Raw genomic sequence first — 72,089 nt, forward strand, 5'->3', positions numbered from 1 at the left:
GTTTAAAACAAGAGAATAAAAGGTTAAGAAGCAACAAAAAAGGGCTTGGGCTTGACACTTGATCCAAAACAAGAGAATAAAAGGTTAAGAAGCAACAAAAAACCGCTAGAAGGAGGGTTCGAACCTCCGACCTTGTGGTTAACAGCCACACGCTCTAACCAGCTGAGCTATTCCAGCTTGTTAGTATCAACATCCATCTCCCATTTATATAACCGTACTGTTAGCTTTACAGATTATGTGCTGATGAAACAACTGCTATTACATTCAACCTGTGCATAAGCAACATTGCAAGCACTATCCATACTTGTCTGGGTCGTTCTTAACAAGCATGTGCATTTTAGATCCTGGCACAGAATGTTTAATTTATTGGCACATAATATTTGATCTTTGACCATTTAGATGCTACAAAATCCAAGTCACTTTTAGTGATACTTTTCTTTTCAATATAGATGTCTTAATTTTGAAGTATTCGTATATGGTTGATAAGAACTCAAACCAAAGTAATGAGGCCCTGTTTGGCAGATCGGATAAGGGATCGGATAGGATTAGTTATACGGACTCGGGTGTTTGGCGTTCACTCGTACTAAATAAGCGCCGGATTAATTTAACCGATCGGATAGGATAATACGGTATACACCCGCTTAATAAAACCAACCAAAACGCCCGGATTATTTAGTCGGGGAAGAAGAATATGGGAGAGAAAGGGAGGGAGTTTGGGGGGTGTGGCGGAGAGAGCTAGGGAACAATTATTTGGGATTCTTCTGCAGTCGGGGAAGAAGAACGGAGAGAGAGGGAGGGTGTTTGGGGGGTGCGGAGAGATCTGGGAACAAAAAAATGATTTCACTTTTTTTTTAAGTTTGATTCCTCCTATTTAGTATAATACTAAACACAGTATAAATAATACGGTCACTAGTCCGATACTGCACCAAACACCCGACTAATTTAGTCAGTACTATCCGGTGGCTATTTATCTTATCCGACAGAAATAGTCAGTACAGTCCGAGCTGCCAAACGAGGCCGTAGTTTTCTGTATATTACATAAGAAAGATGGTGATCAAAACCATGATATATAATTCCCACTCAAACTAGTAAATCTAGTGAGAGAACATAGTCCAAGTTTACTTTATGCATGTTTCATAGTAAAGTCAAAGTTTACACAACCTACGAAATCTTTTTTCTAAATAGCTATTTAATAAATACTGGGGACTGCATTACGATTCACATTGCCTAAGTTTTACAACTTTTTTTAAACCGTACATAAAATTGATAGTTCAGAAAATGAATAACTAAAATTGATATAAAAGACCTAATAATTGTTAAAATCAAATCTATCAATTAAAACATCAGTACAACTCAGATATACGTAACCTTAAAACCAAAGCTCAAGTTTTAAGAATAAAAAGGTCGTCGAAGGAGGGAGAGGATTCATTTGTGCGTGGATTCTTTGTGAGAGGGGGTGAGACCAAATGTGAAAAAAAATCACGAGGGGAGGTGTAGAAGATAAAAGCTGGGACACTGAATCCGAGAGACTGTATGGTTTGAATATACATATGACGTTGTCCTTCGCTAGCTCAGCTTTTATGAGTTTATCTCTTCCCTCACAGATTAGAGAAACACGACAATTACCAAGTCCCCACAAGGTAAGGTTTTAGCAGGGTGTTGAGTGTTGAGTGTGTTTGGTGGGATTGATGTGTGGTTGCACCGAAATCACATGCTTTTATCGAGTAACCAATTTGTTATCTTTTTTATCTTGGAAAGGTCATATAATCATTATATCTGTTATCGTTTTAAATCTCGTTCATTGAGTTTTCATTTTGTCTACCAAATAGTCTATTTGGTTGATTGTGTTTCATTTTGTCTATCTTATGGTTTGACACAATTTTCAAGTTAATATTATAATATATTATACAAAAAATATGAGATAACGAAGAATTTATAAAGAGTCTCATTCTGAGAGAATTTCCTTAGCATTAAACTACTTGAAAAGATGTAATTGGTTGACTTTTTTCTTGTAATGTTGTAAACATTTTTCTTATCAATGAGTGATCGTTAATTGTTTCAGGTAAATTTTTTATAAAAAGAAACAAAATGTGTCAAGTTTTATTGCCATATATATAAGATACGTCAAAGTTATTCTTTTTTACCATATATCCAATAAACAAGGATTGTTTCTTTCGTCAAGGTATATACTCAAGTGAATTTTGTTGTTGTTAATAATCCTCAATTTCTGGTGATTGATTAACTGAAAATTGAATTTTCTTGTGATTGAGCATTTAAGGTGTCAGTGTATGTCAATACACTTTCCTTTCTAGTTTTTAAATAGTGATTCACAATATATATATATATATATATATATATATATATATATATATATATATATATCTATTAATTAATGAAATCCTATTTGTCAATCAAAAGAGAGTGAAAAGACAAATTAGTCTTCTATCACACAAAAAAATTGTTGGGCAATAATGTAATTTCACAGGTCCAATTGGAGATGAATCGGGTGGTGAAGGGAGGGGACGAAGGTCGGGGAGGTGAAGAGAGTGGAGGAGAGGGAGGGACGAAGGTTCGGGAAGATGGGTTTTAGGGTTTGGTTTTTTATTTTATATTTTCTTTTTATAACTTTTCTTTAATTAATTATTTTTAAATGCATACTTTTTTTTGCCACGTGGCACAAATTTGGCAACCACATGACACAAATGTGGCAACCACGTCAGCTCTTAACGGAGCAATGGATGAAAAATATAACGGAGGTACTATATTGAAATAAAATAGTACTTGAGGTATGAAAATGAAATATTTTGAAGATATTGTATGAGATTGCAATAGACCTCAAACATGAGGTGGTAAAATATAATTTACCAATAAATATGTGTGTGTGTAATGTACCCTAGCTATTTTTTCAGTTCTCGAAGCAAAATTTATAGAAGCCCTCCATCTTCCCACTAGCTATCATATTAAGGGTTAGGAACTTGTGTTTCTAATGTGGTTCTTTACTTTTTTTATTTTTTTTATTTTTTTTTTGGTGTGTACGAAATGTTTGATTTTTGGTATCTATGGTGATTTTTCCACTAATAGACACGGGTCATACTTCAGTTGTGATCCAACTTAGTGAGTAATGACATTTTATTATGATAAAAGATAAGATAATTTACATTACATTCATTTAAATTATGAAAAAAGAGCATAGTTTAAACTCAGGATGCAATACATTGTTAAAGAAACCCTATTCACCTGCAGTGAGTAACGACATTCAAGTGTACCCTGTCGGTTTCATAAGTGTATAAGTTGGAGTGAGAATCATAGTGTTAATTAGCACTGTCCTAAAATTCTTCGCCTAGTGCCACCTAGGCACTAGGCTGCTGGTTACTGTCTCGATTAATTTCTAGGCATTTGAAAATTAAGGAAAGGCATCTAGACCTCCTTAGGCTTTGGCCTAGCCCATCTAGTTACCCGCTTAGCCCGCCTAGACACATCTAGGCACTCTTCTAGGTTGGGAGTCTCACTTAGACATAAAATAGATAACTTTTTTTTTTTTTTTTGTTGAATAAATTGAAAGAAGCTTGTTGAATACTTGAATGAACATTCACCATATGCTTGTTCCCCATATTTTTAGTATAATATATTACTTTATGTTGCAGTTATATTTAGAATAGGAATGTGATTGTGTAAATCCTAGTAGATCTAGGAATATCTCTTATATTCTTATTAGGAGTTGAGTACCTATTAAGAATTGTAATCCTAAAAGTGTAAGGTTTTTACCTATCCTACTACAATAAATAAAGGCAAAATGGGGTGATACAACACACACCTCACAATTAAATCTCTCTATTCTTCCTCTTGCTACCACCGGTTCCCTTTCTCTCTCTATTCCTTGTGATATATATATATATATATATATATATATATATATATATATTGACAAATATATGAAACATATACTATATATATATATATATATATATATAGTATATGTTTCATATATTTGTCAATATATATATATATATATATATATATATATGTTTCATGCATGACACAATTAAATTTCTTTGTGGAATTGTGAGTCAAAGCATATAAATAAATTAGAAGCATATTAGGGTTTTTCAAACCCTAGAAAATTTTAAAAAAAAAAAAAAAGGAAAGGAAATTGGGATTTTGCGGCACCACCGCCATGGCACCACCGTCGACCACACTATGCACTATCGTTGGCTTGAAGCCCAGCTGCATGGACCGCTGCAGCAGCCTTTGGGCGTACTGCTCATGCACGCGATAACCAGGCTTCAGCCTAGGGTTAACTTCATACCGAGCCTAAAAGCCCCGAGCCCACTAGCAGGCTTACAGCCTTGCAGGGCCGAAACCTTGCAACTTGACCCGAACTAACAGCAAGCCTTTGCACTTGCTGGGCTTTGTACTTGCCACGACCCGCGCCTCAATTAGCTAGCCCATGAGGCTGAGCTTAGTCCCTGCAGCCCAAAGCTGAAACCCAGCTACGGCTGGGGTTTCTTTACACCCACACAAGCATGGGCATGCTCCCGCGCGTTGGTCTTGGCCCAATCAAGCCAGCAGCTTACTGCTGGGCTTCCTATCTCTCGTATCGTGGCCTACTTCCTATCTCTCGTATCGTGGCCTACAGGGCTACTTTTGTAGCCATACCCGAGCCCATATACCTTTAGAGCTTTGCCCTACTCACGACACCCATCCCAATTTTTTTTGGGCTATGGTTTTTTGAATCCAATGCTAATTTTTGGCATTATTTTGCTTCCACGATTGACCCCCTTTGGACTCAATCTATTGAGTTAATTAAAAGTGACTTGCAATCAATTAATCTGATAATCAATTCAAAATTATTGATTTGAAGATCACTTTTGGACATTAACGATTCAATAATTTATTTTTATACTTTGAACCATTGACATACTTTTATAGTAACGAAGCTCTCACACTTGAGTTCCCAAAGAAACTCTAATCCACTACACTTAAATCAGCATATTGCATTCTGTGTTTCTTGTAGGAACCTCTCCTTTATGAATTAATCATTCATAAAAATTAAATCGAACCTGTAGTTTCATATTTAGTTTCAAAGTTTTCATTCAAAACTTACCACATGAAGCCTTTAGTTTTCATGCATAAATTAAACCCATACATGTCTATTAGAACTCGAATGTTCTACGATATGTCTATGGATCACTATATGACTAATCACATTTTTTGTACCCTTCGTTTTAGGGACATGTCGATCTTAAACAAGCTCGATTTCATCGCTCTGGAAGTCTCTGGAAGAAACTACTTGAAATGGGTTCTAGATGTGAAGCTCCATCTTACTGCGAAGGGTATTAGAGCCACCATCGAGGCACCTAATGACGACAAACCTGTTGACCAAGCTTAGAAAGCTACTGCAATGATCTTTATTCGAAGACACATCCATGATGCTCTGCAGACCGAGTACCTCGCTGAGGAGGACCCATGCACTCTCTGGCTTACTCTGGCCAACCGTTTTGATCACTAGAAAGACATATACTTGCCTAAAACAAGACACGACTAGCAGCATCTTCGCTTCCAAGACTTTAAGTTCGTGAATGAATACAACTCTGAAGTTTGTAGAATCTGATCATTGCTGAAATTTTGTAAAATGGAACTAACCGAATCAGATCTCCTAGAAAAACCTTTTCGACCTTCTATGCCACCAATATTGTCTTGCAGCAATAATATAGGGTATAGAAATTCACCAAATTTACGGATTTGATCTTTGTACTACTTCTCACTGAAAAGAAAAACCATCTTTTGATGAAAAATCATCAAGCTCGACCAACTGGCTCGAACGCCGCGCTTGAAGCGTATGCGACCAATTCTAGTAGCCACAAATGGCGTAAAAATCATCATGGATGTGGTAATGGGCAACAAGCCCTACTATAAGCCCAAGGTCCACAGAGTCAAGGCCTACTCAAGGGAGGAAATGTGACCCAGCAGCTTCCACCCTTTGCCCCTAAGGCTTCAAACTTCAAGAACAATGGAGAAGCTCCCTTTCAATCGACCTCCACTGAAATGGATATATGCTATCGCTGTGGATCAAAGGATCATTGGGCACATGTATGCCAAGCTAACCCTGAGGCTATTGCCAAGTATCATGCCCGTCGTGAGTATAACTTTGCACATGTGGAACATTCGGAAGATGCTACTACATCAATGAAAATATTGGATTTTCATGAGGCATCAGCGTCTATGGACGAATAAATTCGACATATTTTAGGGTGTTTTACCCCTAGTAGCCAAACCCACTAGGAGTGGCCAGCCCCTCTCCCCTGTTTTTCTAGGTTTATGGTTTAATTTTGAACAAATTTTCTAAGTCTTTGGAATAATTTGTTTGGTTTTGGTTTGTTTTGAATTATGGATCGTTATTTGATGGATATTATATCTCGAATTGCTTAATTGAATGAATAGAATTATATTTATGCATGTGACCAATTCAATCAATTTATTTCTAGGTATGTCTAGTGGGGAAGTTAGTTATTTGGCCGATAGTACTACCACGCACACCATCTTGCGTAAGCAACACTATTTTACTAACTTAATACCTAAGAAAGCACCTCTAACAACTCTCTTAGGTCCATCCAACCTGATTAAAGGATATGGAAAGACTCGTATCATGTTGTCCAATGGTACAGTCTTAACGATTAAAGAGGCACTTTATTCTCCACGTTTTGGAAAAAACATTGCTGAGTTTTAGAGATATTCGAGATAATAAATATCGTATTGAAACCACTGAAGATAATGGTTCTGAATTTCTTTATGTCACTTCGTATGAATATGGCCAAAAGCGTATTCACGAGAAGTTGGAACGTCTCTCGAGTGGGTTGTACATAACAACCATTCGCAGCATAGAAGCCCATCATGTGGCCAGCCCTATGCCTGAGTTCCAAAGCACTCTACTGCTTTAGCATGATCGTTTGGGACATTCCGGACGTGACATGATGCGCCGTATCCTCAAATAATCACATGGGCATCGGTTACCTCCCTATGTTGGATTCCCGCCATGCAAAGCGTCTTCTTTAGGGAAATTAAATACTCAACCCTCGATTACAAAGATCATTCATGATCCTCCTAAGTTTCTTCATAGGATTCAAGGGGATATTTATGGACCTATCTAACCAACATGCGTACCATTTATATACTTTATGATGTTGGTTGATGCATCGGCACGATGGTCACATGTTTGCGTATTGTCCATACGCAATGCTGCATTTGTGAAACTCCTAGCACAAATCATTAAGCTAAGGGCTCATCACCTTGATTATCTGATTAAGTCGATTCGACTAGATAACGCTGGAGAGTTTACGCCACAGACCTTTGACGATTATTGCATGTCAGTAGGGATTGATGTGGAACATCATGTACCCCATGTTCACATCCAAAATGGCCTGGCGGAAGTTTTCATAAAGTGTCTTCAATTGATAGCTCGGAATTTGGTTATGAGAACCAAACTGCAGGTATCTACCTAAGGTTATGTAATATTGCACGCAGCTAGGCTGGTCCGCCTGAGGCCCACCGTTACCCAACCTCATTCACCGTTACAATTGTTTACTGGATACGTGCTTGACGTCTCGCATTTATATGTGTTTGGGTGAGCAGTTTATGTGCCAATATCGCTGTCACTACGTACCAAAATGGGTTCTCAAAGAAAAATGGGAATCTATGTCGGTTATGATTTGCCATCAATTGTTTTCTATTTAGAACCCTAGACAGGAGATCTCTTTACTGCACATTTTGCAGATTGTCAATTTGATGAGACAATTTTCCTATCGTTAGGGGGAGATAAACATGCTAACATTCCTAGAGAACTCCGCAAATTGTTGTGGTATGCTCCCACTATGTCTCATTTAGATCCCCACACTGCCCAATTTGAAACTAAGGTGCACGAATTATAGATCTTCAGAGCATTGCTTAGAGTATGTCAGATGCTTTTAATGATCTATCAAAGGTGACAATATCACATACACCTGCTACAAACACACCTGCAAGGATAAATGTACCCCTCGTACGTCAACATCTTGCCTAGGAAGGTCGAACCGTCCCCAGAGGTGGGGATGCCGCACTTTCCAAGCGGCCCGATACATTGGCGGCTAGCCAATCATCTGCTCCAACCTTGAAGCGTGGCAGACCCCTTGGTTTAAAGGATTCATAACCCTGGAAGAGGAAATCGGCATTAACTAGTGACATTCGTTTGAATCTAACCATCGCTCACTCATCCATTCCAACGCATGAGGTTATTCTAGATTACGATGATGTCTTAGATAAGACAAATTGACCTCCAAAAAATTGTGAAATTTCGGTCCACTACACCGTATTGGATGAGGTTTGGAATCAAAATTAGATGATCGTCGATGATGAATTTTCGTACACAGTACCTACTGACATCATGCTTAGTGATGACATTGAACCACGTTCCGTTGATGAATGCCAACGTAGAACATATTGGTTAAACTGGAAACAAACAATCCAGGTCGAACTCGATTTGCTTGCGAAACATAAAATGTTTAGATCTATTATTCCTACACCACCACGTGTGAAGCCAGTGGGCTACAAATGAGTTTTTGTGAGGAAGCGTAATGAGAAAGATGAAATAATGCGGTACAAAGCATACCCTGTAGCGTAAGGCTTCTCTTAGCACCTTGGGATTGATTACGAAGAGACGTATTCCCCCGTAATGGACGTTATAACGTTCCGCTACCTCATCAGTTTGGTAGTTTCCGAAAAACTATATGCAGCTTATGGACGTGGTAATCGCGTATCTCTATGGGGATCTCGATACAGAAATATACATGAAAGTTTCAGTAGGACTTCCATTGACTGGTTCAAAAAGTTCTAGACCACGTAACACTCTCTCAATTAGATTGAAGAGGTCACTCTATGGATTGAAACAATCCAAGTGGATGTGGTATAACCGTCTGAGTGAATATTTGACCAGTCAGGGTTATATGAACAATGAATTATGCCCATGCAAGTTCATAAAGAAGTCACATTTCGGATTTGCAATCGTTGCAGTTTATGTCGATGACATGAACCTCATTGGAACTCCCGCAGAGCTTTATGAAATTGCTACACACTTGAAATCGAAATTTGAGATGAAGGATCTTCGGAAAACTCGATAATGTCTCGACGAGCATCGTTTGGATGTAATCCTAGTACATCAATCGAACTACACCTAAAAGGTGTTACGATGTTTTAATGAGGATAAAATGAAGCCTTCGAGTACACTTATGGTCGTTCGGACTCTAGATGCTAAACGAGATCCCTTCCGTCCAAAGGAGGATGAGGAAGAGATTTTGGAACCAGAGGTTCCATACTTAAGTGCAATTGGGGCTTTATTGTACTTGGCTCAATGCACTAGACCCGACATCTCCTTCGTTGTTAATATTTTGGCTAAATAAAGCAATGATCCCACACGCAAGCACTGGAGTGGTATTAAAGACATTTTCTGTTACCTCAAGGGTACGATGGATTTGGGCTTGTTCTATAGCCACAAATCTTCGAGTGTTGCCGCCCTCTTTGGTTTTTGGATTGATTCTCGCCTTGTTGGTTACGCATATGCTGGATATCTCTCTAACCTACATAGGGCACATTCTCAAACGGGCTAGGTCTTTTCCATTGGAGACACCGCTATATCTTGGAAGTCTACTAAGCAAACGCTAGTTGCAACTTCTTCGAACCATACTGAGATTCTCGCCTTTCATGAAGCATCACATGAGTACTTTTGGTTGAGAACAATTAGGGAACATATTCAAAGCACTAGTGGTCTTACTTCCGTTGTTGACATTCCTACGATGATCTTTGAAGACAATGCAGTATGTATCGAGTAGTTAAAGAAAGGATACATCAAGGGAGATAACACCAATCACATAGCGCCCAAGTTATTTTATTCTCACCAGCAACAACATCATTAGAACATTAAAGTCAAGAAAATCCATTCCCAGGACAACCTGGCCGATCTCTTCACCAAGTCATTGCCCAAGTCTACTTTTCAGAAGCTCGTCCAAGGAATCAGTATGCATAAATTATCTTAGTTAAATTGTTTGTAGTTATCTTATTTGGAAGTTATGTCTAACTTATGGGGTGTATACTGAAGCATACTCACTTGATCTTAATGTACTCTTTTTCCTACGATTAGGAGCATTTTTCCCACTGGGCTTTTGCTACCTAATGAGGTTTTGATGAGGCACTCATCCTGGGATGATCATACTCCTGAGTTCACTATTTTCGTCCTGTTTGATGTTTGTTTTAGACATTATGCATACTTATCACTTTTCTTCTTAGTATATGGGTTTTCCCCATGCCTTGGGTTTTACTATAGCGAGTTTTTGTGAGTTTTACTACTAATGCATACTATTTATACCATACTTGATCAATCCCGAAACTACTGAATATCGATTAACAGTATACCATCAATGACCCACAAGAGTTTCCCTCCAATCAGGAGGCCAATCACAACGCAACACGTGTAGATATTAGAGGCCAATCACAGCACGACACGTGTTAATGTCAGAACAAAGCTAGAAACTCTCTTTTATAAAAGGGGATCATTCTCCCATAATAATCTCTAATGTCATTTGTACTAAACTATTCACTAGAACTCACTAAAGGAGAGCTTGAACCTATGTATTTGTGTAAACCCTTCACAACTAATGAGAATTCCTCTACTCCGTGGACGTAGCCAATCTGGGTAAACCACGTACATCTTGTGTTGTTTGCTTCTCTGTCTCTATCCATTTACATACTTATCCACACTAATGACCAAAGTAATCTAGCGAAGGTCACAAACTTGACACAATCTGTTGTACCAAAGTCCTCGTTAATTTTGTGCATCAACATTTGGCGCGGTTTGTGAGAAGTGCACTTATTCCTACTCTTTCCAGCTTTGTTAAACTGGTTTCCACCATTCGTAAACTTTCTTTTGACTAGGCACCCCTCTCCGACATGAGGAGCAAAGAGAGCCACAGCACGCAGAAAGACACCCCATCGCACTTAGTGCGAAGCAACAAAAAAAGAAACGAAAGAAGTTTGCTCTTTAGGCTAAAGTTGATGAGCTAGAGGCTTAGAACAACAGGATAGCGATAAAAAATGAGATCCTCCAGGAGCAGTATGAGAAGCTTTTCAGGATGCTCCATTAAGTTAGGCATATTCAAAAACACAAACTCATCGCCCCTATTGAAGTTAACCACCACCTGGGTGGCCCCAAACACGGAGGATTACCTACCTTCAACATGGATAGCCCTAATAGGGAGCGAGCTACTTAACAAGGTGTTGATCAACATGAGACCTCTCTCGACTTAGCTGCTTCGACCCGAAGCAGGAGAAGTGGAGGAAGACACCTTCTTGCATAAGGAGCGGAATGATCGAAAACAGTTTTTCGCGACTGTCGGGACTTCGTGAGACAACATCGAGAGAATCCCATCCACATAAGCTCGAAGGTCAATGACCCAAGGGTTTCTGAAAGATTCGGTCCCCTCCCATGTCCCAAGCCAGCTGCTAATCTAGGGAAGAAGCGACAGGTCCTAGAGGAATATGAACGTATGGGGGACTTAGGGGTGTTTCGACAGGCTCGCCCTGGAAATTAGTACGACGAGTCCAAAGAAAAATCTCATGCTCTTGATCAAGCTTTCCTACTTCCAAGAGGTGATGGAGACTTACGGAAAAAGGATCTAGCAATACCTGACTCCACTCAGGATCCCCTTATTCTACAGCTCCCTAAGGAAGTAAACAAGTTGAAGGCCGAACGTCAGGCCGAAATACCTGACTGAAACCAACCCAAGCCTGGTCCTTTTACCAGGAGGATCCTCGACACCCCCCTCAAAGCAAAGACAAAGCAGAAGCTTGGCTTACAACTCTACACTGGAATGGAGGACCCAATTGAACACCTTAACCTTCTTGAGTCCACCATGGCATACCGGATGCACACCGACAAATAGTGATGTCTTCGGTTCCTATCTACCCTCTCTGGTGGAGCTCTAAATTGGTATTGCCGTCCCACTTGAGACAGTAGACTCATTTGAAGAACTAAGGAAACTGTTTGTCTCTCAACACATCTTTAAGACAGATTGCTTGCATTCTGCAGATGACGTGTACACTATTTACCAGAAGTTGGATGAGTCACTACGACAGTATGTCTGCCGCTTCAGCCATGAGTATTCTCGCTGCGCTGAGGTAGATGACAAGACCGCCCTTAAAGCCTTCCCGGCAGGCCTACGCGACTGTTTCTTCAAGTACATGATCAATGCCAACACTTGGAAGACTTACTCTGAAGTGATGGCGCATGCTTACAACTATGCTTCCGCCGAGGCAAGGACATATTAAAGGAAACTCCCTACAACCATCCTTTATCAGCAAATGGGGAGTGGAAGCCAGATTCAACCAAATGAGAAAACCTCAACCTTCCAAACGGCAACAGCACCCCTTCTTGCCTTACTTAATGCTTCGCCAAGACAACAGACATATCAATCTCAGGGCAAGAGGAAAGATTTTCATCCTCATCAGTCTCATTTTAGTAAGAAGAGTGAGGGGGCACTATTGCGATAACCAAGGGTATCGCCACAATAATGCTCGCCCCAGGCAGTTAACGCAGTGGACCAAACACGTGTCAAGACAGGCCCTACCCCAAGGTATGAGATGTACACACCTTTGAACGCCACATGCGCGGCCATTTACCCCAGTATAGCTTACCTGATACCAAAGCCAAAGCCGAGGCAGCCGGATTACAAATCCATGATGAACACGGGTGTGTTTTGTTGCTACCACGAGTATAACGGCCATGATGGCGAAAAGTGTATCACCCTCCATGATCATATTGAAGCTTTAGCACGTGAAGGAAAAATTGATCAATTCCTCATTCACCCTCCAAAGGATAACCGTAACCAACGCCAAGTGAATGTGATATATTCCATAAGCGGCTGCACACCCGTATCTGAATCTTTCAACAGGGCCATGAAAAACAGTGAACGAACTTTGAGGCCTGACCACCAAGTGTTTCACGTAGATGACATCAGGGGAGGCAAGTATCAAAAGCCTAACTGGGATCCAATATGGTTCTACCCTAAGGAAGAAAGAGGTATCACCTACCCTCACAACGACCCACTGATCGTGGAGGTTCAGATAGCCAACTTTGATGTACGACGAATCCTGGTAGACACGGGGGCTTTGGTCAATAATATGTTTGCTAAAGCTTTCAAAGCACTTAATGTAGCTGTACACTTGCTCGATCACTCAGTTTCTCATCTGATAAGCTTTTTCGGTGATGTCGTGCAACCTTTAGTGAGCATACATTTACCCTTCACCATCGATACAGGGCCTTACACAGCCACCATCACCACTAACTTCCTGGTGGTTAACTGCCCAACAGCATACAACGTCATCTTTAGATGCACGGGTATCAATAATCTCAAGGCCATGGTATCTACACATATATTGTTGATGAAATTTCCAACCCCTTATGGAAACGGTTATTTCAGAGGAAATCAACTGAGTGCACGATCGTGTTACAACACTTCAGTCAAACAACAACACTTTCTTGTGCCCAAAGAAACATTTTCTATACATGACCAAGTTATAAAGACCAGCTTGAACAGAGCCAACTTGGATCTCCATGATGGTAATAGTCAACTCGACGATCATCGAGATGACCCCTTCACCCAACAAGCACAACCTGCTGAAGAATTGGAGAATGTCTCTATCTCAAAAGATTATCCGGACCGCATAATGAAGATTGGCGCCACTTTGTCACCACCCCTTCGGCTGGCATTGATTTCCTTTTTACAAGAACACACTGAAGTCTTTGCCTGGTCATACGAAGACATGCCAAACATCTCTCTCGATATCATCTATCATCGCTTGAGTATTGATCCCAAGACCAAGCGGTGAGACAGAAGCGAAGATCTTATGAAGCTGAACGATACGAGGCAATGAAGGCAGAAGTTGAAAAACTCAAAAACATAGGCTTCGTCCATGAGGTCAATTATCCAACATGGGTAGCAAATGTGGTCCTTATTAAGAAAAATCCGACCAAGGAAAGCCTTTTACTTCAAAAGATCTCGTGGAGAATGTGTGTCGACTACACCTACTTAAACAAAGGATGTCCGAAGGATAACTTTCCCCTTCCATTCATTGATAGACTTATAGACTCTACAGCAGGGTGTGAACTCTTGAGCTTTATGGATGCTTACTCACGGTACAACCAAATCCTCATAAACCCTTCGGACCAAGAACACACGACCTTCACTACTAACAGAGGACTATATTGCTATAAAGTCATGCCATTTGACCTAAAGAATGCAGGCACGAGATCAGAGATTAGTCAATTCAATGTTCGCTGAACATATTAGGAAGAACATGGAAGTTTATGTTGATGATATGTTAATCAAAAGCAAACATGCTGACCAACACATCGCCAACCTGTCTGAAACCTTCTCCATCCTGAAGAAGTATTGAATGAAGTTGAACCCCAACAAATGCGCTTTCGGTGTGGGCTCTGGAAAATTTTTGGGCTTCATGATTAGCCAACGAGTCATTGAAGCTAACCCCGAAAAGATCAAAGCAATCATTGACATGAAAGAACCAATAACTTCAAAAGACATTCAAAGCCTTACTGGCAAGGTGGCAGCCTTGACCAGGTTTGTCTTTAAAGCCATGGACAAATGCGCTCATTTTTTCAAAGCACTCAAAGGAAGTAAGAAGTACATTACGTGGACTGATAAATGTGCCAAAACATTTAAGAACCTCAATGAGTACATGAGTAAAGCCCCTCTACTTTCCAAACTTGAAGTTGGCGACACCCTAATTGTCTATCTGTCTGTCTCAGCTTCAACAATTAGTTTTGTCCTCATTCGTAAGGATGGTAATATCGAACGACCTGTCTACTACGCTAGCAAGGCTCTACAAGGTGTGGAGACAGGATACTCCAACAGTGAGAAATTAGCTCTAGCATTAGTCATGTTTGCTCGGAAACTTCGCCCCTACTTCTAAGCACACTCCATCATTGTGCTTCCCCTTTCGACAAATACTTTAGAGTCCTGACACTTCAGGGCGACTGACCAAATGGGTGATAGCACTTGGAGAGTTTGACATTTCCTACCACCCAAAGCCAGCTGAGAAGGGCCAAGCAGTTGCAGATTTCATCGCCGAATTCACTTATCCTGTTGACATTTCTCCTACACCTGAGGCAGTGGCTTCATTACCCCCAGAAGCTCGGAAGGTAGAACCAACACTCCCAGTATGGACTCTATATGTTGATGGCTCATCTAACCAACAAGGTTATGAAGCAGGACTAGTCCTGACTACCCCCGACAAAGTGACAATGGAGTATGCTCTTCACTTCAAATTCAAGGCGTCAAACAATGAGGCTGAGTATGAGGCCCTTTTAGCAGGTTTACGTTTAGCCAAACACCTTGGAGTTAAACAAATTGATATCTTCAGTGACTCCTAATTGGTGGTTAACTAGTTCACGAACAACTTTGATGCTAAAGATAACTCCATGGCACAGCTTTTGCTTAAGCACTTCCATTACCAGATCACCCAAGTCCCTTGAACGACAAACATTCATGTAGACGCTTTGGCTCGCCTTGCCTTAGCAGTAGAAGACAAGATTAGGAGAAAAATTCATGTCGAATTGTTGGCAGCACCAAGCACTATGGCTGCAGAAGTGTGCAACTTACAACAGGGGGATAGTTGGATCACCCCGATTTATAAATTCCTTGCTCATGGCACGCTCCCAAATGATAAAGTCCAAGCTAAGCAGATTCGATACAAGTCCACTCGTTACCTGATCATTAATGACCAACTCTACAAGCGAGGTTTTAACTTACCATACTTACGGTGCCTTACACATGCAGAAGCAAAAATTGTCCTTCGGGAAATACATGAAGAAGTCTGCGGAGATCATGTTGGATCTCGATCCCTAACACACAAGGCTTTTTGCCAAGGATATTACTGGCCAACACTCCACCAAGATGCCATCAGAATATCCCGCTCATGTGATAAATGTCAACGCTATGTAACTATTCATTACTCCCCTTCTGAGCTTTTTACTCCTATGATCAGCCCTTGGCCCTTCGCCCAATGGGGACTTGATTTGATCTGCCCAATACCCGCAGGGAAAGGCAAGTTCTGTTATGCAATTGTTGCAGTTGACTACTTCACAAAGTGGGCCGAAGTAGAACCCTTAGCAACCATTACTGAGGCAAAAATAGAAGACTTCGTATGGAAGAACATCCTTGCAGATTTGGCATTCCCAATGCGATAGTCACGGATAATGAGCGACAATTCGACAACAAGAAGTTTAGGATGTTCTGTTCTAAGTTCAACATCAACTTATGTTTAGTCTCCCCAGCCCGTCCTCAATCTAATGGACAAGTCGAGGCCGTCAACCAAATAATCAAACGCACTTTGAAAACCAGCTTGGATAAAGCTCTAGGTTGTTGGCCAGAATTTGTACCCCAAGTTCTTTGGTCATACCACACTTCATATCGAACTTCAATAAAAGAAACTTCATTCTTACTTGCCTTTGGTACAGAGGCCGTTGTCCCAGTTGAACTTGAGTAAGCAACGTTTCAAGTCCAAAACTATATGCAAAGTGAAAATGACAAACAATTTACCCTTAACTTGGATCTAGTCGAGGAACACATAAACCAGGCTCACTTTGGGAATGTCGCCTACAAATAGCATATCTCCAACGACTACGACTCAAGGGTTAAACCTCACTTTTTCAAAGTGGAGGACTAGGTATTGAAGAAAAGACTACTCTGCGACAGAGTCCCAAGCGAAGGCATGCTCAGCCCAAATTGGGATAGACCGTTTGAAGTTATTAGCATCAGTCGCCCTAGCTCCTACAAGCTCAAGAGCTCCGATGGCAAGACCCTTAGCTATCCATGAAACGCTAATCACTTGAAGTACTATTACAAGTAGACTCACATTGTACAAGTGTTGAGCTACAGCCATTTGGCATCCTATGTAATGAAGGCCATTTGGTATCAATTCAATAAAGAGGTGATTTAGACAACTTGGTCCTAACTCTCTTACATCCCTATTACTGAAACGCTCAGGTTTGAAACCTCAACACGAGTGCTTCCAACATGAAATAAACTCTAAGTATATGTCAACAAGACTTTACAAATAATGAATAGCTCTACTGTATATTCGTTCAATCATACCCAAGTCATGGCTTATATCCAAACAAGGGACTTATCCAAACATAGCCAAACATTCATTAATGATAGTACAAATACTTGGCAATTAACATCAAAACGCATAATACAAGGTTGTAAACATACATAAACAAAAAACCCTCAGGCTTACAACATGGCACATGCCACATAAACAATAAACTAGTACATTCAGAGTACATGCAGAAAAAGAGGGCATTATGAGTCATCCTCATCTGAGGCCGAACCCCTAACAATATCACTTTGTGTTTCAACCCCATCGCCATCACCACCATCCTCGGCATCTCCAGAACCATCCTCACTCTCCCGAGACTGCTCACCGACACTAGCCTCATTATCAGAGTCATCCTCACTACTAGGATCAACTGCGAGGACGAAGGCTTCACCTCTTTGTCGGTACTCATCCATCTCATCACAATACTTTCGAATAATGCTTTCATTATCGAAACGCTCAAGGACGGCCATCCATTTCCTTTTCTCAAAATTAGCCGCTCGGATGCAGTGAGGTCTAAAGGCATTGTGAAAGGCCTGGGAACCTAAGAACTCCTGCATGGCAACGTTCCTCTCAGTTGGGATACTCCTCTTTAGCCTAGAAACTTCAACCAAGACACTATCCAACTCCCATTTAACCTTGGAAACTTCGAGGATAGTTGTCTCTAACTGTTTCTTAGTCCCCTCCAGTTGTTTCTTGAGCTCACATTCTCACCATTTCGCCTCTTCAAACTCTCAAAGTTTTGATCTTTGAGGCGGATGGCCTCAGCCAAAGTTTTGCTCGTTTTTCTGGCGTCATTCACAAGCTGGTTATTCTCTTTAAACTTTGCCTTGTACTGCTCGACCTTTCGTAATTTGTCGTTGTACTCAATCATGACCTACATGACAAGATGATTGTCACTACCAGGAAAAAGAGGGGAGAAAGTAAAGAAATAAAAGAGTAACACTTACATAAGAAGATAATCTTATCATCCGGTTACGATTTGATTCGTTCTTATCTAACGACTTGCCAAGCTCGTCAACAGTGGATCAGCGTCCTGCCAGGCAATTATTGACATACCTAAAACTACTTGGCTGCATGGCAACTTTCAAATTCTTCCAATAGATGTTGCCAACCTCTTCTTGATACTTTCTCTTACGGCTGGAGCTAGGGCCACCTTCTTGGTCAGTGTCTTCTATGGTTGGAGGAAAGATGGGATCGATGGTAGGAAAAGGAGGCAACATTCGTTTCTCCTCCCCTACATCTACGGCAGCAGCATACCCGATAGCCTCAGCTTCAGCTTTCTTTGAGGCAGTAATCTTGAGGACCTCATCTTGTGACTTAGGTCTAGGGGCTAGCCTCACCCGGTTCTTACGAGCTCCCTTGTGAAACAAAATGTCGTCTACGGGAACTAACATGGGTGTTTTCCCTTTCTTGGTTTTCGTCCCCCCCTTTCTTGCTCACTTTCTCCACTGAACAAGAAAAATCAAAGTAGGGAATGCAACTTTTTAAAAGAAAGAGAGGGCGAAATGAAAGATACAACTTACTTGCTCGTCTCTGGCACTCCGACATTTGGAGCTGGAAACCGTACTTTTGAAACAAAGGTCGTAGCTTGCCTAAATGTCTATCCTCCTTAGGCACCCTTAATACCTTCTTTACATTAGCCAGCTCCCGTCCGGACAATTTGATAGTACCTCACGTCACTGCATGAAGGAAAATGTTAGACGCAAGAAGAAATCACAACAAATAGCAAATAATGCAAACAATGGATACATTACAACCTACAATCTGGAAGTGGGTAGAGACACATCACTCAGGTGTGACAACCCTAACATGTTCCTAATCATTATAAAGAAAACACCAACGGTTTTTCCAAGTGCAGTACTCATTTTTCTTACCAAAGACAATACGTTATCTCTCACTCCGACATGCACACTCGGCATACCCAGGGCACGCTTTCACCGGGCGCATCTTATAACAGTAGCACCACTGATGGAAGGAAAGCTCACCTAATCCATATTCCATCCAAATAATATAAAACCCGATCAAGGTATCCCAAAAACGAAGATTGAGTTGCCCAGGCGCATATCCAATGAAAGATAACATCCGTTGCAACCACGGGTACAAAGGCAGCTTCACCCCTAAGGTTAATAAAATTTGGGTCTAGAACATAACATGACCCTTGGGTGGTTCAGAGGGCAATTCTTCAGGATGTACCAAACACATTCCTACACTGCCGGGGATACTACATGACTGCCTTAGGGCCTCAAGCTGCTTTTCGCTATCTAACAAATTTTTCTCTAAATGGTCCGCTACGAACTCAGAGCGAAATATGGGTATGGCGTCAAAAACAACCCCCTCACCTACTAACATGGAGGAGCAAGAACCAATATTGGCTAAGGTTTGACAATTGCGAAGATCATCCCATGTTTCTTTTGTACGACTCCAACAAAGGCCCTGAAGACTCCAACATTGCAAGCTCAAACCTAGAGCTAGAGCTAGGGGAGCCTTCATCACTAGAACTTCTAGACTCTAACATCTACAACAAACAGAAACAAACTCTATCACTACATTAAAGATCTAAACATAAGGAAGTTCCTAGGGCATGAAGAAAAGCTCAACTAGTTCATCATGTTCTCAACTAAATACATGAACACTTAAACAATTCAACAAGAATGAAAGCATGCGATCTAGTGGAGAAGACTACCAACCTGAAGATGGTGCAAAGCAATGCTGGAATCCCTCTTAACTAGAGAACACTCTACCTTAAAAAATTACTACAAAATGAGCAAATGAAGGCAAGGTAAAGAATGGAAACTTATCCTTCTTATATAAGTTCAACAGGATAAAAGAAATTCAAAATTCAAATTCAAACCATGAGAAAGCCCCACATGGAAAGTCTTCAAACTTCCACACAAGTTAGGGAGTGTCAAACTTCAAATTTTCAGTTCCTTGACTCCAAAACAAAAAACAAAAAAAAAAAAAAGGAGAGGGAACACAACAACTTCATCAATGGAAGACAACTACAATTCTCAAAAACTTCACACACTCTTGATCAAGATAGTGTGAAGCAAAACCAATTTATGGTGCCAACAAAAGCTTCAACAAATGAAGGGCAACAACAAATGTCAAAAGCCTCACACACTCTTGATTAAGATAGTGTGAAGCAAAACCAATTTATGGTGACCAACACAAAGCTTCACCCACAAAGCTTCACCTATAAAGCTTCAACCACAAAGCTTCACCTACAAAGCTTCAACCACAAAGCTTCACCTGCAAAGCTTCAACCTTCAACCACAAAGCTTCAACTACAAAGCTTCAACCACAAAGCTTCACCTACAAAGCTTCAACAAATGGAGAGCAACTACAAATGTCAAAAGTTTCACACACTCTTGATCAAGATAGTGTGAAGCTAAATCAAGTTTGGTGTCCTAAGATAGCTTCAACCATTCAAGCTATATACCCAAACAAAAACCCACAACCAATACACCTTACCTATATACTTATATATGTTTCCAAACATATTATAGTAGAGTAAATAACAAGTCAAAGTTCCACATTTAATGGTGAACAAAAGTCCAAGAAATCCACTAGTAATGAAGGTGCTACAAAAATTGGAATCCCCCCCAAACTAGAAATCCAACCCAAGCAGCCTCTTTCTCTCTCTCCCTCTTCCGTCTCCTTTTATCTATCAAATTTTTGCAACTTCTGCTCTTCTTCAATGGAGCTGAATTTTGGATGCCTTATAGTCCTTGAGCAGATGAACAACTTTCAAGAAGGAACTGTTTCTGTTTAAGCCACGGAAGTTAGAGTATTGAAGCTCCAAACATGACGGTCGGATTTCTGCAGACTTCAAAGCTGCCGTAGTGTTTCGAAGATCTGGAAATATTTAAAAGTTATTTTGTTCTGAATTTTTGATATGTTATAGAAGAAAGGATGAGGAACAACTTCGATGAAGAAAGTATGTTGATCTGAACAAGAGAAAATGGAGTTTCGAAGCCCACAACAGGTCTGACGGGTTGCCAGAAAAAAAATGAACAGTCACTTATCATACCTGGATTTCTGGAGTTGTATTGCTCCGATAGATCTCAAATTTGGATATATTGTAGTTCACGAGTTAAGGAGCAACTTTCATGAAGACGACTTTGCAATTCGAGCTACAGAGGATGGTGTTATATTGAAAAGCTACCGCTCCCCCTACGTCGACTCCCTCATCCACATTTCCTTCAACATGACTGTAGCAACTCAGGTTGTTAGTGGAAATGAAAAGCAATTCCACCAAAGAAGGGAAAGGCAAGACAAAAGAAAAGCTAAAAGCAGAAAATAAAAAAAGTGAGCAGTGAAATAATGAGAAAAAGCAAAAGAAATGAAGAAGAAGACACAGGCAAAGGGATGAAACCTTGGGTCTTATTTTTTAAGGAGGGTGTGACACAAAAACAAAGCTTCATTACTTTGATAACTTGGCCACTACCAAGACACCTCCCTCAACAACTATCCTCGCCCAGAGACTTGGGGGACTTCTACCATATACCACTACACCTTGGTACTCGAAAGTTTCGCAACTACTCAGTGACTTGGATTTTTCAAGTCCCCAACCGAGAAGTTTTCCTCACTCGGGAAATTAAGGGAGCACTACTTCAACTTACAGGGTCCACCTATGAAGTTTCAACATGTAAACTTCAACAAAATAAAAAATTCAAAGAACTCAGTGAAGGATACCTTAGTGTATTTAACACAACACATTGAATGAAGTAAAGCTTATTTATTGAGATCTTTGATAAAATTACAAATACGTGCATACACATGAATCAAAACAAACAAACAGGAGGGCGCCTTCGCAAAGGTTGTTCAGAAGAAGTCTCAGCACTCGGCAAAGCCCCAGAAACAAGAGGCACCAGTTAGTACTGGGCATAACCCCAGAAAAAGGAGGCACCATAGTTTGATCATTTAGAGCCTCAATATGTGGTACAGCCCCAGAGAACGAAGGCAATAAATGTCTTTCAAACAAACTCACAAACCCTCTGATAATCATTTAAAATCTGATCCTCAAATTCCTGTAACTGGTCAAGCTTTCTCTTCATGGTTGTAGCATAGCTATGTACGAGCCTGTGCAACTGTTTATTCTCGTGCTTAAGCCCTCTGATCTCCTGTTTGAGACTTATCACTTTAGCTGCCAACAATTCAACTTGACGGGTTCGAGCAAATAGGCGTTGGGCCATATTAGACACAAAACCCGCACACTGAACACTGAGAGCCAGAGAATCCTTAATAGCCAACTCATCGGACTATTTGGAAAGTAGTCTACTGTCTTTGGGAATGAGAAGATTCTTGGCCACCACCGTAGCGGTTATGTCATTCTTCATCACAGAGTCCTTAATGGTAAGGGGACTAGTAGGAGTTAAAAAGGATGGGTGACATATGTTATCTTGAGAAGACATGGCTACCTCTTCCACAACATTCAAGTCCAAACGACGGTTAGACAAGCCAGACATTTTCAGAAATGATGAAGAAAAAATAAGGTACAGTAAATCTTAGAAGTACGAAAATAAGGGAGGAATTCTTACAAGCAGTAACTCTCTGAACGTACTTCTTGAACACAATTGGTGCCCCTACGAAAGAAAGGGCAACAAAGCTGTTTGTTCAAAAATCGAAGAGGCACCACTCTCCGAATTTCGAGAAGCAGATTTTCCTGAGTAAAATTTATTAGCAATCTTCACACGCGACATCAGTTCCTCGGATACCAAGGATAACTTTTCCAAAGAACTCTGACAAAGTTAAGGCACGTAAATTTTGAAGGTCCAGCTACCCTATTATTACCCACAAGGGCAAAGGAATAGCACCACTGCTTGATAACTGGAAAGTTTTTATGTGTGTCAACCTCTGTGCTCTATGGCAAAGCAGACTTACAAAAATGTCTAACCTTTCTTCACATTTGAGAAAACACTCCCAACAAGATTGCTTGCTCAGAAATCGAAGAGGCACCGCTCTCTGAATCTCGAGAACTAGATCCCCAACAAGATTGCTTGCTCAAAAATCGAAGAGGCACCGCTATCTGAACTTCGAGAGCCAGATTTCCTTGGATAAAATTTGTCTACAATCTTCACACGCAATATCAGCTTTCTGGATACCACGGACCACTTTTTCAAAGTGCTCTGACAAAGTTAAAACACGTGAATCTTGCAACAGCTACTACATTGCTTTGACCGAGAAGGGTAAAGGAACAACATTACTACTCGCTGTTAAGACAATTCCTATATATGTCGACCTCCATCCTCTATAGCCAAGCAGACCTGCCAAAAAAAAAATGCTCAATCCATCCTCACATCCGAAAGGGCATTCCCAATCTTCCCTCTCGAAATACTCCGTTTTCTTCTCCCCCCCTCCCCGATAATACTTCTACAAACAAGCCACGCTAGAGCAAGAGTATCTCATATCATCAGGGTCAAAAGCAAGAGTATCTAATATCATGCTTTTTCCCTATCTTTTTCTTTGCCCTTGCTTTTACATGCAAGACAATGAGAATGAAGCAATCAGTCGAAACCTGAAATCAAACTTCCGATATGGAACTCATTGCCCGGAACCTTTGCATGGTTGCTTACCTAGCATTGCTCTCGAGTACTCATCCTCAATTGTTGTCAACGCCATGAATTCTTTCGGCAGATACCTCAGAACAGTTGGTACAATATTGGCTGTTTACACTGAAGTCGTCAAGTATGGATGAGTCGCTGAGAAGTAGTGCTCTGAAGGACCATTTAAATGCAAAGGTTGCGTACCACTTCTGCTATACAAAAGATTGAAGCAGAAAGTTTAATGACGAGCTAGAACAGATCACTACAGCACGATGCCCTTCCAGTAGAACCGCACAATCCAGATGGAAGAGTCTAAGTCAAATCCAAGCTCAGTATCGTTACTCTAATTGAAGAGAGTGAGAAGCTTCAACAACCTTTTGCTAGCACCGTAACTGAAGAACAAAGCCTCGCCATACCACATCCACTACTTTGTCAACAACAGAAGTATCCCATATCATCAAGATCGAACGTACTCCAGATTTGACGGACTTGTTTTAACCTTCAAATTCTTGAGTCAGCTCACTCCTCTGGAGGAAACCAGAAAACCCTCCAGCCCAGTTCAAGAATATGCCTCTGGAAAGTCAACAAGTACAACAAAGCACGTGTCGATTCATCTGTCTTCTCCAAAAACAAGAGTATCTCATATCATCTCTTCTTCCTGTCATTTTCTTTGTCTTTAGTGCTGAATGAGAGACAAGAAGAAGGAGAACAATCAACCAGAACCCAAGATCAAGCTTCCGATCTAAGGCTGATTGCTTGGAACTCTGATTGCTTACCTTGTCTGTCACCTCTTTCGGTAGATCTCCTCGCTCAAAGACTAGGAGGACTCCTACTATGGGGTTTGTAGCACACTTGACCAAGCCTGAAACTACAAGTAAGCTTCAAATGAAAATGATACATTACCTTATGTGTCAACATCAGCTAAAGATACCATTCTTGGATGAAGGAAAAGTACTTCCAGAGAAGAGGCCACATCTACCTATAGGGCAGAGGCAAATGACAATGATATCACGCTCCGGTACTTAGAAGTTTTATGATTACTCAATGGCTTGGATCTTGCAAGTCCCCAACCAAGGAGTTTCCCTCACTCGGGAACTTAGGGGAGCACCGTTTGTACCATACTTGACCAATCCTAAAATTGCTGAACATCGATTAACAGTATACCGTCAAGAACCCACAAGAGTTTCCCTCCAACCAGGAGGCCAATCACAACTTGACACGTATCGATATCAGAGGCCAATCACAGCGCAACACGTGTCGATATCAGAGGCCAATCACAGCACAACATGTGTCAATGTCAGAACAAAGCTAGAAACGTTCTTCTATAAAAGGGGATCATTCTGTCACAATAATCTATAATGTCATTTGTACTAAACTATTCACTAGAACTCACTAAAGGAGAGCTTGAACCTATGTATCAACTAATGAGAACTTCTCTACTCTGTGGACGTAGCCAATCTGGGTGAACTATGTACATCTTGTGTTGTTTGCTTCCCTGTCTCTATCCATTTAAATACTTATCCACACTAATGACCAGAGCAATCTAGCGAAGGTCACAAACTTGACACTTTCTGTTGTACCAAAGTTCTCGCTGATTTTGTGCATCAACACATACTTTCTTTAAATTTGAGACTCGCATTCACCTTTTGTGCCAATAACTTCATCAACTAGTCTACCTTATCTGCTGAAGATCTGATGTGATGGTTTGTTGAGTATTTACACACTCAAGGGGGATTGTTGCAGTCATATTTAGAATAAGAATGTGATTGTGTAAATCCTAGTAGATCTAGGAATATCTCTTATATTCTTATTAGGAGTTGATTACCTATTAAGAGGTGTAATCCTAAAAGGGTAAGGCTTTTACCTATCCTACTACTATAAATAAAGGCACAATAGGGGTGATACAACACACACCTCATAATTAAATCTCTCTCCTCTCCCTTTTGCTACCGCCGGCCCCCTCTCTCTCTATTCCTTAGATAGCTCAGTTAAATAGGTCTACAACACTTTAATCTATGTATCATTTTATTTTACAATTTATGTATTCCAATACAATTATGTATTTTAAGTATGAATAAACACGTATTTATACAATATCTAATAAATTTATTTAAATTTGCCTAGGGGTCCGCCTAGCTGCCTAGGCGCTAGGCCCCAGTCCACCGCCTGACTAGCACCTAACGTCTTTTAGAGCCTTATTAATTAGTGCTTGGTAGAATGCCATAGCATTTTACTTAAGTAATTGAACATGTTTTGATTGATTTTATCATCTGTTTTTCTCCTATGGCGTAGGTATATTATTTGAGTCGAAGAGGTATTATGCTTGTTAACATTTGACTTTGACATAATTTCCATATATTAAAGTTTTTGAATCAATTTGTTTCCATTAAAGTTAAAAATTAAAATTAATTAGGAGTAAATGATACATTTTTTTTTTCTTCTGTCAGTAGAGCTAATGATGCATAAATAGGGAATTTTAATTTGCTTCCATGATTTACCTCAAGTGATACAATGGACTTAACAATTCCTCAACCCCTTTTTTATTTTATTTTTTATTTTTTTACAAATGATATTATCTACATTAAGGGGAAGAGGGGTGGGTTATGCTCACAATAGGCTAGCAATAATGTGGTTTAGATTTGCCTTTGGCGATAATCGAATCTAATCAAATTGCATCTTAAGTTTTTAGAAGGTTCTAAGATCCCATTAATTTTGGTATGAACCTTCTTAGCTATGTAAGAGTAATGATAAAATTTCAATTTTGAAAGAGGGTAGGTGAGAATTTCAGCACACAAGTGGTGGATTGTCTTGGTGATATAGGGTTGTTATTCAACTTACTACGTCTTGACTCTTGAATCCTGAGTTCAAACGCTTCTCTCCCTCTCTCCTTCATAATGTAAATTAATGTGAAATATCGCTTCTAATAAAAACAACCAAAATCTTTACATACATAAAAAATATGCTTAAATAACCAATCAACAAAGCATATTTTAAGAGGGTTGGTGTGAAAATATGCTTTTTGGACTAGTGATTTCTGTCTGTATATTCATTTTCAAGCTGCAAACATGTATGAGCCCCACAAAACTGGTGCAACAAGAATATAATTTTACATCCAACAAACTTAGTATTATTATTGTTACCTTTTATAAAGAGAGATATCAGATAGGTCTCGTCCTCTCCCTCCACTCTCTCTCTTTCTCTCTCTCTCTCTCTCTCTCTCTCTCTCTCTCTCTCTCTCTCTCCGTGCTCTTCAAAAACCTAACAGTAACAAAAGTCTGTTAGATTTACTTGTGTTTCATTAGGGTTAATGGAGAGAGATGTCATTGATCATCACAGAAAATCTTTTTCCAGGTGTTTGATGTCTCCTTCGTGCTTTCCGGTGCAAGAAGAAATGGAGTACGCTCGCATCCGCAGCTGCAGCCAAAGAAAAAGAAGCCCTAGATGGCGGAACTTGCTTCGGAGGTTGTTGAGTGATAGGGGCAGAAGCATATGCGGGTCGAAAACTAGGTCGTTTCAGCACGATGCTGTCAGCTACTCGCAGAATTTTGATGACGGGTGTCATTTACATGAAGAACCAAGACGCCATTTGCAGGTTACGCTTCCTGATGTGAGATGGGATGGTTCCACTTGATGAGCAATATATCGGGTCTAGCTATTACAAAGCTAGAAGATGTGTAATTATAGATTATTATTAATCAATTTATTGTAATAGTGCAATTCTGATCTCAGCACATTTTCATGTTATTTTTTGGGGTTTTAGATTTGATGCTCAGTCGCTAAGATGTCCTAAATTCGAATCCTCGCACTTTTTTGATAAGAAAATTGTGAGATAAATGTTAAGGGTGACGATACAGCATTCGAGCTCCTTCTTTAATATGCATCCTTCAGTGTGAACTTCAAAGGGGAGAGAGTAATCTTGTTATCTCTGTTCACCTAGATCTACCTTATACACAAGGGTGAGCCCAAGCTATAAAGACTCTATTTTGTGAAGATCGAAGAAGAAGGAAAAACATCTATCGTATACGGTCTTACTCTTATTATACAAAAATGTTGTTTCTACGACATCTACCTTATACACAATACACTTTTTCTCGTTTATGGAAGACACAATATACACAGTTTTCATTTAAGTGTTAACAATATAGTTGTGATTAACTAACAAGATTCCACACAGTGATTATACATTTAATTAATTCAAATTTATTTTATTTAAACAAAAAACCCCCTCAGAATCTGAAAATTACACTAATCCCAAATTGGACACCCAGGGGTTTTGATTCAAAAGAACGTGTTCATCAAGTTTCCCCTTCTCTCTAACGGCAATTACATACGCTCTACTTTTATTTATTTATTTTTTTATAGATACTTTTATTTGTTAAAAAAACCACAATGGAAGAAGAAATCGATATCGATGATGATTACGAAGATGAGGTATACAATTATTTTTTGTGTTTTTACAAGTTTTAGTTCGAATTTTGGTTTCAGTTTTTTCTAGACTCTCAACTCCAATGATGAAACAGAACCACAACTCAACTTTTAATGCAATTGAAAATAAAATAGGTATGGAATAGTCAAAGTAGCACCCTTATTTATTAGGATATATGCTCAAAACTGAACTGAAGCCTCTTTGCATCAAATAATCGTAGTTAACCGCAATTGGAAATTATATTGCTTCATAAATGGATTAGTTTAAGATAAAAGACATGAAATATACAGATGGAGGACATGGGTGTACAAGAGGTTATTATATAGATGGAGGACAAGGGTGTACAAGAGGTTATTCTTGGAATACTAAAAAATTATCTTGGGTGTCAAGAGAATATTGAGAAAAAAAGGTGTCGGTGGAAAACTTGTACTGTCCAGAGACAAATGGGTTTTAACAGAAATTCCCTTCCCAATTTTACTATTTTGGCTGAATCCTGGTAGTATCAAACTCGGTTCTATTGGGGAGAGTCATGTTAAAGGCTCCAGCCTTAGCAGTCCAATCTTTAGTACCTTGGACAACACTACTAGGAGAAATGTTTTAGTGTACCGGAAATATAGTTCAGTATACCAAATGTCATAATACAAATTATTGTAAATTTTATTTATGTATCCAACCACTTATATTATGATAGTTGATGTACCGTGTTGTGTTCACGGCACATTGAAAAATATTTTCACTTTTAAGGCTCACAACTCCGCACTAGCAAGAGAGTAACTCTTCAATACACCTAAATGTAACATGCTAAACTCAAATAATAATTGTATGGGATCCATCACACAACAATGGGTTCCAACGACACATTAAATCGGGCGTATCAAAGACTCAATCCTACGAAAAGTTTGTATAAGAATACTCACGAAGCAACCAAAAATAAAATTATTATGGAGCCAAAAATAATTTGAAATTTTTTGGAGCTGATACGTAAATTTTTACCAGCAAAATACAACAATGCCCTTGTTAAATTGGCTAGGCCCACATTTAATCACACAGAATCTAACATCCCTAAGGCCCTGACTACCATCTCATCAAGTTTCCTTGCATGTGTCAAGAAGATAAGTCAAAGACATTAAAGATATGATTAATTACTAAATTCTATCTTTATACTTACCCAAAGGAAGACCAACTTTATCAAGAATGGAATCACAATCAAACTGGGATTCCACCAAATAAATTCAAGATATTATTTAATAAATAATAGGCTTTTTAGCAAAAATGGTCCCTGAGATTTGCATAACATATCACCTTGGTCCTTAAGATTTGAAACCAATAGAAGTGGTCTATGAGATTGTTCACCATCAATCATTTTGGTCATTCCGTGCAAAATTATGTTAGATAAGGATCAAAATGACAAATATACCCTCAATTTTAATAAACAATGGGCAAAAATGATTTGACAAAAATTAAAGGTATTTTGGTCATTTTATTTTTATTTAATGGAGATTTTTCATGAAATGACCAAAATGATTTATGGTGGACAAATTTAGGGACCAATTCTATTGATTTCAAATCTCAGGGACCAAAGCGAGGAGTTATGCAAATCTCAGGGGCCATATTGGCTAAAAAGCCTAAATAATATCTTGGGATAATTCTTTCCTCATCCATCCTATGGATGACACACCTTGGCCAATCAGATGTTGACACATGTCAGGGCAAAACCTTACACATGTGGCCGGCCCTAGCTCTATAAACTGTGGTTTCTAAAAAATTTGTTCTTTAAGGAACTACACTTGTAATCCTTTGATTCATGGAACGTCAAACAGAAACCGAAACATTCAATCGATGAGAGAGAGAGAGAGAGAATACTAAAGTGCGCACAGAGGAAAGCTTTATGTTGGAACCAAATTCGCGCATGCTAGTCCCTAGATTGTAAGAACTCGCGTGTCTTGCGGATCAAAATTGTGGTTTCTAGAATTTTTGTTCTTTAAGGAACTACACTAGTAATCCTTTGATTCATGGAGTGTCAAAGAGAAACCGAAACATTTAATCGATGAGAGAGAGAAAATACCAAAGTGTGAATAGAGGAAAGCTTTATGTTGGAACCAAATTCGCGCATGCCAATCCCTAGATTGTAAGAACTCGTGTATCCATTGTGGTTTCTAAAATTTTTGTTCTTTAAGGAACTACATTTGTAATCCTTTGATTCTTGGAGTGTCAAAGAGAAACCGAAACATTCAAACAATGAGAGATAGAGAGAATACCGAAGTGTGAACAGAAAATTGGCACTAGAGGAAGGAACGAAGAGAGACGAAAGGGTCAATGGTGAACAACAATTTTGTTGTAGTGTCCAGAATGAGTGAGCTCCGATTGCTAATTGTTTATTTCTTTCCTTTTGAGGAGAGATTTTTCAATGTGCCTTTAACACGTTGTGGTACACCATTTGTAATAATGCAATTGCTTGGAAACTTGAAACACAAAATCTCTAACTAATTGTATTACTAGAATTGATGTACCAGACCTTGTTCTTGGTACACTGAAACAATTTTCCCTTCTGAGTTCTGACTAGGGATGGGCAAATACCCATTAGTTATGGGTAACTGCGGTTATCCGCCCATTTAAATTTGGCGGTTATCTGTCCATTAAAATTTGACGGTTATGGTTATGGGTAACCGTTTTGATAAATAAACAGTTATGGGTATAACCATTTACCCGTGAAATTTAAATGGGCGGTTATGGGTATTACCCGAGTTATAAACGGGTGCCCATTTAACCGTTTATTTTAATATATGTAAAATTCAACAAAAAAAAAAAAAAAAAAATTAGTTTCTAACTAGGTTTAGTATCCCGAGATATATTTGGTTATAAAGACCCATATATATATATATATATATATATATATATATATGCCTCACTTGAGAAAAATTTATATAGTTAATAGAACGAGCTAATGTTTAATATATGTGATTGAATGTGCCAAAGCATTAGAGTGTTTGACAGTTTTGTTTTGGAGTCTTTTGGAGCTTTGACCAATTCAAGATAATGATTATCTTGAGCATTTAGAAACATGTTATTATCAGATGATACGTACCTATATATATATATATATATATATATATATATATATATATATATATTTAATTGGCTTCTAGTTTTCAATAAATATTTGACCCCAAAATTAGAAATCGATTAAATGGCTTGGATCGATGAACATATGTTTCTAAATAAAAATCCAAATATTTATCAAATTAGCTTATTAGCAGGCTGATGCGTACTTATATATATATATATATATATATATATATATATATATATATATATATATATGTGTACAAGAATATTAATTAACCTGCAACCATGCATGATTCTTGTAATAGATTGACAATCCAATAATTGGGAGACATCGCATATATTCATAAATAATATTGCTGTTAATATAAAAATACATGTTAAATGTACTTATAATTGTATTTAATAGTTAGAAAAAAGAAAATTATGACAAATTTCTTTTTAATTTTCAAGTTGTTAAAAAAATAGGTAGACGGGTAAACAAAAAAAAAAAAGTAAATGGGTAAACGGGTATGCGGTTATGGATAAATGAGTATGAGGTTATGAGTATGGTTAACCGTTTGGTACATGGGACGGGACGGAAAAGAGTGGGACAAGGCGTTCCGTCCCACGTTTGGTGCGCCTAAAACGGGTGGAACGAGCTGTTCCACGAGACGAGTTTTGGATGAATTTTCGTTCCGCCTCACCCCCTGAAACGACTCGTTCCACATCCGTGGAACACAAAATTATAACCTCTCCGTCTCCTTCTTCTTCCTCCTTGTTTCCATCCGAGGGCATCTTTGCTCCCGCTCCGTTCCGTTCAGTCCCGTCCCGTCCCGTCTGCATACCAAACGATACCTTTATAAACAGTTATGGGTATGAGTATACCCGTTTATGTAAATACCCAATGGGTAAACGATTATGCGGGTAAAAGTTTAAATTATGGGTAAATAACCGTGGTTACCTACCTGCCATAACCGTTGCCCATCCTTAGTTCTGACCAACATAACATTGTTTTCATGTTTGTTAATTTTTCTATCTGGCCTGCTCAGGCATACGCTGGTCAAGTTGGGCCTCGTCCGGTCTTCTACTGCATCCTAAACGCAAGTTGGACAGAGTCCCTTGACTCAAACGACGAAGTTTTGTAGATGTTAGGGTTACGCCATGAATTAAGCAGCTATAAAGCCCAAGCCTCCGCCTCCTTCTCTTACCCCTTCGTTCGGATTCATAGAAATAGTGTTTTATTTATTTATTTTCGGTTTCTTTATAAAATTCGAAGAAGTTTTTTAAGGTTGTATTATTTGTCAGGGGATGATGAATTCAATGTGCAAACGCAGTACCAATCTTGGCTTCTATGAGCGGCACTGCCACACTAGATTTTTGACTCTCTCTCTCTCTCTCTCTCTCTCTCTCTTAATTTCTTCAATTTACAAATTTTTCTTATTTTCTTTGGTGGTTGTTCTTTTTGCTGTTAGAAATAAAAGAAGCTTCATATTTTTGTCAAAATATTCTGAATTTTCATCATTGAAAGGTTTGAAAATGGGCCCTTTTTTTGGGTTTAGAAAGTATGGAGTTTTTCCATTAATTCCCCAAGAATGCATTTTGAAATCCTACTTGCGCCTTCTTCGTACAAATCAATATTTTAACCTTACTATTAAGAATTTGAGGTCATTTAACTAATCCAAAAAACGGGAGATCATATTTTTTTAGATTTGTATATGAATTGTATTTTTTTTTTTTTGTCCAAGTATATGAATTGTGTGTACAACAGTTAAATTTTATAAAAAACTCGTACCACTCAAGTCTTAGCTTATATTGGAGCTTGACCACATATTTTCTACTCAAACTGATTATTGACAACGGGAAAATGTGTTGACCTTCATAATTTAAGGTCATTCCAAGAATCCATTCAAATTCAGAACTTGTAACACTCTCCCTATAGGCTTTTTAATCCACTCTTCACACATATTTATCTATTATTAAAAAACCGTTACTGTCAACTTTTTCCTTAAACAACAAACTGGTTTCTTTCTATTCGAGTGTAAAATGGTATAATATCAAATTTTAGTCTTCAAATTGTGGCGTAGGTTAACAAATTTGTATTTAAATAGTCTAACAAATTTGTATTTAAATAGTCACATTTGTGGACTCTTTTGGAGACTCTTACTTACCTTCTTATTTCAGTATTCTCACTTTTCATTGTGCCACTCAAAACTAAAATTTTATTATATAAAAATCCACTATTTTCTTTTTAGATTTTTTGTTTCATGTGCTAGTGGAATACATAGTAAAAGCGAAAATGTTGAAATGAGAAGGTAATTGAGGAGTTTGCTAGCACTCTGAAAGAAAAAAAAAGCTTCTTAAGTTTGTATGGATTCATTGAATATTGGATAAAATAACTTCAAATATAATAGTAGGATGAGATTGACAATTTTAAATGAGTTTAAAAACTTAATTTTTCTCGGATAATAATTTTAGTTTAAAAACTAAATCAGCAGGTTACTAGCTTTTAATGGTATTTTATTTTTACATTTATGTTTTGATTAGTATACTAAGTGCGATAACAAATTTGGATGGTAAGCATGAAGTTGTTATGCCAGAACAAATTTGGAGGATGGCATTAATCGAATTGAAATGTTAGGGATGAAACCATTTGTGAATTGTGATATGGCCGAAAAACAATGCTCATGCGGTTTGGAGCACCTTCACAACTGTAACAATGTTTAGTTCAAACTTAGTACTAATTAAACATTTCCAAGCACACAAAATAATTTCTTTTTATTCTCTGTGTGTCTGCCGAAGAAAGTTTGCCGGTCTGGCAAGCACACAAGTAACACAAAAAAGCCCGAGAAGGACAACGGCCGAAACATGAAAGTCCACCAGGCCGGAAAAAAAAAAGGCAAGCCCACCAATCCAGGGCCCAAAAAGAACTAAGCAAAAACTAACTTTTACATTTGATATGCTTGGAGTATATGGCATCTTGTTTAGAGAAAGTCAATTGACACTTGTCCATGATCCGGGCACTTCCTTGAAGTATATACTTCTGCATTATAACGTGCACATTTTAGATGAAAGTTGAGATGAAGATGTTTCCTAACATCCAATTTTCTGATCTTATAAAAAAAAAAAAAAAAAACTTATCTTTTCTGATAAATGAACGTGAAGAAAAATTTACCGCTATTTATTTGCTTGGTCTTGTTGACGTCTGTTATATTTGTTGGTTGGGCTGGCTTAGTTGAAGGTGTATAGGGACATGTTACTTTTTGAATTCACAGCACTTGTGCCATAAACCTGTTCCACATGAAGTTTATTATTGCTAATATCTGACTTTAACTTGCCAAATAAGGTAATTATAGATTATGATTGATTTCTTTTTTTAAGTTCTTATTGTAGTTAAATATTGAATCTGAATACCTTCTTTAGTAATTTCCATTTTTTTCTAAACAAAAGAGATTTACCTTCTTGTACAGTTCCATATTTTGTTGATGTATGACATTACGCTGCATCGAACAAACAAAGAAAAAATTGGTATGGCGAGTGAACTAAGAGCTGGTTTGGTATTATTGTGCTTTGAAAAAAAACTGCTTTTATTGTGCTGTAAGAATAAGCTCATTTTTGCTACTTCACGTTTTCTGTTTTTTTTCACCCAAAACTGTAAAAATAAGTTGTTTTTAGGTGTTTACCAAATATCTTTTTGAGCTCAGCTTTTTTTTTTTTTATACCCGCTTTTTATAAAAGCATCTCAGTACCAAACCAGTACTAACTTTCAGTACTAATGTGTAAGATGGAATGACGATCGACTAATTACCTTTTGATTTAGCTCTTCTATTTCATAAGTTAATATTTGTTCCTGCAAGAATTTAGATGATTGATATTTGTCAAAATTCTACTAAAATAAAAAAAAATTACAGCATGAAATTAGATTATACACAAATCAAATCATTCATTTCGGCTAACCTTTTTCATTCGAATTCCCTGCAGACTCATTTCCAATTGACTTTCTAGACCTTGTAGTTCTTTGACACTTAAACCACAAAGTTGTTCTCCCATGAATTGCCTGTACTACGACAATGAGGAACGATAAGTCGATGATCAGTGTTTGGAGTCCTTCTACCATAAATCAGTGTATAACACATTGTTTTTAAGTGGCTCGCACCCTAAACCTAAATAATTAGTTATCGAATTAGGACATTGTAAGAATTTTATGAAGCATCTTATTATGACAGTGCTATCCATGAGATGGTAACAATAGATGCATCCACCGTTATTTGTGCGTGTGCCTTCAAATAAAATTGTTGAATTCTTACTGAAGGAGAAAGATCGTACCGATGATTTTCTTTCAAGTTCTGTAGTTGTTGCCTTAAGTTGGCTACCTCCCCTTGCCAAAACTAGCAAGTGCACAATAACAAAACAGTAAAATGCATGCAACATTTGAGAAATGGATCAGAAAAAGTCTTTTCGATAACATGTTGGAAACTTGTGATTATATAAATACATATATAAACCCTGGTTTGTCAAAGAAAAGTAGTTTCTTGCGGTATGTGTACAATTTGGTCTAGTTCAACATATTCTAGTAGTACTTCTGACTCAAGACAAACGAACTATCTTATAATGGAGTTATACAAGTTCACCATCCCATCATCAGGACTTTGTTTGGAAGATTATAACATGTCCAGTTCACATCTCTTGGCAACTGAAAACATCCTATAGATAGTAAATGATGGAAGAGTAGGTTCAACTTATACAAGCATCGTGTGTCCCTACATATATGTTAGTTAGGAACCGAAGTATCTTCTTATGATATATCAGAATCTGTTTCAACTAACATGCTTGATCAGTGCCAAGGAAGTTGTATGCATGTTTAGTTTTGCCTGATGGTGGTGTGAAGTAAGCCTTCCTTATGATGATTAAAAAAATAACTCCATTAAAAAATAGTTCGTTTGACTTGACAAAGCAGGACCAGAGAATATTATTGTAATAATTATTTGTTCCTAATCTGTAGCAATGGTAAGCAACAGCGGGGACTTGGAAATTTTATTCCAAAACCAAACAATGCTTGAGACGCATAAGTTGTAACTGAATGCCTAGTTATAAGTTTTATGCCTAGAAGCTGTAAGGCAAATCCGAAATTATTTGGTTAAATACTTGGAAACATAAATTGGTTTATCATGTATTTCACTTATGCTTGCTACTTTCTACAGGTTGAAGCAGATACACAGATATATACAGATTTAGGATTTAGGGTTTAGGGTTTCTATGTACAGAGTTTAGTGATGAAATCCATGTCCATCCTACCATCGTGCTCTTCATCAACCCTAATATCTATTTTAAACTCAAATAACGTAGGGAAGAAAGAAGAAGAAATCGAACTCTTGCAATTAATAAACTCCAATGTAGTTAAGATTTCATATGGTATGCTCCAATATAGTTAATGCAGAGAAAAATGAGCGAGAGGTAGATGGAGAAGACCTTCACTTCTGAAACTGGGCTAAGAAGTTGCTGATGTTCCTCCCTTGATCTACTGTATCTCTCTATCACTGACTTCATGCTACTGTATCTCTCTATCACTGACTTCATGCTGCTGGAAATAAGGACATGACACAGTAATCAGATGATTCATGATGAGGACTCTAAAGAAAGATGATGCAAAGGTCAAAGGCAAATAATATCGTCTAAAGGAAAAAGTTTACGTTGACATTGATTTCTATGCCACTACATTAGAGAGAGAGAGAGAGAGAGAGAGAGAGAGAGAGAGAGAGAGAGAGAAATACATACATATATATATATATATATATATATATATATATATATATATATATATAGTTCAGGGTAACAGATATTAAGGGATATGAATGTTGGCAATCAAGAAGGAGAGGATTATCCACATGGGTATCCAGTCGTGACGAAATTGGTTACTATGAATCCCAAGTTTTCCCTTTTCTGTGTTTTCCCTTTTCATGAGTACATTCTGTTATACATATTGGCCAAAATCTTAAGATCTATTTGATAACTGTATAGTTTTTAGTTTTCACTTCTTGTGCTTTTTAGATATAAGCAATCTGTAGGGGGGGAAGTAGGGATGAAGAAGGGTGGTAGGAGGAAGGAGATGAAATAAAGAATAATGAAAGTAAAAACAACTTAAAATAGTTTTTCGTTGTATGTAATTTTCATTTTATGCACATTTTCTTCTACATTTCTCCCACCATCATTCCTCCACAATACATATCCCTCATTTCTCCCCTATATATATTTCTTATCTATCTTTCTAGCATAAGAATGAAAACTAATGCAAATGATTATCAAACACTTTATTATTTTTGTTCATTACTAAATGAGATACACGATAGTTTTAGGGTTTGTCTTAACGTGTTTTTAGAAGTGAAAACGTTTCACATACTTAAATTAGTATTTCATTGGCTTTGGGAGAATTAATTAAAAGTTTTTTTCTTTGTTATAGGTTGTTTTCTTAGAAAGCGCTTCCAAGGGCATTGACAAGATGTACACATAGGGATTGTTTGAAAATCAGCTCGTTTTTAGTTCTTAGTTTTTAAATGTGTGAACTGCAATTGGCATTGGTGTTGACAAAAACAGCCCTAAAGTCACAAATCTGTATATCATTGGTCTCCCTCTATCAACCTATAAGTATCAAGTTAACCTTAATTTTTTTTTACGTGACACTTAAGGGAATGCCTACTTTTTGCTACGTAGACGTTATGATTGACCACATGATCTAAGTGGATGTCATATCACCAACATATAAGAATTACTAAATGAAAAAAAAACCTAACCTTCTAGGCGAAGAAAGAGTTGGGAAGGCTGTTACGTCCATGAAAGCCAAAAATGTAACTAATTACCCTAACACTTATGTAATTTTCACAAAGCTATTTCTGAATTGCAACTTACCCTAATAAAGCAATTACTACACTTAAACAAGCAAAAAGCATTTCTGTTTGCCATAGGTTGCCTTAGGGTTGGGTTAGAACCATAATAGATTTATCTTGTAAGATAAAATATCGGTGATTGATACCAATACATGTCTGTGTTACCATCACATTAACTAGGAAGAACTCCAAAAATGTAATTTTTTTTTTTTTCGTATCTAACTCATTTATCTAATATGGTTGTCATGCTATACTGTCTTTTTCAAATATTATGTAAGGTCAATATTGTTCTTTCGAGTATCTTCCTAGCTTTAAACTACCATAGATATAATTTCTTATCATTTCACTAAAATTACGCTGCATATCACCAATGTAGACGAGTTACTTTCCCAGATAACTTTATTCAATATTTGCTCTCATTCTTAGGTGCTACATGAAACTCCTATCTCACAGATGCCCATTGATCATCATCTCATGTGCCTATCTTCATGCTAAAGCTAGTAGTTTGTGTTCAAATTTTTATATGTACGTAGTAATATTAGTTGCACTAAATTAAACTCAGCTTTAATAATTACCTGTGGAGTACCCTTATCATACCTTTGACTTGGCTACTTCTTTCCTTTTCTTAATACCTTAACTCCCAGTAACACTTGATGATCTTCATAGTAACACCTTATATATTGATAAATTTTAGAACAATAATATTACTCTTATCACATTTTCTATACCGCATTTGTACCACCTCTCTTATATAGATGAGATCCGCATGTATTGGTGGGTCATCTCTATTAGAGAGGTGATACAAATATGGTATGAAAATATGATAAGTGTCACATCCCGGCCCGGGGCGGATCACTTCCCAGGCCCGCTCCACCACCTTAGCACGATATTGTCCGCTTTGGGCTTACCATTCCCTCACGGTTTTGTTTTTGGGAACTCACGAGCAACTTCCCAGTGGGTCACCCATCATGGGATTGCTCTAGCCCCCTTCTCGCTTAACTTCGGAGTTCCTATGGAACCCGAAGCCAGTGAGCTCCCAAAAGGCCTCGTGCTAGGTAGAGATGTGAATAAACATTTAAGGATCACTCCCCTGGGCGATGTGGGATGTTACAATAAGTGTAGCATTACTCATTTTAGAACATATATATAGATATTTACTAGACGTGGTAAACCTCTAGCTATGAGTGCTTAAGCTTGTATTGTTACCTAAAATTTAGATCAGTACCAATATTATTCTGTGTTTCCAGATTTGAAACTCTTCTTTCAAAATGGTTTTAAGAGAATATATAGCTAATTGTTTGAAACTTTGAATTTAAATAAAAAAAAAAAAATCATAACCATGCTGTTTAGATTCAACAACATACATACAGCACAACTGAGCCATGCAAACTATATTAACACTGATTAACCCAGAGATACAAGAACCAAGGGATCCAAATATATTGAAAGAAAGAACATTAATATTTTTTTTTTTTCTCAAACCTGTTGCCTGCAAATTCATAAAGCTTTCCGGTGCTTGAGAAGATCACAAGTCCAACTTCTGCATCGCACAAAATCGCCAGCTCTTTTGCTTTCTTAATCAAACCCTTCCTACGCTTTGAGAAAGTCACTTGCTTGCTCGTCGAATTATCGATCCTCCGAATCACAATCTTCCCCCTACCCATACCAGCCCCCTTATGCTCTTTTTGTTTTAAGGTTTCTGCAATTGAATCAGTTCAATATTAATGCTACCATAAGGATTAAGAAGAAAAGAATAGCTGGCGAATAAGAACACTTACAGTATTGATCAATCTGCGGTCTCTAAGAACTATTATGACAATTTTACCGACTAATAAGAGCCTAATATATAGGCAAAAGTTGTTTAGGGATGAAAGTAAAACCCATTTTTTCTTGGCTTATTAATTGATCAGCCCCGGTGAAACTGCCATTAGTCTAACTTTATCCCGTGAAAATGGTTTTCTCAATTTGCTTCATGAAACTGTCATTTTCATCAGTCACAATTACCCTCATTTTCGTCCATTTCGTCAAATAAACATTAATTTAAAAAGTAGTATGAACATTTTATTCTTGACACACCCTTGCCCTCTAACTTGCTTGCTAAAACAATCTCAATTTCATTTTCGATAAGTCTAATTCAAACCCCTCTCTGTCTCTCTTGTGGATTGGCGTGGAATTGTAACTGTAGTCGTTGGTAAAAGCAAATAATGGGTTGTATTTCAGAAGCAAATACTGGGTTTTATTTCAAAATCAAATTCAAGACACTCATTAAATCTAATGGCTACATGTATAACTTTGCACCAATCCGCAAGAGAGACAGCCGAGATTTTGAATAGTTATCAAAAATGGAATTGAATTTGAATTAGAGTGACAAATTAATAAACTTTTTTAATGGGGAACGGGTTTGGAAATTAGTATTAAAATTGTATTAGTGGCTTGTACTAATGAACTTGCGTATTGAATTACAAATTAACAGATTATAAATGTATACTTACAGATAGGGCTATACGTAGAAACTACATATCTATCTTGACTATTTTAATGGTGCCATTGGCCTAATAAGTCAGCGACACACTCTTTAATAGAGATAAGGCCGCAACGCATGTCTATTAAAGAGATCGTACAACTAGATGGTAAAAGTATCATTTTTTATAGTTATGTGATATATATATATATATTTTTTTTTTTTTTGAATTTGTAAGTGAAAATTCTTATTTTTGACCTTAATATATGGCAAGTTTAATACTAAATTCTTAGTTTTACTTGTAATGAAGATTTTTAGTTTTGACCTTAATAAATGGCGAGTTTAATACCAAATTATTATGATTAATTTGTTACAATATAGCGTAAATGCATACCTCATCCCTTTTATAAATATATACCGTAGTATGAAAAAAAAATTGCTCAGTACTTAAGAGCATCATTACACTAGTGGCGTGTTTACCAATCGGGACTGCAACGTGGAGAAACGGAATTGGACTCTCCCAAAGTATTCTGGCGGTTGCTAGCAACTAGGGAATTAGAAATCATGTAGGGCCCACCCAACATCGGGAGTCCAAATCCTTAAGGTACCGTTTGGTACGCAGACGGGACGGAATAGAGGTTCCATGCTACGTTTGGTGTACGCTTAGGCCGGAATGGAATGAAGGATTAAATGACAACCGTACCCTTCATAGATTACCCATTACTTAGTTTTTGAGTTTATCTGTTGAGGTAATTTTGATTTTTAATGAATATTTTATGCTAATTGTGCATAAATGGAGAGTTCTTTGGAATTTTGATTAATTTTCGAAGTGAAATTAATGAAAAAGAGGAGGGGTATTGTTGTCCAAAAAGCTATAATTTTGTGTTCCATAGGCTAGAGCAAGTCGTTCCATGGGGGAGGGTGGCACAAAAAATTAACTAAAATCTGTTCCATAGGATAGTGCGTCCCAGGCAAATTGGCGCACCAAAAGTGGGACGAGTGTGTCTCATCCCATTGCGTTCCGTCCCATCCCACGTACCAAACGATACCTAATATCCCGGAATTGGATTATGTAGAGGTAGTAATTGGACTCTAAGTAGGAGGTTACATCAGGAATCAAATTTTTTACCCAAAATACCCATTTACTTTTTCTGATATTCCTAAAATACCTCCCACCTTCAACCTTCCCTCCCCTTTATGTGTTTCTAATTTGCAGCAGGCCTAAACTTCTCATATTCTAGCCAAACCGAATAGAAGGAACGAACTCCTTATCACTTTCACTCTGTGAAAACTAGTTTTTTCTCTATTGATGGGATGGGTTCTAGCCTTATGGGCTGAAGGTTCTAGATAAAGACCCGAGCTGCGGGGTGGGGGTTCTGGATACTGTGGACTGAGGGTTCTGTAATTAGAGACAGAAAAAGAAGGAAGAGAAGGAGACAAAAAAATAGAGAAAATTTAGGCATGGAGTTATAGGGATGATGATGATGGGTTTGATTCTTTTCCTCTCCTATTTATTTTTTATGTTTTGTTATTTATCCTATTTGGTTTTTATATGGAAAAGAATCAAATACATTGAAAAAATAAAATAGTGTTGCAATCATATTTAGAATAGGAATGTGATTGTGTTAATCCTAGTATATATAGGATTATCTCTTATATTTCTATTAGGAGTTGATTACCTATTAAGAGTTGTAATCCTAAAGGGTGAGGTTTTGCCTATCCTTCTACTATAAATAAAGGTACAATGGGGGTGATACAACACACTCACTATAAAATCACTCTCTCTTCTCTCTCTCTCTCTCTCTCTCTCTCTCTCTCTCTCTCTCTCTCTCTCTCTCTCTCTCTAATCTCTTAGATTAGTTCAATCAAATAGGCTTACAACACGTTATCAACGTGCTCTTGACAGAAGTAGAGGAATTGATGAATCACAGGAGGAGTTTATCTTCCACAAAATTCGAAGGCTCTTCTTTGTCTTCTGCCAATCAGGTATGCTTAAAATAAAGGAAGATATTTGAAACGTCCACGAAGCATGAAAACATTCCCCATGATGCATGAATCCCTCTATGTTTTTATTTTCCTTCCAATATATATATATTGTATATGTTCATATATTTGTTTCATGCATTATGCAATTAAATTGCGGTGGAATTGTGAGTCAAAGCATATAAATAAATTAGAAGCAACTCTAGGGTTTGTTCAAACCCTAACCATGTGGATTTTTTTTTTTTTTTTTGCATTGGGCATTGTACTGCACCACCGCTGCAACACCCACTATGGCACCATCGGACCACTACTGGCCTGAAGCCTAGTTAAATAGACCACACGGCAACAGCCTTTAAGCTTGCTGCGTTGACCCAGACAACCTAGGGCTTCGACCTGATTAGCTCTATAAGGCCCGAAGTCCCTTAAGCCCAACCAAGAAAGCTTGTAGGCTTCTTAGCCTGTTGTCCCATGGTTTAAAACCTGCCTGTAGCAGTTCAAAGCCTATTGGGCTGTGTCACGCACCCTAGCCCACTTCTCCCAAACTTGCCTGCTGGGCTAAGCTCGCCCCGACCCGAATCCCAGCCCGGCTGGGCTTCCTGAACCCCAGCCTAAGCCAGCGTTTCGCTGGGCCTGACCCGTGCCCCATATTCGGCCCACATAAGCTAGCAACTTACTGCTGGGCTTCAAAACCCTCGGCCCATGGCCTGCAGCCACCGTGAGCTGTTTTTGCAGCTGTACCTGAGCCCAATTTTTTGGGCTATGCTTTTTCGACCTAATGTTATTATTTTGGCATTATTTTGCTTCCACGATAAACCCTATTTGGTCCCGATCTATTGAATTAATTAAAAGTGACATGCAGTCCATTAATCTGATAATGAATCCAAAATTATTGACTTGAAAATCACTTTTGGACATTAACGATTCAATCATTTATTTTTATACTTTGAACCGTTGACATACTTTCGTAGTAACAAAACTCTAACACTTGAGTTCCTGAAGTACCTCAAATCCACTACACTTAAATCATCATATTGCATTGTGTGTTTCTTGCATGAACTCTCCTTTATGGACTAATCATTCATAAAAACTAAATTGAACATGTAGTTTCATATTTAGTGCCTTTGAAACCTGAAGTTTTCATTCAAAACTTACCACATGAAACTTGTAGTTTTCATGCATAAATTAAAGCAATACATGTCTATAGAACTCGAATGTTCTACGATATATATATATATATATATATATATATATATATATATATATGGATCATCATATGACTAGTCATGTTTTTTTGTACCCACCGTTTTAGGGACATGTTGAACTTGAACAAGCTCTATTTCACTGCTTTGGAAGTCTCTAGAAGAAACTACCTAAAGTGTGTTCAAGACGTGAAGCTCCATCTTATTACAAAGGGTGTTAGAGCCACCATTGAGGCACCTACCGATGACATACCTGTCGACGAAGCTCAGAAAGCTACTGCAATGATCTTCATTCGAAGACACATCCATGATGCTCTGTAAACTGAGTACCTCGCTGAGGAGGACCCACGCACCTTCTGGCTTGCTCTGGCCGACCATTTCGATCACTAGAAAGACATATACTTGCCTGAAGCAAGACACAACTAGCAGCATGTTCACTTTTAGGACTTTAAGTCCGTGAATGAATACAACTCTGAAGTTTGTAGAATTCGTTCACTGCTGAAATTCTGTAAAGTGGAACTGACCGAATTAGATCTCCTGGAGAAGACCTATTCGACTTTCCATGCCACCAATATTGTCCTGCAGCAATAATATAAGGCCCTGAAATTCACCAAATTTTTGGATTTGATCTCTGTACTACTTCTCACTGAAAAGAAGAACTAGCTTTTGATGAAGAATCATCAAACACGACCAATTGGCTTCAACATCGTGCTTGAAGTGTATGTGACCAATTCTAGCAGCCACAAACGACGAAAAAGTTATCGGGGTCGTGATAATGGGCGATAAGCCTTACCATGGGCCCATGGTTAATAGAGTGCTGGCCCCAAAGGAGGAAATGTGACCTAGCAGCGTCCACCCCTTGCCCCTAAGGCCCTGAACTTCAAGAACAAGGGTAAAGCTCCCGTTTAATCGACTTTTACTGAAATGGATATGTGTTATCGCTGTGGATCAAAGGATCATTGGTCATACATATACCGAACTAACCCCGAGGCTATTGTCAAGTATCATTCCCGTCGTGAGTCTAACTTTGCACATGTGGATCATCCGGAAGATGCTACTACATCAATGGAGATATCAGATTTTCAAGAGGTGTCAATTCCTATGGACGAATAAATTAGACATGGTTTTAGGGTATTTACCCCTAGTGGCCAAACCCACTAGGAGTGGTCGGCCCCTCTCCCCTATTTATCTAGGTTTATGGTTTAATTTTGAACAATTTTTCAAAGTATTTGGAATAATTTGTTTGTTTTTGGTTTGTTTTGAATTATGGATTGTTATTAAATGGATATTATTTCTTGAATTGTTTAATTGAATGAAAGGGCTTATATTTATGCATGTGACCAATTCAATCAATTTATTTCTTGGTATGTCTAGTGGGGAAGTTAGTAGTCTGGCTGATAGTGCTACAACGCACACCATCTTTCGTGAGCGACACTGTTTTACTAACTTAATACCTAAGAAAGCACATCTGACAACTCTTTTAGGCCCATCCAACCTGATTGAAGGATACGGAAAGGCACATATTAAGTTGTTCAATGGTACAATCTTAACCATTAAAGAGGCACTTTATTCTCCACGTTCCAAAAGAACGTTGCTGAGTTTTAGAGATATTCGAGATAATCAATATCACATTGAAACCACTGAAGATAATGGTTCTGAATTTCTTTGTATCACTTTGTACAAATATGGCCAGAAGTGTATTCACGAAAAGTTGGAACATCTCCTGAGTGGGTTGTACATCACAACCATTCGTGGCATAGAAGCCCACCATGTGGCTAGCCATATGCCTGAGTTCCAGAAAACTTTGTTGATTTGGCATGACCGTTTGGGACATCCTGGACATGACATGATGCGCCATATCCTTAAATCATCACATAGGCATCGGTTACCTCCCTATGTTGGATTCCTGCCATGCAATGTGCATTCTTTAAGGAAATTGAATACTCAACCCTTGATTACAATGATTATTCATGACCCACCTAAATTTCTTCAAAGGATTCAAGGGGACATTTGTGGACCTATCTAACCAACCTACAGACTATTTAGATATTTTATGGTGTTGGTTGATGCATCGACACGATTGTCACATGTCTACCTGTTGTCCACACGCAACGCTGTATTCGCTAAACTCCTAGCATAAATTATTAAGCTAAGGGCTCACCACCCTAATTATCCGATTAAGTCGATTCGACTGGATAACGCTGGACATTTTACGTCACAGACTTTTGACGATCATTGCATGTCAGTAGGGATTAATGTGGAACATCTTATACCCCATGTTCACACCCAAAATGGCATTGCAGAAGCTTTCATAAATGGCCTTCAATTGATAGGTCAGACTTTGGTTATGAGAACCAAATTGTCGGTATCTACCTGGGGTTATGCAATATTGCATGCAATGATGTTAGTCAGCCTGAGGGCCACCGCTACCCAAACTTATTCACAATTACAGTTGGTTACTGGATACGAGCTTGATGTCTCGCATTTACAGGTGCTTGGGTGCGCCATTTATGTGCCAATATCATCGCCACTACATACCAAAATGGGTCCTCAGAGAAAAATGGGAATCTACGTCGATTATGGTTTGCCATCAATTGTTCGCTATTTAGAACCCTTGACAAGAGATTTCTTTACTGTACATTTTGCGGATTGTCACTTTGATGAGATAGTCTTCCCGTCATCAGGGGGAGATAAGCATGCTAACGTTCTTAGAGAACGCTGCGAATTGTCTTGGTATGCTCCCACTATGTCTCATTTAGATCCCACACTGCCCAATCTGAAACTGAGATGCAATGAATTATAGGTCTTCAGAGCATTGCTCAGAGCATGCCAGATGCTTTTAATGAGTTAGCTAAGGTGACAAGATCACATATACCCGTTGCAAATGCACATGCAAGGATAGATATACCCTGCGTAGGTCAACAACCCGCCTAGGAAGGTCGGACCATCCCCGAAGCTGGGTAGGCTGCACCTTCCATGTGGTATGGTACATTGGCAGCTAGCCAGTCATCTGCTTCGACCCTGAAGAGTGGCAGACTCCTTGGTTCAAAGGATTCACAACACCGGAAGAGGAACACGGCACCAACTAGTGACCCTAGTTTGAATCTGACCATCGTTCACTCATCCATTCCAACGCATGAGGTTATTCTTGATTATGGTGATGCTTAGTGGAGACAAATCGACCCCCCAAGAATCATGAGATTTCGGTCTACTACGCAGTATTAGATGAGGTTTGGAATCAGAATGAGATGATCGTCAACGATGCATTTACGTACATAATAGCTACTGACATCATGCTTAGTGATGACATTGAACCACTTTTCGTTGATAAATGCCAACGTAGAACAGATTGGTCAAACTGGAGACAAGTAATCTCGGTCGAACTCGATTCGCTCGTGAAATGTAAAGTGTTTAGACCTATTGTTCCTACACCACCACGCGTGATGGCTGTTGGCTACAAGTGGGTTTTCGTGAGGAAGCATAATGAGAAGAAAGAAATAGTTCCAAAAAGACTTCTATTGACTGGTTCAAATAGTTCTAGACCATGAACACTCTCTCAATTAGTTTAAGGAGGTCACTCTACGGATTAAAACAATTTTGGGCGAATATGGTATAACCGTTTGAGTGAATATTTGACAAGTCAGGGTTATGTGAATAATGAATTATGCCCATGAGTGTTCATAAAGAAGTCACATTCCAGATTTACAATCATTGCAGTTTATGTCGAAGACATGAACCTCATTGGGACTCCTGCAGGGCTGGAGGAAATTGCTACCCACTTGAAATCAGAATTTGAGATAAAAGATCTTAGGAAAACTTGATATTGTCTTGGCCTGGAGATCGAGCATTGTTCGGATGGAATCTAGTACATCAATTAAACTATACCCAAAAGGTGTTGCGATGTTTTAATGAGGATAAAGTGAAGCCTTCGAGTACACCTATGGTCATTCGGACTCTAAATGCTAAACGAGATCCCTTATGTCCAAAGAAGGATGGGGAAGAGATTTTCGAACATGAAGTTCCATACCTAAGTACAATTGGGGCTTAATTGTACTTAGCTGAATGCACTAGACTCGACATCTCCTTCGCTGTTAATTTTTTGGCTAGATATAGCAATGCGCCCACACGCAGGCACTGGAATGGTGTTAAAGACATTTTCCACCCCCTTTGGTCCTCGGATTGATTCTCGCCTTGTTGGTTACACAGATGCTGGATATCTTTCTGATCCATATAGGGTATATTCTCAAACGGGCTATGTTTTTACCGTTGGAGACACCGCTATATCTTAGAGGTCTACCAAGCAAATGCTAGTTGTGATTTCTTCGAACCATGCTGAGATTCTCGCCCAGCATGAAGCATCGCGTGAGTGCTTGTGGCTAAGAGCAGTTATGGAACATATTCGAAGCATTAGTGGTCTTACTTCCGTTGTTGACCTTCCTACGACAATCTTTGAAGACAATGTAGCATGTATCGAGCAGTTAAAGAATGAATACATCAAGGGAGACAATACAAAACACTTAGCGCCGAAATTCTTTTACTCACACTAGTAGTAGCAGCATCAGAACATTAAAGTCAAGCAAATCTGTTCCCAGGACAACCTGGCCGATCTCTTTACTAAGTCATTGCCCAAGTCTACTTTTCAGAAGCTTGTCCAAGAAATCGGTATGCATAAATTATCTGAGTTGAATCGCTTGTAGTTATCTTATTTTGAAGTTATATCTAGCTCAGGGGGAGTATCCAGAAGCATGCTTACTTGATCTTAATGTACTTTTTTTCCTATGATTAACAGTATTTTTCCCACTGGGTTTTTGCTACCTAATGAGGTTTTGATGAGGCACCCAGCTTGGGATGATCATACTCCGTTAAGTTCACTACTTTCATCTTGTTTGACGTTTGTTTTAGACATTATGCATACTTCTCACTTTTCTCCTTAGTTTATGGGTTTTCCCTATATCTTGGGTTTTACCATAGGGAGGTTTTGTGAGTTTTACTACCAATGCGAACTTTCTTTAAATTTGAGACTCGCGTTCACCCGTTGTGCTGATGACTTCATCAACTATTCTACCTTATATGCTGAAGATCTAATGCAATGATTTGTTGAGAGGATTTACACATTCAATGGGGAATGTTGCAGTCATATTTAGAATAGGAATGTGATTGTGTAAATCCTACTAGATATAGGAATATATCTTACATTCCTATTAGGAGTTGATTACCTATTAAGAGTTGTCATCCTAAAGCGTAAGGTTTTGCCTATCCTTCTACTATAAATAAAGGCACAATGGGGGTGATACAACACACCTCACAATAAAATCACTCTCTCTTCTCTCTCAATACCGCCGGCTCTCTCTCTCTCTAATCCCTTAGATTAGTTCAATCAAATAGGCTTACAACAAATAGCAATATTAAACACACATTAGTTAGCCTAGGCCCATTTTAGTAAGGACATTAGCTTTCATTCCGATTCATGTGAGTTAGTAAACAGTTTATGTAATTCAACAACATTTATACTTAGATTTCTGACAGTTTTAGTAAACATCTTAAACATGAATCTGATTATGATTCCACCTCATTCCAATTCCTCCTCAATTCAATTCCTCCTCAATGCAATTCCTTTCAATTTGATTACGGATTAGTAAACAAGCCTAGAATAATTGTGATGCCTCATCACATTAATTGGTCATCATATAATTTGATATTTAATTCAAGTGCTAATACAACTAGAGTACTTGATATATATTAGAATTTTGGCACTTTAAAAATGTTATTCTACACATGTCTCTTTTATTTTATTTTGAGAAATGCTAAGGTGGTCTTCTCTAAAAAATAAAACTCTCTATGGACATTCTACCACCTCATGCTTTTAGTACATTATTTTATAATGTTGGTACGGAAACTAATAATGATATTTGTAAACATTAATAATGAAAATTTTGAAGTGTCAGTAAATAGCTCATATATTTGTACGCAATAATACTCACTTCGAACAAACGATAATATCTGCACTGCACTCGGGTGGGGGAGTAATGGCTCAAATTCGTCTTTGGTAAGAATCGAACCCAAGACCTCTCACTTACCAGTGAAAAAGAATATCACTAGACCGAAATACTAACTGACTAAGTAATACTACTCATTATTTCTTTAAAAACTCTAATTGACATTTCCTTATTTCTTCATTATTAATGTTCCGCTATCAATCTCTTAAAATTTGACACATAATTTGTGGTAAGGGATGTTACAGATGATCCTTTTGTATATGTTTTCTTTTATGGAGTGCACTTAATTAATTATACATACCACTTAGTACTATGATTTATTAGTATTCATCTTTATTTGTAAGTGAGAGATCTTAAGTTCAAATTTGAACCACATTATTGCTAACCCATTGTAAGGGTAAGCCCACCCCTTCTTCCTTAATGTAGATAATATCGTTTGATTAAAAAAAAAAATTAATTATACCATGTTTATAAAATCTGGAAAATTTACGTGTCAAACCAAAAGTTGGTTTTATTCTTTTCGAAGACTTCAAATCAGGCAAGGAGAGAGTTGAAGTCCATGCCATTCCAGACGACCATAAAATCATAACCTATTGCTTCTAAACAATTTGAAAAACTTGGTGGTCGGGACTGCCAAACACACAGGCACCCATATGCAAACCTTCTAATTTAACTGGTGTATAAGCTTCATCCTGCATATGTCATACATGTTTACATTAAGCACCGCCCATATAATTTAGTTTAATTTTCTAACACTTGTCTGAAACAAAAACCTAAAATATTAAGCTAAACGCTAATCATGTTTGCCTGGATTTAAGAGCATGTATATATATTTACAGACGTTGAAGTCCTGCAGCATGTTTCAAGTACCAAGTGACTGACTCACACGTGGAGGACTATATTTAGCATCCGCCAACCGAGGTTGGCCTTCGCACGCATGCCTATCGAGCTTAGCCAATGGTAATTAAAGAAACCCTACGTCCAAGCGACAGCCTGCTCCTGTGAGATTTCTCTGTCAGAAAATACTCACATCTCTTATTATCATGAACATGCATGCCTCCCATACATGTCGAGTGATGCATCAAATTCACGTAACTTCCAATATGCATTCACGTTTTTCTACTTCTTTTTTCTCTTCTTTTGGTTTTGTTTTCTTCCTAAAGTGGACACCGGATAATCAATGTTCATGAAGGAGTCAATATTTACAATTGAAACGAGACGAGTCGTGACTACACTAATAGTTAACCACCTACTAGCTCATGTAGAGTTTTATCACAAAGACATCTCATTGCAATTAGGATTAGGATCAATCAAATTAAGTTATATTTTATTAATTATGTCAAGATTTCAATGTGTTAAGAGTAAATCCCTTATCATGGAAAGAATGAAACTTGTTTGTGTTTATAAGTGGTTTGACTGCTTTCTATTATATATTAACCTACTTAAAAAGATGAAGAAACATAAGATATGGAAGCTATGGAATAGAAAGAATATGGAAGCTATGGAATGGAAAGAAGAAGGAAGTGAGGGAAAGTAAAAGAGAGGGAAAGTGTGTGTTTATTTCTTTCAATAGGAATTACAACAACACCATGCACTACATTTGACATATTATAGAAATACCCTTTAACCACTTATACTTCTTACAACAATCTCAACTAACTCATCCACTTTATATTTGACAAGTGGCAGTTATTACTCCCCCAATCAAACTCAGCAAAGGATCAAGAAGCTGAGATTATTTATAACCCTGGAGAATAACCATTTGATGTGTTGTAGGATTTGTATCATCAATATGTACTGTAGTTGAAACATGTTTTGAAACTAGTATTTCACTGCTTGAAGATCCCAGTGCAAGATTGTGACAATGTTTAACATAAACTAAATTGTGTAAACCTTTTGTTAGGATATCAGCAACTTGCTCCTTAGTAGGAATGTATTGCACCACAATATCTCATTTTTGAACTTTCTCTTGAACAAAATAGTAATCAGTATCCAAGTGCTTTATCTTTGAATGAAAGACTGGATTTGAACAGATTGCTAATGTAGACAAATTATCACAATGTAGGAAATGAGGAGATAGCAACACCTGATGAATATCGTTGAGAATAGACTTGATCTAAAACACATCCATACCACAGTGAGCAAGAGCCTTGTACTCTGCTTCTATTGAACTCCTAGAAACTGTGGACTGTTTCTTAGACTGCCATAATATTGGATTACTTCCTAGGAAAACAACATAACCTGTGATTGACTTCCTTGTGTTGATGTTTGTTGCAGAATCATAATTCGAGTATGGATTTATAGAGAAATTATTGCATTTGGTAAACCTCAAACCATATGTAATTGTCCCTTGTAAATACCTCAAAATCTTTTTGACTAAGTGAAAGTGCATCTCATTAGGGCTTGTCATATATTGACACACCATATTAACATAATGAGCTATGTTAGGCTTAGTAAAGGTCAAGTATTGTAATGCACCTAGATATGCTTATGTATGGACCAGGATCAATCATAGGCACTCCTTCTGCATTGAGGGGTTAAGTGTGTGGTTTGGAAGATGTAGATGTAGATGTAGGTATGCAACGATCCATGCCAATTTTATGCAACAAGTCCCTTGCATATTTAGACTGACTAATAAACAAAGACCCATACTCTTGATATTGAATTTGCAGCCCAAGAAAGTAAGTTAATTTGCTCATATCTTTCAAATCAAACACCTCTGCAAGATCATGTACCACTTGTTAAATTTTAGACTCACTTGAACCAGTTAATATAATGTCATCCACATACAACAAGAGTATTATAAAATCTTTATCATCACTTTTCACAAACAAGCTTGTGTCTAAAAGAGAAGCTTTGAACCCTAGAGATGGAAAATAACTGGTAAGTTTAGAGTTCCAAGCTCTTAGAGCTTATTTGAGACCATACAAAGACTTAACCAATTTGTAGACATAATTTGGATGCTTTGAATCAATAAACCCATGAGGTTGCTTCATATACACCTCTTCTTCCAGATCACCATGCAAAAATACTTTTTTAACATCAAATTATCTTAATGACCATCCAAATTGAGCAGCTAATGCAAGTATTAACCTGACAGTTGTATGCCTAACAACTCAACTGAAGGTCTCTAAGTAATCTAATCTCAATTCTTGAGTGAAACCTTGTGCTACCAAACAAGCTTTATATCTATAAACTGTCCCATTAGGATTCTTTTTGATCTTAAAGAGCCATTTACTGCCAATAATACCTTTGTCAATAGGTGGGGGTGCCAAATTCCATGTTCCCTGTGCTTTTAAAGCATCAAATTATTCTTGCATAGCTAACTGTCATTGTTTATGAGCACATGCACTTTTGAAGGTTTTAGGTTCCTCAATTTCTGATATATCAGCATGAAATGAAAAGCCTCCAAAAAATTCATCATCAATACTTAGAGATTGCAATTCAGGTAAATCAACACAATATGCAGCATAATTCTTTCTAGAGATTGCCCCATTTTGAAGTCTAGTATGTATGCTAGTATTTATAGAATGATGTGATGATGGAGATATATTTTAAATTACCTAGAGTTGTGCATGATCTAGGACAGGGAGCAAATGAGTTGTATCATTTGGAGAAAGTAAAAGAGAGGGAAAATGTGTTCATTTATTTCAATAGCAATTACAACAATACCAAACACTAAAGTATTACACATCAAACTATACAGTATTCTAACATTTGACATATTACAAAAATACCCTTTAACCACCTATACTTCTTACAACAATCTCAACTAACTCATCCACTCTATATTTGACAAGTGTTAGCTATTACCTATATTGTCAAATGGTTTTATGGTTTAACCTAAATTTTTTCATGGTATTAGAGCATATAACGTGTGAAGCTTAATTGTCATATGTGGTTCATGTCACCAAATTTGTGTTATCCACGTGTTAGATTTGGAGTTCTTTCGTCAGAAATGAGAAAGCTCAACAGCATATGTAGTTCACATCACCCAATTTGTGTCGTCCACTTTAGATTTGAGAGCTCACCACACATGAAGAAAATGTTCATAATGGATCTCACATCGGCCATAAAATAAACTTTTTATGTGCTTATAAGTAATTGAAATACATTTCATATTACTTATTCATTTTGTGATAAAAACGTTCGAATAGAATAAGTTGATATTAAACTTGTCATTCACGATATTCAAGTTTAAAATCTCTCCCTTTAAACTGAAATGGATATGACATTAATACTGCCACATATCTCTAAATATATACATCTTAACTATGGAACGAGTGAATTTTTTTTTATTCTTTTCATTTTGAGTTGGTGAATGAAATATGCTTTTATAAACCAATAATAATTATGGTTTGGTGACTGTCTCCCATTGGCTAAAGCCCATGTGAAGTTGATTTGTTGGACCAATAAGATTCGATTTTGCGGTAAATCCTGATGGGGGCCCTTGGATTAAGGAACCGTAAATCGAAGATTATAGGTTAATTTAGTATTAACTTAGTGACATCAACGTGGGCTTGTCCAGGTGTCAATCATCAACAAATCATATGGCACATACACCAAGAGAAAAGGTTAGTTTGTGGACATTTGCCATTAGTTTATCATCCCAACAAAGGAAAAATGTTGCTTTAACGAGTCGTCACACACTCAATATTACCACTTTTCAGCTTGTGATGTTAAAAATAACATAAATTAATAAGAGACGCACATGAACTTTATCATAACTTTCAATTTTCTCCGCCCAATGAAAGAAGATACGGCTTTTTTTTGGAGGAGGAGAGGTATGTCCCTTTCGATGCTCGAAGCCCACTTGCTCTCTGGACTAGGAACATTTGTTGCAATTCACGTAACATTTGTTGCAATTCACGTAACATTTGACAAAATCTTGAGTACCAGAGCAGGTGTTAAAGGTTTTACCCTGGATTATGTATTGCAGTGTAACTCGATCAATGTGATGAGTAATTACCTGTGCTCTTTCTCCCCTGTTGGCCTTTTGTAACTTTAACCTAGCTCTTTTTTAGCGTGTCTCGCTTCGTTTTCTTCATTCCAATTGTGTACCGCGCCATCCACCAATAGATGTATTGCAGTCGGTAGTTGGGCACTGGATCCCTTCAGACCTGGAGAACGTGTGACGCTGAGTTGGGGTTTGGTGAACTGGCTGGTCACTACTCTGGTTGAAGTACCAGGCCCCTTTTTCGTTGCCTAGGTTACACATTTGAAAACGTACATAGCAGTTCCAATCGAAATACTTGGAATAATTCTTCGACTTCTAACTAGCCTTTTTAATGGTGCGTAACACTAGCCATTAATGATCAAATTAAACAAGTACCGATACCTTTTTCAATAAAAGGGTACAGTAGAACTTCCCTTTCAATTTACTTGATGTATTGATCGTCAGAATAATACATTACAAGTGCATAATTTCAAACAATGTCCACATTTTAGAAAAAATGCAGTTAATCAACCGCACCTAGAGAACTTTTTACATTTCTAAAAGGTAGTCAGGTGCATTCTCAACAACGAGGTGCAGATAATAGTGAGAGGCACTATTTTGTTTACAAAAAATCAGTTGGATGCTTTTCATGAAATAAAAGTGATCAAAGTACAGGTGAAATACCAACTATACATCTTAGGAATCCCTTTGATTGTTTTTGTTTGCTTTAGACACTTTTAGAGTTTGAGAAAATCTAAGAAGACTTACAAAGAGACTTTAAGAAAAGATATGAAATACTTGAAGTTAATGGAATACTTGACACAAAAACAAGTTGTGGTTTTAGGATTCATATAACCGACTCGACTCAGTAAGATTTGGTTGTTGTTGTTGTTTCTAAACACTTCTACGCATATGTGTTAGAGATGAATAAGCTAGTAACGACCTAATTTCATATCTTAATTTTAGGATTACATTATTGTGAAACATTCAACTGCTTCAAAATCTTCGTGAAAACTATTGACGAGAAAGAGACAAGAAGATGGTTTTAAAGCCTAACCTTTCCTTTTCCCCTTCGGATTTGGATCCTCTCCTGAGCTAATGGAGAAGATCCTCCTCATCAATCATCCTGGGCCATTAGATTTTTATCCAACGGCTATAATCATTATAACTTTAAAGGGACCCCCCCTGTTTGTAGCCGTTGGATAAAAATTCAACGGCCCAGGATGATTGATGAGGAGGATCCTCTCCATTAGCTCAAGAGAGGATCCAAATCCTTCCCCTTCTTCTCCTATACTGACATGTTTAACTGTAGCTTTCTAATATAATTAACTAGTCCAAAATATGAGCATATATATACAGATATATATATATATATATATATATATATATATATATATATATATCATCTAATTTAGGATAAATGTTAAGAACAGTAGTGATCGCTTGACCATTTAGGCATTTTCAATTGTTAATAAACTGTGCGGGTGAGCAGAGTGCAATGCACGGACAATCTAAAGTGGGGAAATGACAAATACGATGAATATGGTTTAATTTATTAGTGAATAGGATGCTAAGTTCCAATTCATGCGTTCTGATTTCAAAAATTCCCCTCATCTACTAGTTTTAAACCCTCTCCTCTTGTTAATAATAAGTTTTTTCAAAAAAGGCGATCACAATTGTGCTTAGCAATATTACAGGGTTGCCTTATGTTCTTAAATGTGACAAAAATGATGAGTTGGGACGTTAATTGAAGGTAAGTGAATTCTGTATCAGAGCCCAGTTTAAGATGTAATGGGCCAATCACAGAGTTGGCTTAGTGGTAACATTTGATTTATTTATTTTTATTTTATTTTTAACAAATGATATGATTTATACTAAGAAGGAGATAGTTAACTTAGTCTCATAATTAACTAGTAATAATATGCCTAGCAATTACTGACACGACACGAAATTAACAGGTGTTCGGGTCGACACGATAACGAATCGGGTCGTTATCGGGTAACCCGATAAGCACCTGTTAAGATAACGGATTGGTTCGGGTATACATGTGGGTAACACGATACACGATAAACAAAATATTAATTTTATAATTTTATAACCCTAAAAAAATATTATAATAATTGTATATATTAATTTAACAATTTTATACTCCTAAAAACTACAATAATTATATATATATATATATATGTATTAAATTAAATATTAAAAATTGGTGACCTCTTGATTGGCTTGAATATACATATCATTCAATTTCTTAAATGTTATACGTACAAAATAATAAATTTAAATCTACTTAATAAATAAATAAACATATATATATATATATATATATATATATATATATATATTTATAGACACCATTGAACTTGATGGGATACAAATTCTACGAAACTAATTTGAACAATCCAACCGTCAAACTTGTTTGTATATGAATCGAGATCGCATAAAAAAAAATCGCAAAAAACAAACATTCAGAGATCAAATAACTGGACAAAATTTTTCTACGGTTATCAATGAAAAATCACGATTTAATGGTTATTTTAACTCCGATTTTGATGATTTTTTATAACTACACTCCTTGACCCTATATGAATACAATTAATGAACTCGAACTTCAATTTAAAATATCTACACTAGTAAATACCACAAAATCTTATGTTATACTTAATGAAAGTATGAATAAACTCTTAAGTGTTAGTGAATCTATTATTTTGATGGGATACGCATTCTACGAAACTAGTTTCAACGATCCAACCGTCAAACTTGTTTTTATATACTTCAAGATCGCATACGCCAAAAATTGCAAAAAATAAACATTCAGATATCAAGTGACAGGACAAAACTTTTCGACGGTTATCAACAAAAAATCACGATTTAACGGTTATTTTAACTCCGATTTTGATGATTATTTTATAGCTACACTCTTTGACCTTGTAGGAATACAATGAATGAACTCAATCTTCAATTTAAAATATTTAAACTTGTGGTATCTTATGTTATACTTAATGGAAGTATGAATAAACTCTTAAGTGTTAGTGAATCTACTGTTTTGATGGGATATGCATTCTACGAAACTAGTTTCAACGATCCAACCGTCAAACATATTTGTATATACTTCGAGATCGCATATACCAAAAATTACAAAAAACAAACATTTAGAGATCAAGTAACGGGACAAAACTTTTCGACAGTATGAATAAATTCTCAAGTGTTAGTGAATTTATCGTTTTGATAGGATATGCATTCTACGAAACTAATTTCAACAATCCAACCGTCAAACTTGTTTGTATATACTTCGAGATCACATGCACTAAAAATCACAAAAAACAAACATTCAAAGATGAAGTACGGGACAAAACTTTTCGACGGTTATCAACGAAAAATTACGATTTAATGGTTATTTTAACTCTGATTTTAATGATTTTTTACAACTACACTCCTTGACCCTATATGAATATAATGAATGAACTCGATCTTCAATTTAAAATATTTACACTAGTGGGTACCATAAAATCTTATGTTATACTTAATGAAAGTATGAATAAACTCTCAAGTATTAGTGGATTTATCGTTTTGATAGGATATGCATTCTACGAAACTAATTTCAACAATCCAACCATCAAACTTGTTTGTATATACTTCGAGATCACATACACTAAAAATCACAAAAAACAAACATTCAAAGATGAAGTACGGGACAAAACTTTTCGACGGTTATCAACGAAAAATCACGATTTAATGGTTATTTTAAGTCTGATTTTGATGATTTTTTACAGCTACACTCCTTGACCCTATATGAATATAATGAATGAACTAGATCTTCAATTTAAAATATTTACACTAGTGGATACCACAAAATCTTATGTTATACTTAATGAAAGTATAAACAAACTCTTAATTGTTAGTGAATCTATTGTTTTGATGAGATACGCATTCTACGAAACTAGTTTCAACGATCTAACCGTCAAACATGTTTGTATATACTTCAAGATCGCATATGCCAAAAATTGTAAAAAGCAAACATTCAGAGATCAAGTAACGGGAGAAAACATTTCGACAGTTATCAATGAAAAATCACGATTTAATGGTTATTTTAACTCCGATTTTGATGATTTTTTTACAGTTACACTCCTTAACCCTATACGAATACATTGAATTAACTCGATCTTCAATTTAAAATATTTACACTAGATTTTATACTTAATGAAAGTATGAATAAACTCTAAAGTGAATCTATTATTTTGATGAGATATGCATTCTACGAAGCTAGTTTCAACGATCCAACCATCAAACTTGTTTATATATACTTTGAGATCGCATATGCCAAAAATTGCAAAAAACAAACATTCAAATATAACGAGACAAAACTTTTCGGCGGTTATCAACGAAAAATCACGATTTAACGGTTATTTTAACTTCGATTTTGATGATTTTTTATAGCTACACTTGTTGACCCTATATGAATATAATGAATGAACTCGATCTTCAGTTTAAAATATTTACACTAGTGGATACCACAAAATCTTATATTATACTTAATGGAAGTATGAATAAACTCGTAAGTGTTAGTAAATCTATTGTTTTGATGAGATACGCGGTTTAGAAAACTAGTTTTAACGATTCAACCGTCAAACATGTTTGTATATGCTTCAAGATCGCATATGCCAAAAATTGCAAAAAATAAACATTCAGAGATCAAGTAACGGGACAAAACTTTTCGACGGTTATCAATGAAAAATCACGATTTAACGGTTATTTTAACTTCGATTTTGATGATGTTTTATAGCTATACTCCTTGACCCTATATGAATATAATGAATGAACTCGATCTTTAATTTAAAATATTTACACTAGTGGATACCACAAAATCTTATGTTATACTTAATGAAAGTATGAATAAACTCTCAAGTGTTAGTGAATTTATTGTTTTGATGGGATACGCACTCTACGAAACTAATTTCAACGATCCAACCGTCAAACTTGTTTGTATATACTTCGAGATCGCATACGCTAAAAATCACAAAAAACAAACATTTAAGGATCAAGTAACGGGACAAAACTTTTCGACGATTATCAATGAAAAATCACAATTTAACGGTTATTTTAACTCCAATTTTGATGATTTTTTACAGTTACACTCCTTGACCCTATGCGAATACAATGAATGAACTTGATCTTCAATTTAAAATATTTACACTAGTGGATATCACAAAATCTTATATTATACTTAATGAAAGTATAAACAAACTCTTAAGTGTTAGTGAATATATTGTTTTGATGGGATACACATTCTACGAAACTAGTTTCAACGATCCAACCGTCAAACATGTTTGTATTTACTTCAAGATCGCATATGCCAAAAATTCCAAAAAACAAGCATTCAAAGATCAAGTAACGGGACAAAACTTTTCAACGGTTATCAACAAAAAATCACGATTTAACGGTTATTTTAACTCTGATTTTGATGATTTTTTATAGCTACACTCCTTGACCCTATATAAATACAATGAATGAATTCGATCTTCAATTTAAAATATTTACACTAGTGGATACCACAAAATCTTATGTTATGATGATCGATGGAAATTGAGGATTTTGTAAAAGGAATAACATGCAAGCTTTGAGTTCCATTGGTAAGGTTTAAACTTTTAAGAAAGGCTTCACAACCTTGAAAACAAAAATTCTTTCATTTTGCATATCCTTGCACATTTAATATTTTGTTTATTAGGCTCTTATTTTCAAGTGTAGATGTAGTACTTAAACGATAAATGTGTTTTAATGTTTTGGAGTAATATTTATGTGGCAATGTGTGGTATGTGCAAATTTAAGAAAAAAAAATACATTTTTCTTAACGGGTCATAGTGGGTCATAACGGGTTGGGTCACTTTACCCGTTGGGTAAAGTGACTCGACCTGTTAAGGACCCGTTAAGATAACGGGTGTGACACGACACGACCCGTTAAGATAACAGGTGTTACACGAAAACAACACGAACACAACAGACACAACCCGTTTGTCAGGCCTAAGTAATAATGTAGTTCAAATTCACCTTTGGCAATAATCGAACCCTAAGACCTTTCACTTACACATGAAAAGAAATACGACTAGACTGTAGTACTAAGTGACTAGTGATTACACTTGAATAAACATTGTATTGTTTTTCAAGTGGGTTTGCCTAGTCTTTGGTACGTTATAGACTTGCAGATTTACATTCACAAGGGAATATTAGTAAATACGTGGAATTCTAGTCATAATACTTAAGTTACGAGAATAAATTAAGACGAAATCTGTAATATATTTAAGGCTTCTATGCTACAATTAATGGCAGGTGTGACATTAGCAACCCTACCTCTTTTTTTTTTATTTTTTTTTTATTCTTTTTTATTTTTTTTTGTCAAATGATAACTTTTATTAAATTCTAATAGAAACGTTTACATCTTCAGTAAGAATATTAAATAGAAATTTTGAACTCAAAGCATCCAAACGAAAAACACCTCTATGCGAGGCAACGTATAATGCTATAACATGAGCAGCGGCATTACCATTCCGCTTTACAAACATAAACCTCACCTCTTCTAATTGAGACGCCAAGTAACTAATATCATGAATAAAACACTCCAAAGTAGCATTTATAGCATACCTCCCCATTAACCATTTGAATTAACATTTGAGAGTCAGACTCAATATACACCGCATCATGCACAATCCAGCTCGATACACACCAGTAACGTTGCTCGAATCGCGGCAGCTTCTGCCATAGGTGCGTTGTTGAAACACAAACCCCCTTCCCCATGTGCCATTTGCAGCAACCTTGCAAAGTCCCTCATAACCCACCCATATCCTCCATTGAATGACTTTCCACAGCAGGCACCATCACAATTAACCTTCAACACACCATAATTGTGTTGAATTATAAGTATTTGAGCTGAAAAGTTTTTAGAATAAGTTTGTTTAAATTGGTGTATCCACTTGTGCAGAATGAGGCAAAGTGTAAATGTCTAGTTTTGTAAAAGGCCATGAGTGCCATGTGTTGGTTGATCCATGAAATTAGAAAGATGTGTGTCTAGGATGAAATGTAGAGGTTTATGTGGTCCCAAGTTAAGGACCTTCAGTTAATGTAAAGCACGTTAGTGCTCCTTTCTGAAGAGAAGAGAATTATTCCTTTGCAAACTTTCTGCAGAGAAGAAGAACACGAAACCATTCGTTTCCTCCAGTCTTTTGTTCATCGTTTGTTCTTTCTGTTCAGCTCCATCTACATCAAAACACTCATTGATTCTACAAACACTAACATGGCCTCAGAGCCTAGTTGGATTTAACAATCTGGGCGTAAATCTGTGAAGTTATCGAGCTCAATCGAAGCTTCCTTGAAACTCTGTGAAGGTTGTCGATTCAGATAAAAATCATGTCTGGATCTGGAGGCTCGGAAGTAAGGACTCCAATCTTCTCCGGTGAGAACTACGAGTTCTGGAGAATCAAGATGGTGACAATCTTCAAATCACATGGGTTGTGGAATCTGGTGGAGAAGGGAGTTAAAACGTTCGATTCGAAAAAGAAAAAGTCTGAAGGATCGTCGGAGGATGATGGAGATGAAGAAATGTCAGCTGTGTTGATGAAAGATGCAAAGGCTTTGGGAATCATTCAGAATACAGTCTCAGATCAAATCTTCCCTCGAATCGCCAATGCCGAGTCAGCGAAGATGGCATGGGATTTGTTGTATGGAGAGTATCATGGTGGTGATCAGGTACGATCTGTGAAATTGCAAAATCTTAGAAGAGAATTTGAATATGCTAGGATGCGAGATGATGAGTCCCTGTCTAGCTATCTTACACGGTTGAATGATCTAATTAATCAGATGAGAACATTTGGTGAATCTTTGTCGAATGAGAGACTAGTGCAGAAGGTCTTGATTAGTCTTAGTAAACCTTATGATTCTATCTGTTTGGTTATAGAAAATACAAAGTGTCTAGAGACTGTAGAATTGCAGGAAGTAGTTGCAATCTTAAAGAGTTAAGAACAACGGTTTGATTTGCATATGGTTGATGCAAATGAGAGAGCATTCTCTTCATTCTCTGTGAATCCAAAGGAGCAGAACAAGAGTGGTAGTCATTCGAGTTCATCTAGAACTCAGAGAAATTGGAATTCTAAAGGCAAGAAATGGGAATCAAAACCCAAATTTCAGCAGAAATCTCCTCTGCACAATTATCAGAGTGCAAATGCATCTCAGTCAGTGGGTCAGGAGGTTGCAAAGCCTCAGTGCAAAGTGTGTTATAAGTATCATTTTGGTGAGTGTAGATACAAAGGGAAACCAAAGTGCTTCAACTGTGATAAATTTGGGCACTGGGCTAGAGAGTGTAATGTAGGCAGGTCAGTGCAAAAGGCAAATAATGCAAGTCAACTGGAGATGACAGGAAATCTGTTTTATGCAAACAACACTGTCACAGAACCAAAGGTGAATGGAGAGTGGTATATAGACAGTGGTTGTAGCAATCATATGACAGGAAATGTAGATTTGCTTGTTGAGGTTAGAACCAATGTAGCTGGTAAAGTCCAAATGCCAACTGGAGATCTTGTGAATGTTGCAGGAATGGGATCTTTAGTCATTGATACAAATAAAGGGAGAAAATATGTTAGAGAAGTAATGTATCTTCCCGGATTAAAGGAGAACTTACTCAGTGTTGGTCAGATGGATGAACATGGATACTTCTTGGTGTTTGGAGGTGGAATGTGCAATGTGTATGATGGTCCATCTCTAGAATGCTTGGTTATGAGAGTGAAAAAGAAAGTGAATAGGTGTTATCCACTGACTTTGTTCTCTGAGAATCAAATGGTGCTGAAAGCTAATGTTACTCACTCCACTGAAATTTGGCATAGGAGATTTGGACATCTACATTTTGGTGGTCTCAAACAATTGAGAGACAAGGAAATGGTACATGGTTTGCCACAGCTTGCAGATTACAATGGAGTCTGTGAAGGTTGCCAATTTGGTAAACAGCACAGAGAAGAATTCCCTAGAAATCAAGTGTATAGAGCAACTGCTCCACTTGAACTGATTCATGTTGATTTGTGTGGACCTATGAAGACTGAGTCAATTGCTGGAAATAAGTATTTCATGCTGCTGATAGATGATTTTACCAGAATGATTTGGGTCTATTTCTTGAGATATAAGTCAGATGCGTTCAACTGCTTTAAGAAATTCAAAGCTATGGCAGAATTACAAAGTGGTTTCAAGATTAAGACATTGAGAAGTGACAGAGGAGGGGAGTTCAAGTCTGTAGAATTTGATCAGTTCTGTGAAAAGGAAGGATTACAAAGACAATTTACTCTTGCATATACTCCACAACAAAATGGAGTTGTGGAGAGAAAAAACAGAACAGTGATTGAAATGGCGAAATCTATGTTGCATGAGAAGAGGATGCCATACTCTCTTTGGGCAGAAGCTGTGCATATATCTGTATATATTCTGAATAGATGCCCCACAAAGGCTTTAAACAACATTAACCTTTTGAAGCTTATTCTGGTAGAAAGCCAAGAATAGCTCATCTGAGAGTATTTGGATCTCTGTGTTATGTTCATGTACCAAGTGAACAGAGACATAAACTTGAACCAAAAAGCTTAAAAGGAGTATTTGTGGGATATGCAACTTGTGAAAAGGGGTATAGGGTATTTGATCCATTAGCTAAGAAGCTGTTCCTGTCAAGAGACATTGTGTTTGATGAAGAAGCTGTCTGGAATTGGGAAGAGGACTCAGGGTTAACATTTCTTAATACTGGAAGTTTCATGCATAGTGATATAAGCACAGAGAGTAATGACAGATTGGTGTTGCCTCCTACATCACCTATACTATCTCAGTCTAGAAGAGCTTCTAATAGTGAAGACTATGAATCTGAATCCAGGTCACCTATCTCAGGTGAATCTTCAAGCATGTCAAATATAATTGAAGGACAAAATCAAGCATTTGATAATACACCTTTGAAATGGAGAAATCTGAATGATGTAATGGCTCAATGCAATCTGTGTATCATGGATCCAGAGAAGTATGAGGATGCCAAACAAGATGAGTCTTGGTTAAAAGCTATGGAGGATGAGCTGTTTATGATTGAAAAGAATGGCACCTGGAAACTTGTTGACAGACCAACTGAAAAACCTGTTATAGGGGTCAAATGGGTCTACAAAACTAAGTTAAATCTTGATGGCTCAGTGTTGAAGAATAAAGCAAGGTTGGTTGCAAAAGGCTATGCACAAAAGCCTGGTTTGGATTACAATGAGACTTATGCAGCGGTTGCTAGGTTGGATACCATCAGAACATTAATAGCTTTGGCTGCACAAAAGAGCTGGAAATTGTATCAGTTAGATGTGAAATCGGCTTTCTTGAATGGAGTTCTACAAGAAGAGGTCTATGTTGAGCAGCCTGAAGGTTTTGTAGTGAAAGACAAGGAAGAAAAGGTGTACAAACTTCATAAGGCCCTCTATGGTTTAAAACAAGCTCCGAGAGCTTGGTATGGAGAGATTGACAGTTACTTCTCACAGTGTGGATTCAAGAAAAGCTTGAGTGAACCAACTCTGTATATAAAAACAAGGGGATAAGATATTCTAATTGTGTCTATCTATGTAGATGATATAGTCTACACTGGTAGTTGCAAACCAATGCTAGAAGAGTTCAAAGAAGATATGAAAATGAAGTATGAGATGACAGATTTAGGTCTCTTTCACCACTTCCTTGGGATGGGAGTGATACAAACAGATACCTGCATCTTCATTAATCAGAAGAAGTATGCAAGCTCTTTACTGAGTAAATTTGGTTTAAATGAAGCAAAGACTGTCTCAATTCCTCTAGTAGCCACTGAGAAGCTATCTAAGGATGACGGAAGTGGATCTGCAAGTGAAGAATTGTATAGGAGCATTGTGGGAAGTCTTTTATATCTCACTGCTACAAGGCCAGATATAATGTATGCAGCTAGTTTATTGGCCAGATACATGCACTGTCCTACCAACAGACATTTTGGAACTGCAAAGAGAGTACTCAGATACATCAAGGGAACTCTGGATTATGGCTTAGAATATGTGAAAGGAAGAAAAGCTTGCTTAATTGGTTTTTGTGATAGTGACTGGGGTGGTTCTTTGGAAGACAGCAAAAGCACATCAGGATATGCATTCTCTTTTGGCAGTGGTGTGTTTTCATGGGCTTCAGTCAAACAAAACTGTGTTGCACTCTCAACTGCAGAGGCTGAATATATAAGTGCATCAGAAGCAACCACACAAGCAATATGGCTGAGGTTTGTTTTGAAAGATTTTGGAGAATTACAAACTGTAGCCACTCCTCTTCACTGTGACAACACATCTGCCATTGCTATCACAAAGAATTCTGTGTTCCATCAAAAGACAAAGCACATTGATAGAAGGTATCACTTTATTAAGGATGCACTGCAAGAAGGAATCATAGATTTGGTGTACTGTCCCACTGAAAAACAGGTAGCAGATATCTTCACAAAACCTTTGGCTAAGGATCGGTTCAACTATCTTCGAGATATGCTTGGTGTGAAATCAGCTCAAAACTTAAAGGGGAGTGTTGAATTATAAGTATTTGAGCTGAAAAGTTTTTAGAATAAGTTTGTTTAAATTGGTGTATCCACTTGTGCAGAATGAGGCAAAGTGTAAATGTCTAGTTTTGTAAAAGGCCATGAGTGCCATGTGTTGGTTGATCCATGAAATTAGAAAGATGTGTGTCTAGGATGAAATGTAGAGGTTTATGTGGTCCCAAGTTAAGGACCTTCAGTTAATGTAAAGCACGTTAGTGCTCCTTTCTGAAGAGAAGAGAATTATTCCTCTGCAAACTTTCTGCAGAGAAGAAGAACACGAAACCATTCGTTTCCTCCAGTCTTTTGTTCATCGTTTGTTCTTTCTGTTCAGCTCCATCTACATCAAAACACTCATTGATTCTACAAACACTAACAAATTGGGTCTCTTCCAACGAACATGTTGTCCAGCAAAAACTGCACCATCAGATGCCGTGCAAGGGTCAACAGCCTGCTGCTTCACAACATTGTGTGCACGAAATTCCAGGAGCTGATGCCGCACCAAATTAACCCCCTCCATAGGATACTAATCAATATGCCTTCGAAGATCATCTCGTTTCGACTCTTCCAAATTCTCCACAGGACAAAAACACACTACCGCAAAAGCTCTACTTGTCTATTCTCATCGCGGAATCGAGTAGACAATGTCTGCCAAGACTCACAAAAATCCACTCCCGCGATAGCCTTCACATCAATTTGCAACGAACACCAATACCACAACACACGGCTGAATTTACATTCAAAGAACACATGCTTCTCTGTCTCCTCCGCTTCACCACACATGGCACATGTACTCTCCACTTGCATTCATCGTCGGTGAAGATTGGACTGCATAGCTAGGGATCTATTACAGCATCGTCGTCATATGAAGAACTTCATTTTATTAGGCACCACCAACCTCCAAACATCTTGCCACCACCCCCCGTGCGCGTCCTTTTCCTTCCAAGTTCCCTATTTTCCTGCATATCCCTCCGTTCGAATAGAATACTCTTCATGTCGAGAGTAGTGCCATATTTTTTCTGTAACATCCTGCCAAACTTATTGGTAGACCAAGTATAAGATTACTCATAAAGATAAAAACACTTAAAAATATTAGCAAGAGAACAAAATTTTTATTACCTAACAAATCCTCATAATGAATCTTCTTCAAAATATGCCATCTTGACCTTCAAAATACCCAAAACGTCCAGAAACGTCAATATGAGAATGCTGCACTGGGCCTTTTTTTATTCACCACGGTCAAACGACTTGGTAGAAAAATCTGGAATTTTGACATGATCATCTTGAAAGACTCACAAACATCCTTCAATTGGAATCACTATAAAATTCATCCCTTTGATCATGTTTTGCTAGAGAAAGTCGAATATCCTACATTGAAAATATATAACAAAGTATCAAAATTCTACTAAAATAACCAATAAACTATAATTAAGATTAGGGTAAAATATATGGTATAATATGGACTCATCAATTACCTTCCTCTTCCTCAAAGCATAGTCGAATCAAGTCGACCTTCCACACCCCCACCTCTGAATCAATCATCTCACACACCATTCGTGGCATCTCATCATATTTCGAGAGTATCCAAAAAGTATGTGGCCATGAAAACCATGGATCATGACTAACTTTAATACTCCTGCCATCACTAACCCGCCATTTCACACCTCTCTGCAATACTCGTCGCCCCTAAATGATGCCCTTCCAGCCCCACGATGGTCTCCTACCTTGCTTCGCCTCCATAAACGATTGGTCCGGGAAATATTTTTCCTTTAACTTGACCTAACAGCGAGTTTGGATTCTGAAGTAATTGCCACCCAAGTTTTGCCAAATAAGCAAGGTTAAAGGACAACAAGTCCCTAAAACCAAGCCTTCCCATCTTTTTCCTACACTTCATTTTCTCCCAAGAAATCCAGTGCATACCGTGTTTGTCTTTACTTCCTCGCCACCAAAACTTTGCAATGGCAGACTTCAAATCCTACATAGACTGACCGTAAGTTTAAAACATGACATCGCATAATTTGGTAACGCCATACCCACCACTTTGATTAAAACCTCTTTCCTGGCAGGAGAAAGAAATTGTTCAGCCTAACCATTAATTCTACCTTCCAAAGCTTCTCCCACCCCTTCAAACACCGTCTTCTTAAAGGAACCAAAATCAGCCTGTAAAACCAAATACTTGCCAAAGTTCTCTCGGCCACTAATATTAATACATGCAGCAAGTTTCTTTCGCTGTTTCCACGAACAAGGAGCTCCAAAATACAAAGAGCTCTTCTCTCTATTAACAACCTGTCTGGAGGCCTCCGCATAACACTGCAACACATCCATCACCTCCCTAACCTCAGTCTCCTCCGCCTTACAAAAAATGACAGCGTCGTCCGCAAAGAATAAGTCTGAAATTGATATACCTCTAAGCACCACCTGTTGTATGGTAATCTTGTCTTGGCCCAAAACAATGTATCCAGCCATGCACAAGGAAGGATTTATGCACACGCTAGAGAATTCTAACAATACACAATATCGGTGGCACCACACTAGAAAACTCTAGAAATTTTGTTAGTGGAAATGCATGTTGGAAGTTGTAAAATTGTGAGGACATTAGGCAAAGCCTAAGTCGGTGTGCATGCTAGAAAGATCTACTTGCTTGTAAATCTGTGTGGTTGTCATGCAAAGCCTTAAGGTGGTGGGCAATAATAAGTCGGCAAAGTATGCTTATAAATATAGGTATGTGTTGTAATAGTAGAAGTAAGAACTAAATCAATCTCCGATTATTTCTCAAGAGTCTTAGCCATTTCTAATCAATTAAAATGAAACAGAGAAAAGTTGGAATTATGGATACGATACTAAGCTCATTGGACCCCAAATTCAAGCACATTATCGTGATGATTGAAGAAACCAAAAACTTAGAAGAAATTACTATAGAGTAGTTAATGGGTTCACTACAAGCATATAAAGAGAAACATAAGAAGAGGCAAGGGACTGATGATAAGCTCCTCAATACGCAAGTCCAACCAAATAAGAAAAAAGAAAGCTTTAACAATGAGAGAAACTAGTACGAAAGGAGTCGTGGCCGAGGTCGCGGGCATGGACATGGACATGGACGTGGACGTGGTTGGAACTTCAATAACCATAGCAATTATGAAAGAGAAGAAATCTCAACAAAATGGTGTGGCGGAAAGAAAAAATTGAACTATCCTCGACATGGCTCGAAGCATGCTCAAAAGTAAAAGATTGCCTAAGGAGTTGTGGGCAGAAATTGTAGTATGTTCTGTCTATCTATCCAATTGGTCTCCAACAAGAAGTGTGTGGGAAAAGACTCTGCAAAACGCATGGAGTGGAAGAAAGACAAGTATCTTCCATCTAAGAGTTTTTGGAAGCATAGCCCATGTACATGTACCAGAAGAAAGGAGAACCAAACTCGACGATAAAAGTGAGAAGTTCATCTTCATCGGTTATGACTCAAATTCAAAAGGCTATAAGCTGTATTATCCAAACAATGGAAAAACGGTGATCAGTCGAGATGTGATGTTCGATGAAGAAGGAGAATGGGATTTTGGCTTTCATGCAAGTGATCTCAGCTTTTTTTTTCCTCAATTTGAAGAAGAGAATGAACAAGGGATGATGGAGCAAGCAAGAAAGGTTCAACAAGAATCCACTACTCTACCAGCCTTACCAACATCAGCCATTCATAGAAATTCACCAACATCAGCATCGTCAAGTGAGAGTCTAAATGAAAGAGATGTACCACGCACAAGAAGTATATGAGATCTCTATGACGTAGCTGAAAGACTTGATAAACCTACACTTTTCTGTCTCTTTGCTGATTGTGAACCGGTTAACTTCCTAGAAGAAGCAATGTAAGATACTAAGGGGAGGAAAGCAATGGATGAAGAAATTGAAGCAATCCCGAAAAATGATACATGGGAACTCGCTATTCATCCAAAATGACACAAAGCCATCGAAGTCAAGTGGGTGTACAAGACAAAGAAAAATGCCAACAAAGAAGTCCAAAGATACAAGGTGAGACTAGTGGTGAAAGGCTATAGTCAAAGAGCCGGAATAGACTATGATGAGGTATTTGCACCCGTTGCTTGTTTGGAAACTATACAATTACTAATTTCTTTGGTAGCTCAAAACACATGGAAGACTAAAAAAATGGATGTGAAGTCCGCTTTCCTAAATGAAGTCTTTGAAGAAGAAGTCTACATTCAACAACTATCAGGCTATGAAATCAAAGGGTATGAAGACAAAGTTCTGAAGCTGAAAAAAGCCCTTTATAGGCTAAAACAAGTGCCACGAGTATGGAATAGTCGCAATGACAAGTACTTCCAAGAAAACAACTTCACTAAGTGCCCTTATGAACATGCTCTCTACGTCAAAGTCAAAGACGAAGATGTTTTGATTGTGTGCTTCTATTTGGATGATCTAATCTTCATTGGAAGTAATCCAAGCATGTTTGAAAAGTTCAAGAGAGTGATGACCAAAGAATTCAAGATTACCAGCATCGGGCTGATGGCATTCGACCTATGCATTGAAGTCAAGCAGAATGAAGAAGGCATTTTCATCTCCTAAGAAAGCTACACAAATAAGATACTGAAAAAGTTCAAAATGGACGACTGCAAACCCATAAGCACGCCGATGGAGTGCAGAGTCAAACTAACCAAGCATAACCATGGAAAAAGCGTAGATCCAACATTTTTCAAAAGTCTAGTTAGAAGCTTGCGCTACTTGACATGCACAAGACCAGACATTCTGTATGTTGTTGGATTAGTCAGTTGCTACATGGAGAATCCCATAACTACACACTTGAAGACTGCCAAAAGAATTCTCAGATACTTTAAAGGTACTATTAACTTTGGCTTGTTCTATTCAAGTTGTGATAACTACAAACTTGTTGGATATATCGACAATGATCGGGCATGAGGTTCCGACGATAGAAAAAGCACTATTGGATTTGTGTTTTTCATGGGAGACACTGCATTCACATGGATGTCGAAAAAGCAACTGATTGTCACGCTTTCTACTTGCGAAGCTGAATACGTGGCTGTTATCTCATGTTTTTGTCATGCAATCTGGCTGAGAAACATGCTGAAAGAATTAAGTATGCCATAAGAAGAACCAACAAAGATTTATGTCGACAACAAGTCTGCAATAGCTCTAGTAAAGAATCTGGTATTCCATGATAGAAGCAAACACATAGATACCTGCTACCATTACATAAGAAAGTGCATTGAATTAAAGGATGTGCAAGTGGAATACGTGAAGTCTTAAGACAAAGTTGCTAACATATTCACCAAGCCACTCAGGCAAGAAGACTTTGTCAGATTGAGGAACTCAATCGGCATCACAAGACAAGATTAAGGAGGGATGTTGAATGGTAATCTTCTCTTGGCCCAAGACAATGGATCGAGCCCATGCACAAAGAAAGATTCATGCACACGCCAGAGAATTCTAGCAATACACAATGTCGGTGACACCATACTAGAAAACTCTAGAAATTTTGTTAGTGGAAATGCATATTGGAAGTTGTAAAATTGTGAGGACATTAGGCAAAGCCTAAGTCGGTGTGCATGATAGAAAGATTTAGTTTCTTGTAAATTTGTGTGGTTGTCATGCAAAGCCCAAAGGCGGTGGGCAATAGTAAGTTAGCAAAGTATGCCTATAAATATAGGTATGTGTTGTAATAGTAGAAGTAAGAACTAAGAGAGCAAGCATTTAGAAGTAGTAAGAAGTGAGAGTAAGTAAAAGAAGCACCTATAGCTTCTAAAAGTGTTTGAGTGATTCCTCTTGTAATAGTTTGTGTGAGAGTGAAAAGTTTTTGTGTATTAACTTGAGTGTACCTTGTTCTCTTG

The 72,089-nt window shown here is 37.6% G+C and overlaps 3 protein-coding genes and 1 non-coding gene across 4 annotated transcripts; 1 reads left to right on the top strand and 3 right to left on the bottom strand.

The window, feature by feature from the left end:
- Positions 1 to 103: 103 nt before the first annotated feature.
- On the bottom strand, positions 104 to 177 carry TRNAN-GUU (transfer RNA asparagine (anticodon GUU)). Its single transcript has one exon. It is a non-coding gene; the product is annotated as a tRNA-Asn (tRNA).
- Positions 178 to 26,979: 26,802 nt separating this feature from the next.
- LOC137732705 (uncharacterized) lies at positions 26,980 to 27,525 on the top strand. Its single transcript, XM_068471996.1, has one exon. The coding sequence runs from the start codon at positions 27,052 to 27,054 to the stop codon at positions 27,373 to 27,375; it is 324 nt and encodes a 107-aa protein (XP_068328097.1). The 5' UTR covers positions 26,980 to 27,051; the 3' UTR covers positions 27,376 to 27,525.
- A 6,918-nt stretch (positions 27,526 to 34,443) lies between these two features.
- Positions 34,444 to 39,757, bottom strand: LOC137724720 (agamous-like MADS-box protein AGL21). The gene is made up of 7 exons (XM_068463438.1): positions 39,576 to 39,757; positions 36,682 to 36,760; positions 35,539 to 35,600; positions 35,170 to 35,269; positions 35,021 to 35,062; positions 34,671 to 34,712; positions 34,444 to 34,503 (listed from the first exon to the last, which is right to left on the bottom strand). The coding sequence occupies exons 1-7, from the start codon at positions 39,755 to 39,757 to the stop codon at positions 34,444 to 34,446; spliced, it is 567 nt and encodes a 188-aa protein (XP_068319539.1).
- Positions 39,758 to 68,325: 28,568 nt separating this feature from the next.
- Positions 68,326 to 68,706, bottom strand: LOC137724739 (uncharacterized). Its single transcript, XM_068463452.1, has one exon. The coding sequence runs from the start codon at positions 68,704 to 68,706 to the stop codon at positions 68,326 to 68,328; it is 381 nt and encodes a 126-aa protein (XP_068319553.1).
- Between the last annotated feature and the right edge of the window lie 3,383 nt (positions 68,707 to 72,089).

The sequence above is a fragment of the Pyrus communis genome, chromosome 1 (genome assembly GCF_963583255.1).
Source record: "Pyrus communis chromosome 1, drPyrComm1.1, whole genome shotgun sequence".
In the NCBI taxonomy this organism is placed as follows: domain Eukaryota; kingdom Viridiplantae; phylum Streptophyta; class Magnoliopsida; order Rosales; family Rosaceae; genus Pyrus; species Pyrus communis.

Excerpts from the sequence above, each read along its gene's own strand:
- LOC137732705 (XM_068471996.1), top strand. The coding sequence starts at position 27,052 with ATGGAGAGAGATGTCATTGATCATCACAGAAAATCTTTTTCCAGGTGT.
- LOC137724720 (XM_068463438.1), bottom strand. The coding sequence starts at position 39,757 with ATGGGTAGGGGGAAGATTGTGATTCGGAGGATCGATAATTCGACGAGC. Across the intron at positions 36,761-39,575 it reads TATGAATTTGCAGGCAACAG|CATGAAGTCAGTGATAGAGA; the intron begins GTTTGAGAAAAA and ends GAGATACAGTAG. Across the intron at positions 35,063-35,169 it reads AGGGAATTCGAATGAAAAAG|GAACAAATATTAACTTATGA; the intron begins GTTAGCCGAAAT and ends AAATTCTTGCAG.
- LOC137724739 (XM_068463452.1), bottom strand. The coding sequence starts at position 68,706 with ATGGCTGGATACATTGTTTTGGGCCAAGACAAGATTACCATACAACAG.